The sequence below is a fragment of the Chelonoidis abingdonii genome, chromosome 20 (assembly GCF_003597395.2).
Source record: "Chelonoidis abingdonii isolate Lonesome George chromosome 20, CheloAbing_2.0, whole genome shotgun sequence".
Lineage (NCBI taxonomy): Eukaryota > Metazoa > Chordata > Testudines > Testudinidae > Chelonoidis > Chelonoidis abingdonii.
In genome coordinates, this window is record NC_133788.1 from 15382586 (window position 1) to 15454674 (window position 72089).

Genomic DNA, 72089 nt, shown 5'->3' on the forward strand with positions numbered 1-72089 from the left:
CCACTAGCATTCCAGACGTCCTTTTGCAGTAGTAGGATAACACTCACATCAGACAAATGACTTTGTGTGTGTGTGTGTGTGTGTGTTGGGGGGCGGCAGGGCTCTTTGCAAGCCTTGTTAGAAATCAGTTTAACAATGCACTAAACCCCTCTTCCTTTGAAGTGTACAGAATGCAGTGGGTTGTCTTGATCAAAGCTTGATCTGAGGTTATTCTGGCATCAGCAGCTTTTCACTTCACACTGTCAGACTTGTATGTAGAAAAGGTCTGGACTAGTGGCTGACAGCAGGGGAAGCCGTGACCAGTTCAGGCTGGCAAATGACACGGTAAGGAGGATTTGAGTGCAAACTCTAGCATAGAGCATAGAGTATTTGAACTCTAAATACTAGAGATGGACCTGAGCCAGAATGTGCAGAGCCAGATCCGCCCTTCCCCAGAGCTTGTGGAAACCAGGCCCGGGGGTTCTGGTCCAGGTCCTGCTCTGCAATGGGTTTCTAGCCTCTTTCATCGGTGTTTTACAAACACTATCTAATTCAGACTCACGATAGGCCTAGGAGACTAAGGATATACAGGGATGATTTAATACACTGCTAAAATGCCACCACCTCAGATATGGAGCAAGTGCACCAAAGCACTACACAGTAGGGTGGGAAGAATACCATATCCAAGGGAAACTACAGGGCATCCTGTGAGGCCAAAGTTAGGTGGGGGTTAGCTCACCCGGGTTAGCTAGCCCCCACCCAACCGCTCTTCCTAATGTAAGAGACCCTTAATGAGTGCCGTCTCTCTGGCACACACCTAGAACTCAGCCATCAGAAGCAAAAACTGAGGCACCATCTTTCTCAGTATCACCTTGTCAAAGGTCAGAGCAGCCTGGTCTTTTGACCCCTCTCGCTGACTGAGTGCAACCCCTTCAGGGGACAGGCCCTGCACCTTCCCCTCTCTGGGGTGGAAACCCGCTGAGCAGGATTCTCCCACGCTGTAGACTGGCACCCCAGGGTGCAGCCCCATGGTTACCCACCACTGATTGCTTGGCAGGCCTGACTGTATTTGGCTGCCCTACAAATCCTCCCTCCCTCCAGGCACAGAGGCCAGCAGGTGAATGCAGTGACCCAAATCAGCCTTTTAATCTCCTCAATAGCACCACAGCAGAGCAAGAGTGAAGCAGTCTGAAGACAGCACCTAGACTACACCTAGAACTGCCTGATCTAAAGCCTAGGTAGGCCCAGTTCAGCCAAACACCCTCCGTGTCTGGGACTGGGGTTCAGTCTGGTTCCCCACAGTCCCTGTGTCTCTCCCTGCTGTGCTCTGGGGGCTCAGATGTTAGGCATTCCCAAAGGCCTTATTTCAGCTTCCTGCCTGGATTCCCCCTGCCCTGAACCAAGCCAGCATGGCCAGAGCTAAACTTCAAAGGAATTGGCACTTATATTGTCCTTTTAAGTCAAGTGAATGATGCTTTCTGAAGTTTATGGTCTACTCTTTCCTGTGCAAGGCAGCTTCTTCTGGAATTAACCCTTCATAATCACACAGCCGCCAACACAGTAACAATCCAACCAGCAGATGGAATAGAAAATAGTCCTAGAACATCCAGGCATTTCCCCCGTCCTTCACATTCCTAATTCCACATCAACTTCTGGAACAAATACGGTTCCCTATTATCTCTTAAATTCAACAAGTTGCCCAAGCCGTAACCTCGCTGATAAACATGAGTATCGTTACAGTGGCTTAAATAAGGTCACTGATTACTTATCTAAAGTACACGCTAGCTTTATCAATTCCAATATATCAGTGTTTGAGTCAGAGGAGTATGACTGCCTTGGTGGGTCTATTGGAGTTCGGATTGTGTGCCATGCAGTACTGCTCCTACAGGGTAAATTCACCCCATGCAGCCAGCTAACAGGAGGGCTATGCTCAACTGTAATCCCACTTGCCTTACTTCAGAATAGGTTTTCATAGGTATTTACTTTCTGAAATAGATCACTTCCCCCTTCCTTATAGCTTTTCCAGGCTAAGATTCCCTCCTCCACCACCAGACTCTTCTGTAATCTGTTTATTTGGGAAGGGAAGATCCTAATATGTAAATTAAAGGAAGGCATAGGATGGATGAAACTGTTCAGAAATGTGATTCAGACCATTGGAGGAAAAGTCTTTTTCCCCCAGGCTCCTAGAATATACAGAAATAAGCCACCAATATCACTGCTCGGCCATGTGACCTGGCCTGCCCCTGCCAAAAATAGTTCAAGAAAACATCCAGACATCATCTCTTGACTATAAATAATGCTTTTTCAGAAGGTCTTGACCTCAGAGTATCTCCAGAGCATCAGGATCTTGCCTCTAGCTGGATTTCTTATTCTCTCTAGATAGCACTTTGCCCATCATAGAAGCAGAAGGGACTACCTAGCTTCTGCATATATAAATAAACCCCACCCAATTGCCTGTAGGTTTTGAGTACACTCCACTTCATGGAATGTCACTGGGGCTGCAGCTGCTGATCTATTGTGTGAATACAAACAAAAGTCCCTTGGATCTGCTAGAGAGACATGTAGTGTCAGATCCTAGGCTGGCGTACGTCCACCTAGTAAATGTAAATCCAAATCCATGGCATTTATACGGTGAAAATCTTCCCCGTGGCTCCTTGTAATGGCTGAGTGAGAAAGAAAAATGCCAACTAAAACAGAGCCTTTGCTGTGTCTGCTGGGCAATGGATTTAATTTGGGAGCAGGCGACGAGGGGAGGGAAATAGAATCTCGGAGACATTCATCCCTATCTCCCTCTCTTCCCCACTTCAGGTACATTTGAAGCATTTGGTCTCAATCTCCTCTTATGAAGGCATTGGCAGGATGTGCTAGATCAGTAAATTTCGATGCAGCCCTGTATTGCCTGCCAAACACATTCCACTAACCCAGCCAAGGGCGTGTTTAAAATCTGAGCCTGGCCATGCCTGCCAGGAGGTTTGCTACAGTTTTGTTTTTATTTTTCTCCCTTACGTGGTTGGCTGGCACAATTTAATGACAGCCGGAGGAGGGGAATTGATACCAGGGTGGGAGAGCCATAAACACATATAGCCACAGCCAATCAGCATCTAGAGGCTACAAAACTGGGGAAACGCCTCTCCCCACTCTTCTGTGCAAAGCTACAGTGAGATCACTAGTAGGAGGATCAAAGGGTTGCAGCATTTCCTACCCTTTCACAGAGCTATCATCCTACCTCTCCCTCCTACTTCCCCTTCTGCATGGCCAGCTTGCAGCAGTAGCTCCTCCCATGGGCTGTTTGGCACTGCTCCTGAATACATAGTCACTGTCCAGGGGTCCTCCAGCCTGCTCAGTCGGCTCACCATCTTTGAATCACTGTGCTCTAGATCTGGACCTTACAGACCCACTGGTTAGTAAAGCCCTGACCATAAATAGACTAAGATTTTCAAAAGCGCCTCAGTCCCATTTTCAAAAGTGACTTAGGCCCAGATTTTTAAAGTTAGTTAGGCATTGCTGCACTCGTTGCAATGCCTAACTGAGGTAGGAGCCCAGGTCTCACTTTCAAAAGGGATTTAGGCACTTAGGAGACCGAGGCTCCTATGTCAGTTAGGCATTGCAACCCTGAGCACAGCAACTCATAAATACCTTTATCAATCTGGCCTTTAAGCACTAGGAGCATAAGTCTCAGTGAAAGTCAATGAATGAAGACTCCAAATGCTAAAGTTTTAAAAAGCACCTAAGTGATTTATGTTCCTAAGTTCTTGGGGCTCAGGCTCCTAAGATTTAAACTGCTTTACAAATTTTAGCCATAGTCTTCTAAGGAAGAATCATGATACTTCTCATGTAGCCAGACCCTTAATGGTAGCTTCCTGCAGAGGAGGAAGGATTGAGTTAATCAAAATAGCAGTTTCCAGTATTAACCCGCTGGAGATGGGCCCAAACCATAAAGTTCAGACCCAAACTGCCCCAGGATGTTGGGATCAAGGGGTTTGGTTCAGACCCATCTCCATAATATTTTGCCCTTTTTATACAATGTTCAATGCATTGTATTCGTCCTTAAACAGCTGTGGTAGAAATAGTGCTATTTCTACTTGTAGACACACTCCGAGACCTGGGCATGTCTGGCACAGTCCGGATTATTTTGTAAGCTCAACACAGAGCTTGCTTGTCTTTGTCAGCATTAGCACAATCGAATCTCAGAATGGAAAAAACCTGGATGATGTTGTGAGTGTGTCAGCTACAAATCTTGCCTTGGGGTTGCATAATAACAGGGTAAGGCTTGTAAAACCCAGGAACTGCATCGTTAGGAATGTTGGCCAGCACGAGGCGGCCTGTGTGCCAACTCTAAAATTATCCCTGGTGTTCTGAAGGAACGGTTAAAAAAACCCTAAACAAACAATCACCCTCAGAAAAGCCAGAGGAAGCTACGTGAGATTCCACTGGTGTGTTTCACATCAGGAACACTGGGACATCATGTACAGAGAAGAGGAAAAAAAACAGGACCCGTGAAAGGTGGAGGAGTGACATATGTTTCTTCTTCAGGCTTGGTCTACCACACCCTGACTGACACTGCTATGCCAACCTAACCCCCAGCATAGCTGCAGCTATGTTGACGGAACAATGTTTCTATCAAGGTTAGTTACATCATTGTGGAGGTGGTGTTCCTACACCAATGAAAAAGCCCCTTCCATCAGTGCAGGCTGCTTCTGCACTACAAAGCCCTGACATAGCAATGCTGGTATAATCTCCATAGTGTAGACACCAGTTCAGCCTCCAATGAATTGCACTCTTTAGTTAGCACTGCCAGAGAGGATCTTTAAATAGAACCCTGCATATGAGACCCCCAAGCTCAGGTCTAATGCAGGGACTGGTGTCATGAGCACGCAGAGATGGGCACTGCACTTTTCAGACAGGCTTGTGCAGTAGTGTGCTTTGCTTTGCACGTGTCTAACTTAAGCGGCCAAAGGCCTGACTCACACATGCACATTGCATATATAAGAGGAACCTGCAATCATATCACACAAGCCAAATTGTAGGAACTTGGCTTTGAATGTCATATCTGAAAAGCATGGTCATTTAAATGCCCACCCTGCTCCCTGCAGCCAAGAAAGTAACTGGAGTTCACTAGAACTGCCCCTCAGTAGAAGACCAGTATCTATATATGGGATACTTCATTTATGGAAAAATGATCAAAATGTTGGAAATGTTCTTTATTTGTATTGCATTTGCACCTATGAGCCCTGGCCACAGACAAACATGGAACAAAATCATGGTCCCTGCCCCATATCGCTTAAGCAACAAGGTATGCAAACACCAAGTAGCCTTGTTATGAATTTGTTGAAAAGGAAGGATTAAAAAAATCGCAGCAGGTTAGTAACATTTCTCACACTGAATTTAATTTTTGGAGATGTAGCATAAGGGTAATAAGGCCATTGGATGACCAAATCTAGTTGTCCTTATCCAATGCTGCCAACCATCCTTGTATTCCCCCATCTTTTCATGGCATCCAAATCTCTATTTATATTTTAGGTGTTATGTTCACTGAATGCACATGGAGAAGTTAGATAAAAACATAAAATACTCTTGGTAGATGGTTGCAATGTATCACTACTTTTATGCTTAAAATCCAGAAAGATAACACACAGTAACCAGAGAGAGACAAAACAGACTGCTCTCCAAGGCACAACTCATTTCACCTTGTTCCAGACTGGCTCTTCCAGACTGAATCTATCTGATGGTACATTTCCCCACAGAGCCCTCCTGGCCTACCAACAGGACCAGGAACCTCTTTCTCCCCCTCCCTTAAAGTGACAGTTTGCAATTCCAACAGTCCTCAGTATACCACCTGCTTAGGAGAGTTTGGATCCAGAACTAGACTGAACTTTCACACGGTTTGGGGAATTTTGGTATCCAGAACTCTGGGCTCAAGGCCCCTCTCTAGTAGAACATATCTATGTGTCAGGATGATCCCAGTAGGCAAGTTGGAACTGCCAGAATAGAACAGATCAATGGTCCATTTAGCCCGGTATTGTGCCTCTGGCAATGGCTTAAGAGCCATGGATGTGTCAAAGGAAGGCTTTGAAGCATGGGAAGCCCTTGTAATGTTTTTTTCCCCACAAGTGAAATTACAGCTGTCATTATTCTTATTAACATTTAATCCTTTAAAAAAAACACTTATTACTCAATAATAGCCTGTGGCAGTGAGCGCCGAAGGTTAATGATACCCTTTTTGCAAAGGTACTTCCTTATATCCATTTGAAAAAGTGTTGGCTTATCATTTTACTGAGCATCCTAGAATGAGCTGGGAAGAATAGGAGCACCTGACTGACTTTTCTTGAAGCTTTAGTTTAGATCAGGGATGCCCGGCCTACTGCCCACGGGCCATACATAATATACTAACGGCTGATTCATTAGCATTTTGACATCATGTTTACATCATTTTAGTTTACACAAGCATGTAAAGAGACCATACTGTACCTAGAAACAACCTATCGAAATACATGCAAAATGAGCTGAACTTAAAATATGTCAGTACAGGTGACTTTAAATCTTATTAAAATACACAGAATCTGTTTGACCCACACAAGGTGGTGCTTAGGTTTGTGTGGCCCTCCTGTGTAATAAGGTTGGGCACCACAGGTTTAGATGGAAGCCTAGGAACCTATTGGCCTAACAGAGCTACGAAAAAAAATCATATCTGCTGTAATCACTTCTGAATCCTTCTCACACCATCAAATGTCACTTAAGAGCATGAACAAGGCTCCACCATCCCTGTCTCTCATCCTGAGTGATTTCCAGAATGGCTACCTTGTTGTGTCTCTCTAGCTTCATATTTTTAGGAGGCTATGTTCTTGGCCTATCACTTCAGCCCAGCCTGAAAAATGTAGCAGAGTGCACTCACCACAGGGATACCCCCTCACGGCCGGGCATGGCATACAGCTCAGTCATCACCTAGCAGCCCATTGCAACTGCTGCTCCAGCCCTGGAGTCTCATGATTCAGCCCTCTGGCCGGGTCACTTTAAATCTCTCTCCTTCCAGGACATCAGCATCCTACAAGGACTGCGTCCCACACAATGGTCATCGATATGGAATCTTCCTCCCTTCCATGGCTTCTCTCCCATCCCACTCTTCTGTCAGAGTTGTGGCCCCAGGGCTTCTCCCTGGAGTCATTAGTTTTAACCAAATATATAAGGAACACAAAAGACACCAAAAGCAAAACTTCTGCCCCTTCCACAGGCATGAACTTTAAATCCAGCCTCCCCAGCTTGCTGTGCTTCTGCAGAATGTTAACTCCCAGGGGCTACCTCCCTGGAGACTTGCTCTACTGTGGTTCCTCCATGTCTGTCTACCCCCAAGGCCATCTGTCTGTGGGCTGGTTTTCTCTCAGGCCATTTCAAGAGTCTCCTTCACCCTTGCTATCCTCTCCTCTCAGGGCTAGCATGTAAACTTCCTTCTAAAGCTTCAGTACGAAGCAGAGAGGGACTACAGAATTCTTCCCCTCTGGATGGCCTCTCTTTATGGAAACTCCCCAGCTCTTCCTCCAGCTGGGACTCATCTTTAATTGGGTCTGGCCCACCCTGTAGGAGCAACTAAGTGTGATCATTGGCTTCTCAGGCCCATGTTAACCCTTTCCCGATTCATATGGGGTGGACACCCCACTGGACTGCTTTTAGCTTGATCCCCGGCCAGAGTAGATGGCCCTACCAAAAACTCCTACTGGTGTAACTCACAGGGTCATTGACACACACAAGCCTTCCTGCTGCATTGAGGTGCAGCACCAGGGCAGGCATGTCATTGCTTACATGTGTGCAAAGTGCTACTGGGTCAGAATGATGTGTTTGACACCCAGTGGAGAGTCAATCTCATGGATTGCACCACTTTGAATCAAGAGAGACTAGACCAGCGGGTGCTCAGCACCTGGCAGGATCTTGTCCTGTTTGTAGAACATAGATAAGGTGACCCCAGTTCTGTAGAAGAAGATTTCACCCTCCCACCACTTCACCCTGCTACTGCATTTGTATTCTTATGACTTGGAATTCATAGCAATACTGTGTGCCGGATCCTCAGCTAGTGTCAATCAGCATAGTTCCAGAAATGATGATGATTTACACCCACCAAGGATCTGACCCATGGACTCCACCCCACCATAGCCCTCTCCATCCAGATATGTTCTTTAGGTAGGTTCTGCAACCGTTTACATATTACTGTCACATGGAGGGGTCTTCTCGCTTGGGAACCCCTTGCTCAAATAACCCACCTTTGGACCGACGACCTTACCCTGGATTCTGATGAGGACAGCAAATTTCACCATAATCTGAGTGCACATGTGGATTTTAGGGCTTAGAAAAATCAGCTGTTTAACAGTCTCAAACTGAGGGCTTGTCTACAGCAGTGGCTCTCAACCTTTCCAGACACATGTACCCCGTTCAGGAGTCTGATTTCTCTTGCATACCCCCAAGTTTCCCCTCACTTAAAAACTACTTGTTTACAAAATTAGACTTAAAAATCCAAAAGGGCACAGCATGCTATTACTGAACAATGGCAGACGTTCTCATTTTTACCATATAATTATAAAATAAATCGATTGGAATATAAATATTGTACTTATATTTCAGTGTATAGTGTACAGAGCAGTATAAACAAGTCATCATATGAAATTTTAGTTTGGACTAACTTGGCTAGTGCTTTTTATGTAGCCTGTTGTAAAACTAGGCAAATATCTAGATTTGTTGATGGACCCCCTGTGCGTATCCCTAGAGGTACGCATACCCCTGGTTGAGAACCACTGCTATACAGCGGCATACCTACGGGACTGCAGCTGTGCCACTGTAGCGCCATAGTGTAGACATTTGCTACAGCGCTGGAAGGGGTAGTTAATCCACCCCTCAAGAGGCAGTAGCTAGGTGGGTGGAATAATTCTTCCATCAAGCAGCTCATGTCTGTGCTGGGGCTGGGATCCAATGAACTACATATCTCAGGATGTGAATTTCTCACCCCTGAGTGACATAGCTCGGTTGACCTATGTTTTAGATGTAGACCGGCCCTTAACGATACTGGTGCCTATTTCAATTAAATACCGTTACTTTCTGTGCTTTCATGACCTAACCTGAGTTTACCTCAGTAGTTTATGACCTGGAACCACACTGGTTGTCTCCTTACCTTTTTTGCACGGCAGTTCTTTCCCAACACTGGGCATTATTTCTAAATCACCCCTCTCTTTGCTTTGAGGTTTCTTGTGCAAGCTTAATAAGAGTCAGTTAAGTAACTGGTTGCTTCAGAGAGTTATGTAGTGTTGTGCAGTTCTAAATTAAAAGCTTTAAGGAGCAGTATATAAGGGAGGTATAAGAACTGCCCCCAGAAGCTTTATGTAACAAGGTAATGTGATCACTAGACTGTAATCAACATTTGTTTTCTCTGCTAATTAGAGCTGTGGAACTCAGCAGAAGACATTGGGTAAAATCCTGGACCCAGTTTCACCACTGACTTCAGTGGGGCCCTTGTTTTTGGTCAAGAGGGGCAGTGTTTCAATTTGGGCCCCTGAGTTATCATAACACTGAATACTTATATGGCAGCTTTCATCCATAAAGCTTGAATTGCTTGCCGGAGCTGGATAAACATGTATGGTAAAACTTGTTTTAGACACACAGAAACCGAGGCACAAAGGTTAAGTGACTTGTCCAAGGTCACATAGCAAGTCAGTGGCAGAGTACCACTGGGTCAGATCCTGGTCAGTGCTGCAGCAGCTTTGCATTCATTTGCAAGCACAAAGTGGCCATGAAGCTGATGGAGCCAGGAGCAGGAGTACAGCACCTAGCACAATGGGATCCTGGTCCAAGACGGGCTCATATCCTCTATGGTAATATGAATAATAGTACTTCCTTGTGGGAGAGAATCCCCAGGTGGAAAAGGCTGGCCAAATCACTGCACTATAGGCAGAGGAAGCCCTTCACCCATCACTATCAGGCACCTTGAGGTGAAGAGGGCAGGAGGAGAAGGCAGAGGTGAAATACGGTCATGCTTTCTCACAAGGCACAGAAGATAAAATGGGTCAAATTCCTTCCTGTAATAAGTCCATTGGCCCAATATCCTTTAGCCAGCTTCTCTCTCTTCACATATTGCAGAATTCACAGGCTCTTTTCTTAGCATTCCCCACTCAGCTTCTTCCCTTCCTCCGTATATTAGCATCATTCTCCTGTTGCCTCCCAACCCTCTTACCTCAAAGAGTTCTGCCTGTCATTGTCTATTTGCTGGTGGTTATCATTTATTCATCTCTCTCTCTCTCTCGCTCTGATGTCACTTTGTCATTGCTGCTCCCGTCAGGAAACATTGCCAGCCATTGCCTCACCTCTTTGTCCTGATAATTCTCTCCACTCTCCCTTACTACGCAATGCTTGCACCAGCTGGGTAATGCCTGTCAATATACAGTAGAACCTCAGAGTGACCAACACCTGGGGAATAGAGGTTGTTCGTAACTCTGAACAAAACATTATGGCTGTTTTTACAAAAGTTTACAACTGAACATAGACTTAATACAGCTTTGAAACTTTACCGTGCAGAAGAAAAATGCTGCTTTCCCTTTATTTTTTTAGGAGTTTATGTTTAACACAGTATTGTGCTGTATTTGCTCTCTTTTTTTTTTGGTCTCTGTTGCTGCCTGATTGCGTACGTCCGGTTCCAAACGAGGTGTGTGGTTGACTGGTCAGTTCGTAACTCTGGTGTTTGTAACTCTGAGGTTCTACTACTGTATTGCAGGTTTGCCTCCACTTCCTGGTTCCTTTCCTCCTAGTTCCTGCCAATTGTAATGTCTTTCTTTAGTCTAATACTTAGAGCAATCTTCATCCAAGGATCCCAGAGTGCTTTACGTAACAATAATTAGGACCTCAAAGTGCTTTACTAACATTAATTAAGCATTACAACAACAATACCATCAGGACTATAGATTCATTTGCTTGCCACTCATAATATTGTTTTGGTAGAACAGGAAAGAGGATGACGGTGCCTCGGGGCAGCCACAACAAAGGATTAAAGTGGTGAAAACTCTTACTCCAGAAACGAGCTTGTCTGTCTCACCAACAAAAGTTGGTCCGATAAAAGGTATTACCTCACCCACCTGGCCCGTGTCTCTCTAATATCCTGGGACTGACACAGCTGCACCACCACTCTCTTACTCCTGACATCTTGTTAGGAACCGGCCTCAAGAGGCACAACAGAATAATGGAAAGAGCTGGTTGGGAAATGCTAAATATTTCCCCCACAAAAATTCAACAGAAACTTTTTTCATTGAAAAACTGATTTTTTTGTTACAATTACTATTATTCATTTTTGCATTGCAAAAAAACCCACCAGAGAACCTGGAAAGAACTGAAAATTTTCATTTAGGAAACAGATATTTTTGGTTACATATTTTTCAAACGAAAAATGTTGACCAGGGCTCAACAATTTTATTTGACTCTAATGATTTATGGGCAGTGCTACGTAGTCTCATATGCCAACAAATGACACTCTTTATATTAACTATTTACATATACACATATAGCACTTTTATATAAAACTCAAGGGCATGAATTAAGTGGCAAAAGCACTCGAAGTAAAGCAACCTCTTCCATTTTTAGCTCTTTAACCCACATTAAATTTGTTAAATATAGATCATTCAGTAAAGAAGCTGGCATCCATTCAAAACCCAATGGCAATTGCTCTGCATGAGACATTGTCCCTCCCTTCCCCTGCAGCAGGACAAAGTCATGAACTCCAGACACGTATGTGTTTGGCAACAGCTTGCCTACAATCCCACCAGCTGGAATCCAGGAAATAGACAAGGCCCAGGGGGATCCTTGTGAACTGTGCAGCAAGCAGAAGCGTATAGTCAAGACTCCTTAGTCTACAACTGACACATGATAGAGTCTGGAACTAGAGAGGTTTCTTTTTTTCTTTCGTGGGTTTATTCCAGGAATTAGATGACTCTTGAGCCAATAACAGCTAACTGGCTCCAAGCAGGGAAGCCAGCTAAGATCAAATGTTTGTAATTTGAGAGGAGATGTTAATATTGTTCTTGGGAAGTTTCAACAGTAATACATTGAGGCAGCAAAAGAGAAACAGCCATGTTGTTTGCAAACTTGGAAACTCTCTATTATTAACTATTAGTATCACAGCAGTGCTTAGCCACCCCAGCTGAAATTGGGGCCCCTTTGTGCAGGGAGACCCCCAAACACCTATTGTACAAACACGTACTCAGAGGAAACTCCTGCCCCGAAGATCTTACAATATAAACAAAATTATTATCCCCATTTTACAGACTAGAGAGTGAGATTAGGAACTCAATTTTCAGACATAGGAAGAACCCACATTGAAGTGAATGAGAGCTGAGGTTGCTCAGAACCTTTGGAAATCAGGCCCTAATGATTTGGTCAAAGCCACATATGAAGGTTTTGGAAGGGCCGGGATTAAATGTTGATTGCTGATTGCGAGTCCATCACCTTAACCACATGATCATCCGTCCTCTCTAGCCCAGCTAAAGTACAAATAATGGGGGAAATGGTAAATTCTTGAAAAACTGGGGCCTGATTCTGAGAGGTGGGGAAACTCAGCTCCTTTCCAGATCAGACCCTGGGATGATTTTTTCAGACTCTTCCTACCTAACTGCTTTGGGACAGATGGTGCTATAAACGTCCCAGAATCAGTACAGCTGTGACTGGAGTGTAGTTAATGCTGAAGTGAAACAGCAACCCGCAGCACACTGCCTAACAGTGGAGGAAAGGAAGAAGATTATGTCCAGTGAAATTGTAGGATGAATTTAAGTAGGCAGAATGGAATTACCCAGGTTGGAATTGAGCCAGTGTATTAGGGTTATATTAGCACCTTTACTCTTGTGGAAAGTGCCAGAGGACCACGAGTTGTTACAAAAGGAAAGTACCTTGTTTTAACGTATATCATCTAAATGTTATTTCCTCCCATTAGGCAGGATCCCAAATTGTAGGTGAATTTAAGATTGAATGTAATAGTTTCAAATTCTTCACACACACACACCCCCATTTTCTTTAGACGGATCTGTTGACCTCATACTCCCAGGTTATGCGGTGCATGTTTTCCATATTTTTTTTATTTTCCTTCCCCTTCACTGTCACAACCTGGTTTATCTTTGCCTATTTTCTTTTGTTGCAATAAATGGTTTGTGAGAGATATTGGCCATGTGATGGTCCACAGAGGACAGGAGTCACCAGATCCACTTTGTGGCGAGCCAGTTGGGTAGGATGACAAGATGTTGTGATTTTATAGGGACAGTCCTGATATTCAGGGTTTTGTTTTATGTGGGCACCTATTACCCCCATCCCGATTTTTCACACTTGCTATCCTATGGCCCCAGTTCTTGGGGTCAGTGGCCAAAGCTAGGCGCACGTAGGAAAACAAAGGTGCTCTTTGTATCCAGGAAGTGCGTCTCTTTGGAAGCTGTGATTCAGATGGGCGAGAGCCTGAAAATCCCAGCGAAAAATACATCAGTCCACAACCAACTTCCAGACTCGCCAATAATGCTGCAGTAACATAGGTTGTTTTCACAAACACTCCCCGCAGCCCATGTTGTTAATGGCCTTGGCCTTTTCTCCAGCTGTATGTTGTTTCCAGGCCTTTCTCTTGGATGCAGAACAATAATTCTCTTCAAGTGGCTACCAAACATCCTCGTCTGTCTTTTTAACCCTTTTTAACTTTTACAGTTCTGTCTGCAGCAACGTTTTTATTTTCTCTATGGCAGTGTCTATACTACGAGCAGGAGTGTGATTCCCCTGCTCACGTACACACGCTGCTCATTTACACATCGCTCTCATCAAGTTAGTGCGAGTTTGAACAGTAGGGCAGCTGTGGTAGCCCTGAGCAGCATCAGCAGAGGCCCGGCTGAGCCGCACCAAGCACGTACCCTTCAACTTCAGGGTGGGGTTGTACTTGGCACAGCTGAGTCACTGCTACTTATACTCACACTCGCTTGCTGAGAGCCAGCATGTTAGAGGCAATTCTTGGAACAGGGTAGCTTTCTGGGAACCGGACATTGGTGTTTGAGTTGAGATTTCTGGAAGAGGGACTTGCCTCTGTGTTGTTCGTGACCATCTCAGTATCACAACTGGTGCATAGTCCTACTGCTCAGGAAAGGGACAACACTCCTGTTGGAAGAAGGGGCCACAGTATAGATAGGTAAGATACCAAATGGTGAGGATATTCACAAACAACTTTCTTGCACTGAGGCCTGCTAGACCATGTAAAGTAGTAAATTTCTTCTTCATTTTCATACAGTGTTTGTACTTAATCCAAGACAGCAGAAATAGGTACTGGGTGCAAACAAAAACTTGCTGAGTCAGGTGGGCTTTTACTCTCCCATTATCCAGCAGCCAACAGATTCATAAAGGGCAATCTTCATGAGATGTTTTCAGCTCATAGTTAGTTAACAGAAAGGCGCTCACGGTACAGTAATGCCTCAAGCATGCCTCAACTAAGACTGGGGTCTTTTTGTGCTAGATTCTGTATACGCACACATAGCAAAAGACAGCTCCTTCCTCAAAGAGCTTACTATCTAAATAGACAAGCATTGAGGTGAAGTGATTTGCACACAGCAGTTCAGTGACATAGCCAGGAAGAGAATGCAGGTCTCCAGCCACCTAGTCAGTGCCTGCTCACTGAACCACACTTACTTCCCCTACGCTGTGATAAAGTTTGATGCGAGAAAGACAGGGATTGGATGGAAATTTATCCGGAGGGGAAGGGGCAGACTGCTGTTTGCCCTATTGCACCCAAAAGAGAGTCTTCTAAAATCAGTGGCAGCTAATCTGGCCTGTGCTCTAGGATCGCCAGGCCCGTGTGTGGACTCTAGATCCCACATTCTCTGTGCCAAGCTGGTCAGAGGAAGACAGCAGGAGAACCACTTCAGACTGTTCATGTTTATATACAAATGAAAAGGCTTGAAATTCTTACCGCTGCTGCAGTTCTGTTCAGCTCCCTCAATTCCCCAGAGTCTGTATATTCCTAAAATGGAAGATTTGGCCCTAAAGGAGGCATTTGTACTTAGTCAAAAGAGATTGGTCTGGCTGCTCTGGAGCAAACACCAGCAGGTTTCACAACAAGCAGAAAACGTTTCCCTTTGTTCAGAGGGAAAAGGAAGACCACAAAACGGAAGCTCTCTCCTTACTCTGGGGAAGGATTGGGTACATCAGCCCTGCAAGTTTTAAAGGAAACGTATATAAAAGCCAAGTATCAGGATCCAGAGTCGTTTCATTGCAGGCATATTTTATCTGGGTGGGGAGCGGGCTCATCCTTTCGAATTTGTTGTTTGCCTTTAAGACAAGGGGGTTGTGTGTGCCTTTTAAATACACAATATGGACTGTGACAAACTAACCATACTCAGCTAGTCGAGCCTCTTCAGCCCTTGCTACTCTCAGACTAGCGTAAACTGGTTTGAGCTGCTTTTCAGTCACACAGCATCACTCCAAGAGAACAAAAAATTCATGATCATGAATTTTAGGGTTTGCCAGACTTGGCTCAAATTACAGACATTAAGGCAGCTTCCAAGCCTGTAAATGTTACTTCATGAAATACTTCACCTCAAGGCAGCATTCAGATCTCCCTTAAACACTGTCGCAGATTAGAACCAACTCCATGTGAATACGTGTAAAACTGGTGAAAGATCAGAATCAGGCAAAGGGCTACCATTCTGATCTGGTAGCACTTTGCACTGATATAAACAACTGCATAAAGATGCAGGAGAACTGAGAATCAGGCACAAGACTGAAGCAAGCTAGAGACAAAGCCCAAATCCTGCAAATGTACAGTGGTTACTTCACATACGTGAAATTCCATCTTTATTTCCTCTAGCTATAAAAGCATGAAACCATCACACATCTTTGGACAACATAATACGCAAGACACAGCATTCTGAATGGAAGAGCGTGACATTGTTAAATCAAAGATGTCATTAGTGCACACACCCAATTAACTGGTGATGGTGCCAGAATAATTGTGCTATATTTGCTGTAAAATAATGTAAAATAAAAAGGTCCCTAGTTCCTAAACGAGACAAGAAACCATCACTTTGATCTTTTATACTTTCAGTTACATGTGAAGTAATCTCAATTTGACTATATTTGGGCACACTTTGTGAACAGAACAAATTTGCTTTCCCCCACACACATAATCTCAGTCTAATTAAACTAATTGCTTAACGAAACTGAATGGTGTGGCTAGTTAATGATCTCTTGCTGGAAGATAAACGCCAAAGCACTTGAGCATAAGTCAAGGCTAAGCAAGCCATTTTCAAAGCAGGAAATTCATGTTGTTACCAAGTTAATTGTCTTTCCTATTGCATTTATGCTTCCTGTATCAAGCTATTTTTAAAAATACACAACAGGGCTGCTGCATCTATAAGTTCTCTAAAGGGATTTAAATTAATATGCCTAAGGGTTGCATCCCTGAAGAAAATATTATTTTAACCTTGGTAGTCTCTACATATCCACATTCTGCTTTGTCACTACAGTTATTTAGGTGAATACAGTGCTCGTAAACACCACGATTACAACTCTGGAGATCTGAGCCCTCTAATCATTCACAGAACTAGTACAGCACGAGCAGTTGCAGAGTAATGCCTAGGTCACACTACAAAGGTTTTGCTGTATTAACTGTATCAGTATAGTTAAAACCCTCCTGCTGTAGATCCTATCAGTATAAAAGTACTTATTGTGCAGTGTAGCTTATACTGGTTCCTCAACTTTTATACTAGCTTGGGACTTTTACTGGTACAGCTATGCTAACACATATAGCTATGCTGGTAAAATCTTCTAGTGTAGACCTACCCTAAACTTGCCACTATAGCAACAACCATGAGGTCAGGGAGCAAATCTAGGAGCAGGAGTTCAGTCTCCTTGGGAGCCACTGGTTTGCTATCCTCCCTGGTGAGAAGAGCAAGCAGGGAATCTGTGCCAAATGTGATGTATCTACTTCGCTATTTGAAACTGGACAGAGATGAACTCCTCAAATTCACTAGACCAGAGGAGCAGCTATCAGCTGATAACACTGGTAGGTTACAAAAGACCTAAGTCACAGGGGACCTGGGAGAAAGCCTCTGTACCTCAACTGTCTTCAACAACCCTGTCATTTGAATTTTAGGTCCCCTACTTTGTATTGTTTGCTTTAAATTAATTAAAATTGCACTAAACCAAAAAAAAAAGTGCAGGTGGGATAGAGCAACAGATGCTCACTGCTGCTGTTCAGAAAGCTGCTGCTGTTTCATTAGCTGGGAGCAGACTTATTCAGTACAATTAAGTCCAGGTGACAGGTATTTTTACTCTAGTATGATTGGTTGACCAATTTTGTTTGGCACCATCATGTTAATGGAATTGTGTGCTGCTCTATCGCACTAGCATAACTGTCTCCATCTAAACTAGTTACCTCATTTAAGATAACTTTAAAAATGTAAGAATGACCTGGCTGGCTGGCAAAATTGACCTAGTAGCACTTATAGGATAACCAAAAAGAAAAACTCAACAGCCACCCCCCTGCTTTTTTTTTAAACTATATTAAGACTTTCACTTTTTTTTTTTAATTGTGGTACCTAAAAAGACAGAGACACTTTTGAATTCAGAACCTGTACTGGGATTACTTGTGGCACCTTAGAGACTGACAAATTTATTTGAGCATAAGCTTTTGTTAGTCTCTGAGGTGCCACAAGTACTCCTCGTTCTTTTTGCTGATACAGACGACCACCCTGAAACCTTTATTGGGATTGGAAGATTATTACAAGTACATAAAAAAAAAGGGCACCTTTAACTTCTAAATGAAGGCCTACTTTTCAAGTTGGATTTCTTCAAATCCTCTAGAACAGTTTTGAGTGGCATGCAAGAGCATGAGGCTTGAACTAGGACACAAGCCCAACAGGTCATCAGAGTGACAGCACAGTTCTCAGTAGCTGGTTGGGTGAGTGCTGGATTACAGTGATCAGGCACAGAGGTTACTTTTTAAAAAAAAAAAAGGCTTGTTAAACCAATTCCTTTGAAAATCCAGTGAGCTAGTAAAATTTACCTTTTCCTATACATTTGGACAATTTTTTCTGTTTCCTACTAGTTGCCTTTCACACCCATCCATGTAGTTAGATAGCTTATAATAGGTCAGTTCCCTAAATCACATTAAAGAGAGAGACTAGAATTGTAAATAACCCTTATATTCAGTACAGATGTGTCTTGTAATCAAACTTTTCTTCCTTAAATTGCTGTCATTAGCTAGAAGTTAACACCCCAGTACAGTTATTGTGCAAGAATTATGCAAGTCTGCTACACTGTCCATAAGTAACTTTAATCCTTACAGGCCAGTTTTCATTTCTGCTTGGTTCTCAACTTCCCTCGTTTAATATGGAACATTTTGCATCCTGTTCACCGTAAGTTTTTCAGTTTGCAATTGCTTACTTTTATTTCCATATTGAGAGGGTTTTCTTAGCACCTTTTCAAGGCAAACTATTTCTGCTATACTCATATTTGCAGCAGGGTAAACCCATCCCTTCTGAATTCTCCCTTTTGTACAGAGTTCCAGTCAACACTCTGTTTGCTACAGTTAAAGCTCTTCCCCCATCTCATCATTGCTCAAAATCTAGTCTAATACAACCTTCAATGGAGTCCATTTATTATGGACATCAGATTTTATAATTCTGGAATTTTCTAGCCCACAAACAAACATTTTATACATGTACACATAACGTGTGGGTTAAGAAGAAAAGCACTGCACATTTAAGTAACTGGACCGACTATTTCTCTGCGTCTGTATAAGGCCATGACTACACGAGAGCGGTACCAAAGTGCTCCTAGGACTTAAGGTGGATGCAGTGTATACCAGCAACACTGCAATGTTACTAGTATAGTTTATTCCAGGCCCCAAGCCACCCATGCCAGTAAAAGCACCAGTATAATTGCATCTACACTAGGACCTTTTGTCAACACAGCCATCAATCAAGGATCACACCTCTTTACACCCCTGCCTGGCACATTTATGCCAAAGCATGGTGTACACATGGCCTAAGAGAATCTTCCACATCTTTGGAAGGCCTTTTGAGAAGTTTACTTTCAGATATACTGACATGCGGTTTAACACTATCAACTGTGACAAAGTTCCTCCTCTACCTTGGTGGGTCCTGCGCTTATTGGCAGATTTGCTCACCTCACTGATCTTCCCCACAGGCTCGGTCAACTTCTCCTGTGTCTGATCAGGAGTGGGGAGCTTTGGGGGAAACCCAGGTCCGCTCTCTACTCCCTGTGTATTGCAGCTGTCTATAGTGCCTCCTGTAACAGCTGCATGACAGCTACAACTCCCTGGGCTACTTCTCCACCACCGCCTCCAAACACCTTTATCCTCACCACAGGACCTTCCTCCTGGTGTCTGATAACGCTTGTCCTCCTCAATCCACCAGCAGCACAGCCTTTCACTCTCAGCTCCTTGCATGCGCCTCTTGCTCCCAGCTTCTCACACACACTTCCTCTCCTCTGGCTCCCTGCTCCCTGACTGGAGTGAGCTCCTTTTTTAAAGGCAAGTGCCCTGATTAGCCTGCCTTGATTGGCTGCAGTTGTTCTAATCAGCCTGTCTACCTTAATTGGTTCTAGCAGGTTCCTGATTACTATAGTGCAGCCCCTGCTCTGGTCACTCAGGTAGCAGAAAACTACTCATCCAGTGACCAGTATATTTGCCCTCTACCAGACTCCTGTACCCCACTGGTTTGGGTCTGTCACACAACCCTCCTCCATTATATGCACTGTATTATGTCCTTGAGGGTTTAGAGTATTATCACAATATAGTTTAACACTTTCCACTCAAACTACTTAATTATTTTCATAACCAACACCACCTTGCATACAAAAAAAGTCAGACATCATGGTTTCAGAAAAGTCAGGTTTTTGTACAAGTCTTTAATAAAAAACAAAAAATATATATAGTCAGGCATTTTATGCAATGCATATATTCTTTATATCTGCAGGTACAGATAAATAACAGGAGGCAGAAGCAAACATTTTGCTTATTGTTGGCAGTTAACCAATATCACCCTCTCAAGAGATATTATAGGGTTGCAGAATAATACAAGTCGTCTGTAAACTTCACATATTACAGAAAACATACCAGGCAACAAAACAGTAGTTAGATTTCAGAAATTCAAGGATATTTTTCTTAATCACAACCCAGGGTTTAAATTTAATGTTTGTTGTTGCAAAAATTAAGGCCAGCTTTGGATGAAAAAGTGTTTGTTAATTGAAGTGATGTTCCGGACTTACAGTCTATCCAATCCATCCATCACTCAACTTACTTCTCTTGACCACACATCAGCACTAATGAAAACTAAGCTGTACCTCTCCACAAAAAAAAAAAAAAAAAGAAAAGAAAACTATTTTGTATCCGTGGATCAGCATCCTGAACCCCAACTAATGTACGTACAAAGCAGTTAAGCTTCTTTAAATCAGTATTTGTCTAACTCAGTGTCCCAGAATAATAGCTATCCTTCCGCTTTACAGCACTGATGGCTCTACAGAAACAATATACACTGAATCAGAAAAGCAATTTATAAGGTCCACTGATAACACACAGCTGCTCATATCTACATATGTACATGTTTTCACAGTCAGATTTTAGAAAATTGTCATGAGAACTTGAGAAATACTTCTACTGAAATTTTTTTATAAATACTAAAAACTCCACTGTCAAAATGCAGGACAGATTTTTTAGATGTATCAAATTTAAATAGATCTTGAAAACTTGTAGAGTTTGAAGCTTGAAGGCTGTATAACGCTTGAAGATTCTTTAAAAATGTACCAGTAATTTTACCAGTTTCAGCAGACTGGTCACATGCAAAGGATTTTGGGTTTTTTGGATTAAGTCAGGTAGGAAAGAAACTCCACCACTTTTGAAGGGACAGGCAGGTTCTTGACTTGGCTAGTAGGCATCACTCTTCTAATTGCCATGCGACATAGGTGCTGAAGACTGGACACATGTTTTGGAGTTGCCCAGAAGTACACACTTCCATCGTGCGTTCTGCACACAAACACATAAAAGTCAAGTATTCCACAGAACTACTTTCAGAATTGCACACCCTTATAATTGGATACTGGGGGAAGGCCAGATAAATCCCCTCCTCTAAACTACTTGTTCCCTATCTCTAGATGTTAAATAGCAAAGTTGAGATTGCATGCTCTGCTCCTGGGCTAAAAAGCATCCAGCGGGTCTCACACAGCTCTCTCTCTCTCTCTCAAGCTATGGTGGCAGCAGACACTAAGGGTATGGCTACACTTGAAACTTCAAAGCGCTGCCGCAAGAGCACTTTGAAGTGCGAGTGTGGTCGCAGCGCCAGCACTGGGAGAGAGTTCTCCCAGCGCTGCATGTACTCCACATCCTCATGGGGTTTAGCTTGCAGCGCGGGGAGCGCACTTTGCAGCGCTGTATCTTGCAGCGCTCAGGGGTGTGTTTTTTCCACACCCCTGAGCAAGAAAGTTGCAGCGCTGTAAACCGCCAGTGTAGCCAAGGCCTGAGCTGCTCAGACTATAAATAGCAGTGTACTATGCTAGGGAATTCAAGGGGCCTGTGTAGGACTGCCAAGTGCACCACCTGCACAATGAGAATTCTCCCCTGGATGGCTAGAGGGCTTTTGCAGCATTTGCACCGTGCTGTTGTAGTGTGTATGGGTCAGACCCACCTTTGTTGCTTGCTTGATCATTTCCTAAATACTAAAGAGAAATAGAATGAGACTATGCTGGTTAAACTCTCAGTGGTGTTGAACTCAAGGCTTGAGTGACTAAGCTTTGATCCCTCCTTCAAACAATCAAAAGCAACAAAATATCATTTAGAAACGAGAAAACTAGAACTGTTAGTTAACATTTCCAAAGTCCTTTGAGAATGAATATTACTGCGTAAGTTAAGAATTATTAGCTGTATACTTACCCAGCAGCTAGAACACTGCCATCAGTAGAAAAGGCACAGCAAAGCCCATTGTTCAAAGGTGCAACCTGTACAGGATAGTCTTCTTCAATACTCCAGAACCTCACCATTCTGGAAGGAAAAAGTTTGCTGATAAAGGTAGAGTAACCAATTTCTTTAATGCAGTACAATAATTTATGAAGTGTTAACCTAACTGAGAAACAAATATATATTTATAATGTACTGTCTTCACTTGCAGGCATGTAGTCCGGTGGTTTTCAACCTTTCATTTGCAGACCTCTAAAAAATTAGAGATGGAGGTGTGGACTCCTTTGGAAATCTTAAACAGTCTGCAGACCCCCAGGGGTCCATGGACCACCGGTTGAAAACCACTAATATAGTCAGATATAACTTTATATTTGTGCATCAGACAGATATCAATTCTAAATATAATGTAAGTGGTTTGAAGAGTTTGCAACAGACACTACAGACTTCGTAACAGCATGCAAAAAAAAAAAAAGTAGGTTGCTGCAGCCAAATAATTTTAACTGATGATCTGAAAGTGTAGACTGAGTCTCAAAACATTAGCAGATGTTATTTCTGCTAGGAGTTCTCAGTATTCATTTTAGCAAGCCACCAAAGCAAGGTAACAAAGTATTTCCTTGCCTTAGATAGGATGCCTTCCCTATGTTCAAAACCCTTCTGCTTTAAAAACTTACTGTTAGTCTTCATTAACAAACCCATATACAAGTACAGAAGAAAAATAGAATGACCCAAGTAACCCTACTGATGATTTTTTCAAGAAAAATTTAATTCAAACAGACACAGAAGCACACTATTTCAATGATTTATTGAAATCAAGCTAAACAGAAGTCCCTTTATTTCTCCACCCTTTTACAGCTATCTTCGTATATTTAGAATGCTATTTAAGTTATATACCCTGTACACCATCTCTTGTTTATTTTATATGGCTATGAGAGAGAGTTTTACAACAGACCATCATTCATACAGCAAGGCATTGGTACAAGCAGTCTATCAGTCAGAAGTCAGTTCTAAGTTTAAAAAAATAAGGTGTGTGTAGTATAAGGAATTTTTAATTACTGAGAAGCAGCAAGAGTCTGACAACTCTTCCCTCATACTTACTTATCATCAGCAAGGCTTGCAATATGCAGTCCATCGTGACTAAAAGATACAGATCTAACCCATCTGTCATTCGCTCCCCCAGCAAATATTGGCGTCGGAGCGGGAAACAGATGCCTGTAGACAGACAGAAAGACAGGCTTAGTTAACAGCATAACCACTGAAAACTATGTAGGAGTTTCTGCTAGCCATGATCAGTGATAGACCTCAGGACAATTTTTATTTATTTATTTATTTTTTACACACATTTGTCTCTGAAGTATGAATTAAGAGATACTGCTGCAAAGCTCTACAAAGAGCACCACAGTATTTCTTTATATACTGAAGACACATCCACTAGTAGGTTTTAAAGCACCAAAGTCTTGAATTATGCATTTTCACTGATAGAAAAAGTATTCTCCCAGAACTGAGTTTTGAGATAATTGTTCATCTCAAAAATAATATTTCATGTTATAAAACAGGGGAATTTAATAACTACAAGATAGAGCAGTTTTCTCCCAGGGAATAAAATCTTACTGTTTGGTGCCAATATGGTACTACTCTCACCTTCTACTGTCCAAAGCTGATTTTTTTCTCATTTATTAGTCAAGTTAACCAAGTAAGAATCATGGGACTGGGAGGGACTTCAAGAGGTCATCTAGTCCAGTCCCCTGCATTCTCTTTCCAATTACTGTGCAATTAACAGGCATGCCTTAGGTTTTTATAAGATCTTGAACCATTTTAGCAATTGTTAGTAAATACTGACTGGTTATGATCTGCGTACGTTAAATTCTTTGTATATTGAAGACTCTCAGAATCTGTGCTGTATTAGCCCAAGCGTGTCTGGATTCTAAAGCCTCAGTGTCTGTTCTTAAGCTGAACTGAGCATGTGCCCAATGCTCAGCAACTTAATCAAGTATTGGGCTCTAATTATTCCCTGCTCCTCTCAGTCTGTAAGAGTCCAGGTGTTCAGGAAGGGACCCTTCTCAGTTAATGAAGAATGTCTACAGAAGTACATTATAATAAACACAGGGTAATTGATAAGGGGTGCTTATGAGCCAATTACATCCTGTGAGTGATAAAGGTATTTATTATTGCAGATGTTTGCTGTTATGAATGAAATAATGACCCACTGAAAGATATTTTTAACTCATTAGGAACTGCTGGTTGCCACAGCTGTCAGTACTAATGACTGGATTTGAAATCTGTGTCTCACATCCTATAACTAACTTCCCCAAAACTCCTTCCTTCTAGATCTGAACTGAAATATACTGTCACCACTTCTACAGTTACAGAGAGCTGGAATGTATGTCCTTCCAGAATAGTGCTGTATTAAAGTATTGCCTGATTGGCTTACTTATATAAATAAAACTTTAACTGAGTTAGTTATTTGACATCATATTAAATCTAACCATGCAACAATTCCATAAACTTTGTCACTCCTTACATTTTCATTAGGTACAAACTATGGTCAGATCCTTTTGTAAATTCCAAGAGGGAACTAAAAATTAACATTTAAATACTCTGCTTACCCAAATTCCATTAGAATAACTCCAATATGGGGATCCCAGACATAAACTCGAGTATCGTAAGATGCAGTAGCCAGTAAAGCTCCATCAGGGGAAAACTCACAAGCTACAACATCGTTGTGATGTCCTTCTAGTTTACGAATCATGGAGTACTTATCCATATCCCAAAGAAAAACCTGAAATTAGAAAAGCTAATGTTATAGCTTTTGCTCAGATACCCAATGCAGCATTTACATTTCTTAACTGTCTGCTACTTTTACTTAGGATTATATTAAATCAAGCATTATAAATTACTACAATTAAGAATATGCTCGTGTCATACTCAGATTAAAATCAGTTTTTAAAAAAATTAAAGCAGACATGCAAATTCTAACTTAAGTTTGTTAAATGTTATTTACAAAATAAACCAAAATATAAGAAAGGCAATGGAATTTAACCACGTAGTTTTACTGAAATCCATGTATTACGAAATTTTATTAAAATACACAGAAATAAATAGGATTAAGCACTAGTCCCCTCTTTTCAGTAACTACCAAATTTTTTAAAAAATATACAGACAGAAAAAGTAAGGTTAACATATTGTTACTCCAGTGGCATCCCCTTTGAGTTTAAGATCACTTGTTTACAATACGCTTGGATCACCGTCAGCCTAGGAAGAGAAACAGATACTGCAAGCAAAGAGAATTCACAGCCAAAAGAAATGTCTTTGGCAACATAACAAGGAAGTCTAACCACATTATTAAAAAAAATTTATGCATCTTAAGTTTAATTATATCAACAACAAAAACATTTGAGTATGTGATTTACCCAGCTTACTGTAAATCTTACTACAGAAATTGGTAAAGTACAAGTATAATACTAATTTTGAGGGATTTTACATGCAGCTCTACATTATATAAAACTGCACTGAAGATTGTGCAGAATATCTTGATATGAAGGATCTACTATGTTTTAACGTAATGTTACAGAAAATAGGCTAAATTTATGGGTACAAAACTATATATTAAATCTGTCCCTGCAAGTGCTCTTTAGGTCTTTTTCCCCCAGTACAATTTTACTTGCAGATTAAATACTAACAATATCTCAGACACATAAAATGCAAACAACTTAAGTTTAACCAAAGAAAATAGTATTAGTGCCTCACACACTTTACTAAAATGAAACCTTTTTTTAAGTCAGTTAGTTATAAGTATCATGTTGACCAGTTTCACTAATAAGACCCCAACATTCCATAAAACTGGAAAATAAAATTTAAGTTTTAGGAGTCAATGGGTTTCACTGCTGTGAAAATTAAAAAATAAAAAGAAAGAAAGAAAAAAGCAGAAAGTGGACATCAACCAGCACCTGCGTACGTACAGTACACCTTGCAGTCGAATGCAAGGTTACTTCGTCCTATGGTAAAGTTCGCCCCCAGCCTGGTAGCCAGAGATGCCACTCTTTCTGCCCAGCTAACACCATTGTGCGCCTGTGTGAGTGGTGCCAGCTTAACCTCAATCACACCAATATTGCTGCCACCACCTGTGACAGGGAAAGCAAGAAGCTTATGGAAAACACACAGCCTAAAAATATCAATGAATACATCCACATCTGTTCTATTTTAAAGGACTAAACTGTTCTCTATCAAATCTGAACTGCTAATTTACCAAACTTTTTTAAAAAATATAAAATGCATTCTAACAATTATCCTAGCTACCAGTCTTCAATGTTCACATTAATTATGGTTTTGCTAATCAACTAACTTTAGTATACTATTCATAAACTATATGCTAGTCTTTTCCCTTGCTGCTATTTTATACTAATTAATAGTTTTTCAGTGCCAAGAAGAGCAGTTTATTATAAAACGTGCTTTACCTGCACTGCTTTCAGTTCTTTAGCAGGACATTAGAATACAGATGGAAACAGAACCAATATGCTGTTCTTCATTCTAGATGTTTTAGACATATGAGTGCTATTTGTATTTGAGAATACGTAGAAACATTTTTGTTCAGCAGAAGAGACCATGACCAGCTCAGACTTTGAAAAGTCCTTTTAATTGAGCAGGAAATAGAAAGGATAAAATCAACAGCAAGATAATTTGATTAAAACATTAGCCTAAATAGTCCATTCTTAACACTACAAGTTTTACTTTCCTTGATTTTTATTTTATGAACAGATGCAGATGTGCAAGCTACTTCAAAGGATGCTTCAAGTTTCTTCAACTAAAAGCAGTGCAAGTTCTCAGTTCATAAATCAGTATATGAAGGCATCTTAGGTAGTTTACTTCAATTTCTTTCATGCAACTTCTTGCATCATCATAAAAACATTAGAAGTTCATGACACCGAGCACAAGCTTTGTTACTTAGATTTAAAGTGATTATATGCGCAATTCAATAATAAACTTATGAACAAGAAACTCTGACACATACTGCTTTACTGGCTCCGACCGAACACAGAATGGAAGAGTCTGGAGAAAAAGCACAGCCATACACCCAATTCTGGTGCCCTCTTAATACCTTCATCATATTTCCTGCAAAGGAAAAAAAAAGGCAAAACTAGGAGTATTAGTTCCAGATTAGTAACCCCCAGGAGTAGTCCAAATCCAGTTGTATTTAACATTTTATGCAAGAGATTTTTTTTAAAAAGACACTGTACTGTTGTTCTAAACTACTGTTTTAAAGAGACTCTGGCTGTATAAAAGTTACCTGCCATATTGAAATGGCCTCCGAACTCTGTACCTTGACCAGCAGGGTCAGCACACATACCATTGTAAATGGCCACTGAACCTCAAATACATGCTCCTTGCTGAGGTGTAGATACAGTCTGCACTATATGGGATGATGATTAAATGACTACTATAAGGGGGCTGAGGTCAATAAAGGTTTAAAAATCCAAAATATACATTGATACTACTGCTGACAGCTGCAGAAAGATTGCTCTATGCTCTCCCAACAGGTGAATTTAAAAAAAAACAAACAAACAAAACTATACCATCATCTTTCAGGTCCCACACTCTTAGCGTTTTGTCTCTTGATGCAGACACTAATATCAGGCTGCCATCTGGGGCAAAGGTTAAATCTCTGACCAATTCAGTATGGTCCATCAGATTAAGGAGGAGTTTTCCTGTTGTACAAGAACGATACCAATTAAGAGAAAGTGCATAGCAATTCTTTTCCTCAAATTAAAACGCCCACAAATAAAGCTTAAAGATAAAATTTCTCCTCCTTGCCTACTTTTGGAAACTGGCTAGAGCAGAGATGTATCTAAAAGATGTAAAGAAATTTATCTTGTATACATACTTCATAGTGATAAGACGCAGTTAATCTTTCAACTCTGACTAGGTCTGGAAAACTTCTAAAATCTATACAGTAACAAGATTAGATGTCTGAGAACTAACCTAAGTGAATTACCTTTTAACTTTAGATGAATGCATGGTTTTGTTCTTAACTTCAAAGAGCAAGTTTTTCAATAGCAACTTCCCTAATATTCATTAAGTAATTTCACTACTAAGTGACCAGGAGTCAATTGCAGCCCAATATAATGGTAATTACAAATTAAATTGCAGGCTCCCATACCCCCCTGTAGCTTCAAAGGTTACAACTGTCAGCCTATTTTAACAGAATCAGTATTGCTCATTAAAAAAGTGGGGCAAGCGATAATTATTTCTAAAAAACCTTCCCTATAACTAAAGTACTAAAGGAAACTCTTCCCTACCTGGAATGCTGAGTTTTCCTTAAAAAAGGCTAAAAAATTCAAGTGTCTCAAGTCAAGCACATACTTACACCTTTTTATGGACTGAGGCCTAAACTAGTATTTCTTCCCCCATGCCACCCAGTTCTCCGCCACATCCAAATGACACTTCTAAAGTGCATTTCAGGTGAGATTTCACACAGTAATGGTTTGGTCTGTAATCTGCCATCTTAGCCCGGAGACACTGAAGTACAACCTGAACCATTTCTCTTTTCAACAGCATTTTTTTAGTACAATTGTAGTTCCAAAGGTCCCTTCTATTTTTAGACGTAACTTAGTTCATTTTAACTTCACTTTTCAAATTAGCATTCATAAACCAATATATTTAGAATCTAGCTATTTCTAGTTTATGATATAACTACAATGCTGCATTAAGTGACAATGGCAAGACATACATTTAAACAAGCTCCCGTACCTGTGTATACATCCCATATTTTGATGCGCCCGTTGTTCAAGCCAGTTGCAAGGAGAAGCTGATCTTGGCCAAATTTGAATCGATGCCATTCTATATTCACACAGCGACTCTGTTTTTCAGGCACTGACGACCCAAACGCAAGACTCCAGACTATATCCCCACAATCAATTATATGCTCACAAGGCTTATTTTTTTGACCACTATCACTGTTCTGTCTTGAGAGTCTTGCATTGACTGAATTTGCAACATTCTTTGTGCCGTGCAACAAGCTGTAAAACAAGTCAGCATTTTAGAAAGAATGCACTTTACTCTACAAACACAATGAACTGAGTATTTTATTTCAATAAATCTATGGGCAGTCATAATACACATATTGCTACCATATCTAAAATTAATACCTTAAGATTTTAAAATGACTGCCCCTTGTTCCTCAGTTGTGAAAAGGGTTTGCCATTATCTGAAAACCTTGCCCATTATAGCAATAAATTTTAGTTTCCTAATTCTACTTCTGTACAGAGCAGTTAGCTTCTTTAACCCTTCATGAAAGATAACAAAGATAACATTTTAAATGCTATACTTGAACTGAAATTTTTAGTGAGAATCTGAATGTATATTACAGTTAAGTATTTGAGTTGTTTTTTATATAAAAGATTGGGGGAGGGAGGGATTCTCTCTGTTCTGCTACAACTCATCAATATGCCCTTCAAAACACTACATTTAATTAGAAAAATCCTAGTAAGAGATATTGAAGCCTGCACACCGTACTTAATAAACCGAGTACAGTGCAGAGAAAATTTATTTGCTATACAGGGAAATGCAGCTGACAATCACAAAAATGTAATTTACCAACTTCCAGATGGACTTAAAAGTGACCTGCAAATTAAAAATGTGCAGTGTTCTTTTTATAATGTGCTGAAAATATGCTGAGAATATTCTGCCTTTTATTTTTTTTTTAAGCTTAGAGATGCCAAGAATATAAGGACGTGTTTCCTGATTTTGTTGGAGAACCAAAGACTGGAGTGGGAGTTCTCAGTCCTCAACTGAAGAGGTAGGCTATCTGAATCTCTTAAAAGAGCTTCTCTCTCAGTGTTTCAGGAAGTTGATCTGGTGTTAAACAAAAAGGACAAGTTTAAAATCACTTCCTCTCTCATTGCATAAGTCTGTCTTTCACTTGTGGTATCACTAGTTCTCTCATTGTCCATAGTCTCCCCCTACTTATATAAAAATCAAGACAGTTTACCGAATAACCCACTCTCTCATTTATACATCTTAAAGAAGCAAAAACAGCACATCATCATCTTTATTTATTTGCAGGTCACCTCATATTTCTTTTACAAAATGAATAGGAGGAAGAGAATTTGATAGTAAACAGCACAATTTTTAATCTTACAAGTTATTAAAGCATTGAGTCCAGGGAACAAGCTTTACTATGCGATGTCCTTGTGACCACGCAAAGTAAGATCCATCAGGTGCAAAGGCAACGGTCCAGTTTTCACGTCCACACTTCTTATCAAAAGGAGATGTTGGGGCTAAGAGTTCTCCTATAGGACGTGATCTTGCTAAAAAACAAACAAAAAGGAAATCCCATTTAAAATGTGAATAAGAGATTCAGCATATTTTAAACTTATTACCAACAATGTAGAGATTTCTGCTGATATTTTTACTTTAAATCAGACAAACTAATTTTTGGCTAGAAAAATGACTGCTTCACAATAAATTCATTTAAAGTCTTCCTTAGTAGCGACTGCAAATATTTCAGGTCATTAAACAGCAGAAATGTACTTAAATAACCAACAAGAAAACCACATCTCAAGGTAATATGAACCCAGCTGAAATCTCATTTATGAGTCTATTGAAACTATTAAATTACTCTAGCCTCCAGCATTACAGATAGCACCAAAATTTGTCTCTCTGCAATTCAAGCAAGTATTTCAGTAGAGCTGAACAGAAAATTTACTTGGTGAAATTTTTGAAGTGTGTGCGATGTCAGTTACATTATGTCTCATCACCCCACATAAACAAAACACCACTACTGATGTACTGTCAGGCAAATGGGGAGAGATTTTTATACCAAAAATTCCACTCAATCCCACTTATTTCTAGTGAGTATAGCAGAATAAACTAGCATCAGGCAATCAGAGTAATAAATATTTGTATTCTTGTTTATTGGACCCGAACACAGAATATCTTCTCCCTCCGATCTAAGAGGAGGGGCAGTTTTATTGTCCTCAGTACACCAGCCAACAGATTTAAGAGGACAAAATAGCGCTTTTCAGTAAGTCCATTTTTACACATGAAAATTTAAAAGGAAGGGGGTACAAAAATATCACACATGGTTGTTATGAAATTTTAAAAATGTTTATTAAACATGCAAGTGTTTGTTATGGATTTACAATGTTCCTACTTCAAAATCAACAGCCTTGAGCTTGAGCCTCCCTAATATGAATGGAAGGAAATGTGCAGCAGCCCTGCCCTTCATGATGAGTAAGTGTCCCAGGCTGGTTTCTCACGTGCTGTCTGTATTCATACAGGAGGGTGGAGTTTCTGTGAGTACATGAGAAACCCAACACATGCAATGGCAGCTATTAACCATTTCCAAAAAAGAAATGAATGTTGGTAACCATGAAAATATGTATTTATACGTTGTTTTGTGGCTTAAACAGGGACTGTTTTAAAAAGTCACCAGTAGAAAATGTCCAAAATAGCTAAACAAAGTATCATACATAATTTTTTTTTTTAATTAGAAATCCCTTGCTATCTCTTATCTGCAGGTTTTGTTGGGGGTTTTTTGTATTACCAAAAATAAAATGTCACATAAAATGTACGATATTATATATACTCCACAATTTATTTATTTTTACAAGTGACTAAACACAATAGCTTTAACAAAAGAACCATTTTGTCAGATAGTCCATTTTTCACTTAATAAGTTGACTGAAATCCGTATGTCTATGATTTCACACAACTAGCAGCCACCTCTTATTTCAAAACCGAAAAGGCAAGGACAAAGACTTTGCCAATCACGACTGCTGCATCAGGTTAAATGGAGGAGTTGACAAGCATGGTCTGAAAAACTCTTCTGTAGCTACGTGTCCTTCCTCCTGCCGCAGAGTACATACTGTATTGCTCTCCCCTCCACCCTAAGGCATCTCAGGATGCTCCATAGTGTGGTTAAAACCTTTCCTCCCCCATGGGCACTAGCTGGGCCATCCCAAACCAGTGACCACAGTATAGATTGTAACGAGGCTGATAGCTTTTATTTTTTGCAATCACAGAGCTGGACGCCTATAGTAACCGCACCCCTTATCAACAGCCAACAATGCCTGGGTTCCTCCTTGGTATCCACACCCACACCCCCATCTCACCATCCAGGCCCCTCTCCCCACCCAACATCTCATCCCACTGGGATCCAGGGAGCCCCCAAACCCACCCACCCCCTCGCCGCAAGTCTCAATGTATCCCCCCAGTCTCTCCAGAGGTTCTCCCCTCGCTAACTGGCTTCCCTCCAGTGGGTGTGTCCCCCACACCCAAACTCCCATAACCCCCCTCCCCATCCCATCTCCCCCACCTCTCCAGGAACCCCCACATCCACCTCTGCCCACATTCTATTCAACCCAACCCCCCAGCCCACCTCCACCGCCTCTCCAGGACCCCCTCATACCCATTTCCTCGCCTACACCTACACTCCCCCAATCCTCCCTTTCACCTCTCCAGCCCCTGCTTTCCACCCCTCCAGCCTCCCATACCCACACCCCTCCAGCCCCCCTTTCCACTCCTCCAGCCTCCCATACCCACACTCCCCCAACCCTTTCCACCCCTCCAGCCTCCCATACCCACCCCCCTCCAGCCTCCCATACCCACACCCCTCCAGCCCCCCTTTCCACCCCTCCAGCCTTCCTTGCCTACTTTTGGAAACTGGCTAGAGCAGAGATGTATCTAAAAGATGTAAAGAAATTTATCTTGTATACATACTTCATAGTGATAAGACGCAGTTAATCTTTCAACTCTGACTAGGTCTGGAAAACTTCTAAAATCTATACAGTAACAAGATTAGATGTCTGAGAACTAACCTAAGTGAATTACCTTTTAACTTTAGATGAATGCATGGTTTTGTTCTTAACTTCAAAGAGCAAGTTTTTCAATAGCAACTTCCCTAATATTCATTAAGTAATTTCACTACTAAGTGACCAGGAGTCAATTGCAGCCCAATANCCCCCCACCCTCACAGTACCCAACCCCACCCATTCCCCCAGGCTCCCCTGCTCAGTCCCCACGACCCCACAGACACTCCCCTCCCTGCCGCGGCTCTCACCGATGAGCTTCTCGTTGACACTCGGGGGAAAGCTGGCCATCTACGGAGCCGCCCTTCGGACCGGCTCTGACACAGATCAGGGCACTTCGGGACTGACCGACCGGACCAAGCACTACCGCTGCGCTAGGCAGGACCGACACTGAGGCAAAATGGCCGCCGCGTCCGGGAATGTCGTGTAGGGGCGGGGCCAGGACAGCAGGCCACGCCCCGTTCAGGGGGCGGAGCTATGAGCGCGCTCGCGCGCACACACGCACAACCCGTTTCGCCACCGTGAGGCAGGTCTGGCGCGGGGAATACGGGGTGGCCACAGCCTTGGGAGAAACCATTTAACCATTCCACGGGGGGAGGCGTATATAAGAGTACGGGGCAGAACCACGGCTTGGGCAGAAGCAGGGGGTAGGAGTTTAGGGCAGGGTGAGGAACAAGGTTTGTGCTAGAACTCGGGTTTGGACTAGAACCAGGGGCAGGACCAGGGCTTGGACCAGAACCAGGGCCAGAACCAAGGGGGTAGGACCAGTGTTTGGACGAGAACCAAGGAGCAGACCAGGGCCAGAACTAGGCACAGAACCAAAGTTTGGACAAGCTGGCATGAAAATAAGTCCTGACTAGGGCAGGACCCCTGACTAGACTGTAAACCCTCCAGGACAGGGACTATGTTTTCATACAGTTATGTACAGCACCTGGTACCAGGGAGCACCGATCCTTACTGGGGCTGTAGAGTGCTGTTTGTAATGCAAATAGAAAATAATAGTTCCAGATAGGACTGGTGTTAGGAAGATTTCAATGAGGAACAATAAAATCTGAGAAATGCAGTCTTGCAAGCCATCTTGTCTAAATGGCCCCAAACTTTTCTCTGAAATTGGGCTTGTGTTTTGCACCTGTAAATTTTTTTCCATGCAAGCAGCCTTCTTTGCTTGCAAGTCAGGAAGTTAGACAAGCAGACTCGGGAGGAAGAGATTTCAAGGGCTAAATTTTCACAACAGCCTCTGAAGTTGGATATTATTTTCCTCATTTAAATGGACATTGGAAAGAGATCCCACTTAGGGACAAAATCCCAAGGCTTAACAGGCAGAGGCCCACTCTCAAGGTGCATTCCGCCAATGAACTCTTTTTCCCCTGATGGTGAAATAGTATCTTATGTTTCATTGGTTGAGTGAGATATACTTTTTATCCTACTGGAGAATGAAAAGGGTAGAGTTTCTATGGAACCAGACAAAACTAGAATCATCTCTTGCTTTTCAATTAAACTCAGCCAAACTAGTCTTTAATTTATAAATGCAGTTGTTTCCTTTCTTCATTCTCTTTTTTTCCTTGCTGTTCTTTCTTATACATTCCCTTTCTATACCTCTTTCTGTCTGGCTGACTTTGTCAGTTTTGCTGTCCCCCCTTTCTCTGGTTTGCTTGAGGGATTTGGGAGCAATACCTGGAATAATATGTCCCTTTTTAATAGCTCTCAAGAGCAGTACTGATGGATCACAAAATGCATTCCATCTTGCACTATTTACTGTCCTTGCCATTAAGTGACGCTAATCTAATGCTCTTTCCACTAATGTAATTTATATTCCTAAACTATTTTGTTAAATCTCAGCTCATATTTTAGTCCTAAACTTTTGTGACTGCACTACAATCAGCTGATTCCAGACACCCTCCCGATGTAGTGTTACAGCATATTAATCCTTTTTTCCATTACTTCCAGGTCATCACCCTAAGGTTCAGTTTCCCCGCTCTCTTTCTGCCTAGCTGTGTCTACTCTATACATAGAACCACGTTTTGACCCAGTTCTACAAAAATCAACACTATCGGGGAACCTGATTATGACAGGTACTTTCCATGACATGGTTCACTCTTGCAGAGCAGATGGGACCTAACTATTTTGCAGTCTAGCAAGGACCCAGCCTTGCTTGTAGTATGACTCCTGGACACAGGTGAAATACAGTTCGTTCCCATTTACCCTCTCACTCAACCAAAATCATGTTGAGGGGGAGAAGTGTGTGACAATCCTTTGACCAGGTCTAGCATGTTTTATTTTGTAGTCTAGGTGGAATCTTGTCTGACATGAATATAACTAACGATTTCAGTGCAATCCACCCAGCAGCATTTTTCTTACCACAAGCATGTTGGCTCATCCACATTCACCATGCTGCATGATGATGCTTGTATGAGGGCAATCTTAAAAAATATGGGTAGCTATCCCTTGCTGCTTCAGCTCAGATTCCTAAAGGCAGAGAAATGTGGGTGTTTTTCATTAAAGATGTCCTCCTGCAAAAAGACCCAGGGAACTGGTGCATTGGCTAAACCAGTTACACAAATTTGGTTAAGTAATCCTGTGTCTACACAGTAGACGAACCCAGTTAGAAACTACCTGCAGCCTGTCACGCACATTACAGCTGTTATCTAATCAGGGTAAAAATTTCTGTACTATGAGTTCATCTTGTTGTGTGTGAACATGAATCATGTATGAAGTCAGCCATGTTACAAAGTGCCTCCAAACTAAGCTTATCTGTTGAGTCAGTGGTCTAAACCCCCTTGTGTTATGGGATCGATTTATGACACAGTTACCTTCCCATATGATTCAGTCTTACAGGTTAGGTGAGATTGAACTATATTGCAGCCTTGCTACTGCCCACTGCTGTAGCATGCTTCAGAAACACCTTTAAAGCAGTTAAATCCTATTTGTGCTGCAAGACTGAATCATACTTTAACTGTGTCAAGAGACTCATGCTTTGTAACCGATCCCCCAAAACAGCAGGAGTCACAGCGCACATATAAACCACTTGCTCATGCATCCTGACTTGTAGCCTGGAAACCCTAACTATGACATAATGTCAGCCAATATGCTTTCTATCGCTACTTCAGTGAAGACATAGTGAGCTTGTGTTCATAAACTGGATATTCAGATAGGATAAGATGAGACATGCTCTTTAGATGCTTAAATATAATAAGGGCAGCAGTAACATTCCTACCTGATGAGTAGGATGGGTGTTGTCTCCATAACTTTTTTAACTTTTTCAGACAGGTTATGAAATCTTTGATGTTTGTGAAATTGCAGGGCAATATCTAAAACAAAAAGTGACTTTAATTTTTTGTGACTGTGTTGTGGAATCCATGGCTATAGGATTTTAACAGGGGCTTTTGATTTCATATTTCCCAACCATTGATATTATGTAAGGATCCAGCCTTTCCTTGCCCTGCTTTATAGGCTAATACACAGTCTGGGGAAATGGTAAAATTTTGAGCCAGAATTTATAGTTAAGCTGCATAGGGAGAAATGGACCACAAGGCTAAATCTCACTCTTCCTGACATGAGAATGACCATACTGGGTCAGAGCAAAGGTCCATCTAGCCCAGTATCCTGTCTTCCGACAGTGGCCAACACCAGGATCCCCAGAGGGAATGAACACAATGGGTAATCACCAAGTGATCCATCCCCTGTCGCCCATTCCCAGCTTTTGGCAAACAGAGGCTAGGACACCATCTGGGCTAATGGCCATTGATGGACATATCCTCTATGAATTTACTTAGCTCTTTTTTTAACCCTGTTATAGGTTCCTCTGGCAAGGAGCACCACAGGTTGACTGTGCGTTGTGTGAAAAAATACTTCCTCTGGTTTGTTTTAAACTTGCTGTCTATTTCATTTGGTGGCCTCTAGTTCTTGTGTTACGAGAAGGAGTAAATAACACTTCCGTATCTACTTTCTCCGCACCAGTCATGATTTTATAGACCTCTATCATATCCCTTCTTAGTCGTCTCTTTTCCAAGCTGAAAAGTCCCAGACTTATTAATCTTGCCTCATGTGGCAGCCGTTCCATGCCCCGAATCATTTTTGTTGCCCTTCCTTAATCATCCATCCATTCCCCTCTCTGTCCCTTCCTCCTCCTTTTCCCCCTTTCTCTCTCCATCTGTATCTCCAAATTCTCTCTCTCTTCTAAAGGCTGCATGGCCCCTTTCCTTGGCCTCTGCTCACTTTAGCAGCCATTTGGTCCCTCATCTCATGCTACTCATCAGGGCTGTCATTTTAGTTTCTTCCCCAGGTTCTCCTCCTTCCTAAATCTCTGCTCTCAGTCCCGATTTTGCCATGATTTATCCCAACACTGCCCGTGTCACGTTACACTTCCATGTAGATGCTGCTTCCCCAGTGGGCAGAGATTCCTGATGTCCTCAGATAGCACTTTTAGAAGTGCCAGCATAAGTAAACCTCACCATTAATCTCTGAGCCTTCTTGGCCCTGCTGAACATGGAAAGAAACTACATTCACCAGACAAAGAACCTTTCAGAGTTTCTATTACATTGAGCCAATTCTGCCAAAACTTGCTCCAACACATTCTCTCCTACTTAAAGATGCAACAAACAGATGCTACCCCCACAGCTCAAAGGGCACCGTTAAATTCTGCTGGAAAGAAGTTTGTGCAGCAAGGTTTGCAAAGAGCTCAGATTAAATAATACTTTTCTATAGCGTCTTGTATTTGAGGATCTCAGAGCACTTTAAATATTATTATCCCTATTTCACAGATGAGGAAAGTAAGGCAGAGCTTCAGGGCTTGTCTATCTGGGGAAACTGCTTGACACAGCTATAACAGAATAATCATTCCACTATAGCTAAACCAGAATAGATCCCTGTGTGGACACTCTATTCCAGAATGAAATTACCTTTAATTTGAAATAGTAGCCACCTAGGGGAGTTGGCATGTCTAAATTATACTGGAATAGCCATTGCAGAATAGTTATTTTGTGATAGCTATGCTGGTAAATTTCCACCATGTATCCAAGACCTAAATGACTGTATTAAGGCCTGAGCTACACTAAAAAGTTAGGTCATCCCAGCTATGTTGCTCAAGGATGTGAAAGATCCACACCCTTGTGCAGCAAAGTTAAGATGACCTGACCCCCCGTCGAGACAGTTTTAGGTCAACAGAAGCTTCCACTGTCCTAGCTACTCCCTGTTGGGGAGGTGGATTAACTATGTTATGCTGCTTGAAGTGTAGACAAACCCTAATATTAGTGCACTGGCAAAGGCAGGAAAAGAAGAAGGGGCTTCGACTCCCTGTCCTGTGGTCCAACCACTAGACATGGTACTTTATGAGCAGCACAAAGTCTGGGTCATTTAAGTCTCTTTGTGCTGTTTGGAGATGGAAAAGCCCTGAACATCTATCCTCATTTCACCACTTAATTTCTCCCAAATGTCTGGGGTATTTGTACCGCTGGTGAATAACATGAAGTGTCCCTGGAGTTACTTATAAGCTATGAATGTTTGAACTGGGCCATCACGTAGCTGAGATTACTCACTTTGGAAGACTGCTGAGGATTTGCATGCCTCTACACAGCCAGAATAAGGCTGCTGTGTTTGCTTACCTTTTGGGGCTGTTAAATGAAGGCCGAGAGAGCAGACAAGTAACACAGTTTTGGCAGTGTTACCAAGCCTGTGGGTTTCCTGCTATTCTTGTGTAGGATTTTTAAAAGAAGTGATATTCTTCTTGAGTTCTTTTGTTATATCCATATGTATCCCCCCAACAGCTGACATTTCCGCCCATAGGATTCTCCTTCTCCTTGGAGTCACAGATTTTTAAGGTCAGCAGAGATTAATAGATAAACTAGTTTGACCTCCTTTATAACTTAGGCCACAGAATTTCATCCAGTTACTCCAGAGATGGCTGTCACTATTCCTTTGCGGATTAGGCAGGGTCAGGGATGCAATAGGCAGGGTGGAAGCGGCTTGCATGCCCTATACAGTCACATGTTGCATGAGCCTGGAAGGCTGTGCAAATGGCTCTGGGTGATTTATGCTTTTTCCATTATCTTTCCTTTCAGACGCAGCTGCCAGCTCTGCGTAGTGTTGTTCAGCTCGGATGTTAATGAGCTCAGTGCCATATTCCCCCATCAGCCTCTGTGAAGATGTTATGGGTTGCAGTGAACTTTCACAAATAAAGAGGGAGTTTACTTTTGAGGCAGGCGGGCAGCCAAGATTACTTTCTAAAGTCCAGCCTACATGGCTCTTTCTGATGCCATTAAAGCACCAGCTTCTATTTATTCAATTTTCTTATTTACTGATCCACTGAATCTGGGCACGTGTCTCATTTCTGTTTCTGCCTTTGGACTTTTAGAGTAGTTGGGTTGATTTAGAGTTCTCGTAACTGTCCTTGCTGACGTTTCTGTGGCTCACTCAATGAATTATTAGACCTAATTTGGCAAGCAAAGGCTAGGGGGCCTTAAAGGCCTTGATGGGACCTTGCTGCTTCTGTAGAGATTGATTCAGCTTCAAAAGGAGGAGAAAAAGGTGGACAGACTGCTAGGTGGAGGGTAAAACAGTGCTCATCAGATCAGAAGATATGGCCCATGGGCTGGGTTGCATCCTCACTGGTGCAGGGAGTTGCAAATAGTCCTTCTCTCCGTCATCAAAGCCTCTTGTATCATGATGGTGGCAGTGGGGATTTATCCCTAGAGGAAGGCAGATGGTGTTTCTTTTGCTGCCCTGCCCAGGGGAGGCAGATGTGAGTCCCACCATAAGGGCCCTAAGAGGCACACTGATGGAGGCATGCATCAAGGATGAGCGGTAGCAGCCACTCCCTGGTCAGTATCACCTACTGTCTAGCTGTCTGCAGGCCCCTCAGCCAGGTGGTGGTTGTTGGCCACCCAGCATTACCATAGCCTTCTGTTGGCAGACTTCCATCTCTGAGAACCAGGCATCCTCGTGCATGAATCTTGGTTTAAACTGGCATTAACCAGCAGTGCATCTAGCTCATGGCACTACTGCTTATGACACAATTCCACCTTCCCCACACAAGCCAGACCAACCGTTTTAAAACTCTGCTCATGAACAACTTCTGTTAATCCTGGTTGTTTGGCTGCCTCAATGGGCCCTAGAGGAAAAGGACACAGCATGCTGCAGAATTTGGTTCAGTAATAATTGTCATATGTATAGCCCTGTGCTATAGGGAGGCAGGGTGCTGTGTCCCTGCCCCCAAAGAGCTTACAATCTATAGACCAAACACAAGACGTGATAACCAAGAGGGAATGCAGAGCACAGGTCCTCATGCCGATCAGATCCAGGTGGCTGATCTGTGTAGCTGTGCATGTGTCTTGGTGGTGTGGCTTTATTAAAAAATAATATGTAGTCTGGTGACGATGGCTGGCAGATCCAACCTGGCTATCTCCCTTGTTTCTGTGGCTGCTGAAGTGAAGGCCACATGTAGGAGAAGGACAGGGGGAAGAGGTATCCTGGATCAACTCTCGCTGGTCCACTGGGGGCAGGGAATGGGAGGAAAGGAATAGCAGGTCCAGAGGAAAAGTGGTAATACTCAATGTTTACCCACAACTGCAGCATAACCGGATGGTTTCTACTAAAATGGCCAGCAATGGAATAGATCAGGGGTGGCCAACCTGTGGCTCCGGAGTCACATGCGGCTCTTCAGAAGTTATTATGCGGCTTCTTGTATAGGCACCGACTCCAGGGCTGGAGTTACAGGTGCCAACTTTTCAGTGTGCCGGGGGATGCTCACTGCTTAATCCCTGGCTCTGTCACAGGTCCTGCCCCCACTCCATACCTTCCCACGCCCTCCCCTGAGCCTGCAGTGCCCTTGCTCCTCACCCTCCTGCCCAGAGCCTCCTGCACGCCATGAAACAGGTGATTGGAAGGTGCAGGCAGGAAGTGGGAGGCGCTGATCAGTGGGGCTGCCGGTGGGTGGGAGGCGCTGGGAGCCGGAGGGGAGTTGATGGGGTTCTGCTGAGGTATTACTGTGGCTCTTTGGCAATGTACATTGATAAATTCTGGCTCCTTCTCAGGCTCAGGTTGGCCACCCCTGGAATGGACAGCATGAAAATCACAATGGTTCATCATTAGGTTTCAGAGTAAATATCACCATTTCCACAGATATGGGTCAATTCACAGTTCTCTTAGTGCCTGGTCTTCAGCGTGGTCTCAAGACAACCTCCCTTTTTACCCCCTGCAGTTTTGTGAAAGTGTTTGATTGCATTTGAATGGCTGGACTGCACGTATGCAGCAGCCAGTTAAACATCTGATGACATGCACCGCTGGAGCAAAGCTACACCCACGGTTATTTTTGTCCATAAGCCACAGAGGAGAAGAAAATGGAGCCAGATTTAATGAAAGTTTAGATTCCAGAGAAAACTGACGGCAAAAGCAGGGAAAAGCTGAGATAATGTACTAGCCGGTGCCAGCTCCATCCAGTTCTTCCTTCCCCCTCACCCTCCCATTCAGGCCTAGGAAGGTTGGAAGGCGGAAAAGAAAGTTACCAAATAGGAACAATTCATGCTTCGAAAGCCCTATGTCCCAAATCTACAATCTCTAGTCATTATTAACACCAGAAATTGTGAAAGATCAACAGCCTTTCCCTTGGACACTGACTTAAAACATTTCAAGTTTCCTCTTGTGGCCATGGACCTCCATTTGGGGATCTTTGTTCAGCCATCATCCCAGTCCAAATAATGTACAGCAGCCTAGTGAATCCAAGGGGCGGGGCAGCACACTTCACTTTAATGCCTTGCCACGCTACTGGTAAGTAAGAACTCAAGGGCCATAGACTGGATCATTTAAAAATCATTACATGAATGGGACACATGTAATTTGGCTGCAGATTCTAACAGCCGCCCCCCCCCCCACCCCCCAGTTCAAATGGCCAGACACAGCTCTAGGTTGCAGAGATGACACAAACATTGCGGAGTAAACGGCGATCTAGAGTCAGGACATGCAGCTGCTATTGAAGTCCATGGGCGTTGCACCCATTTGCAGCAGGTCTGAATTCAGCGCCGCACTTTTAATGATGTAAGGGCTGACTGTGCTAGTATTTAGACTGTTACAGTGCACCCATCATTGTGGTCTATGAGCTCTAGAAGGGCCCAGTCCCCACACCTAGGAGAGTAAAGATTGCCACAGTAGCCAGTTCTGCACCTGGTTGAAGGGGGAGAAGGTTCCTTGTGCTCTACACACACAAGGCCCAGCCACGCTTCAGCCCTTCATTAAGAGGAAGAATATAATGCAGGGGGCAGGATTATGTATAGGGGTTGAGCAAGCATAATGAAGAGGGAGGTCTGAGACTTCCCAAAAGGAATAAGGCTGAGATTTTGAAAGGCATTAAGGAAGATAGATCCCAGTACCCACTGAACAGCGATGACAGTCAGATGCCTAACGACTCAGCGACAGTCAGATGCCTAATTCTCTTCAGCATGTAGTTAGAGAGTTCCTGCCCTGGAGAGTCTGCCGTCTAAATAGACCAGAGAGACAAAGGATGGGAGAGGAAACAGAGAGGTGAAGTGACTTGCCCAAGATCACACAGTCAGTCAGTGGCAGAGCCAGAAATAGACTCTGTCTCCTGACTCCCAGACAGAAGCCCAGTTCACTAGATCATGCTGCCTCCCCAGCAATTCTTACTAGTAATTTCCTTTCCCTCCTACTGTACCTATAGATTATCCACCTCTAGCTGAAAACTTGAGCAGTTTTCCTTGGCTGTTCGAAACTTTGTTTGAGTCTGAGTCCTAAGGGGTTAATCTGAAAAGGACGGATGAAATAGCATCCATGTGCTGTGGAAAAATTACATAGCTGGAATACTGGGAGAGAAACTGAGCTTGTGTTTTTCTTGCATTCTTTTGGTTTCTCAGAAGTTTTATCATTTTGGGGCCATTTCTTTGTGGTGTAATAAGAGGAACTTGCAGATTATGGTAAATTAATTGTTTTAATTATGAGTTTTTAGTGACTGCACTGGAGTAAGGGCGGGTGCTGGTTTGGGCTTAATTTTTTAGGCATACCACTTTCCTTCATTGCAAGCTAACCGTTGGCATTGCACCTTGTGGGAGCCCACTTCCAGACACAGCAGCAGTGCTATATTTATCATTCTAGATGGCAGACCGTCATGCTGGGAAATTTGGACTTGAACGGTTCAGTCAGATGATAGTGAAAAGATTCAACTAGCAATAATCACACCTAAGATTATATTCACACAGCAGAAAGGCCATGTCAGCGCCCTGGAAAATTAGGTTGACCTAGGAACCCAAAAGCTCTTGTGGGATAGTGGAGAGATTCCTCCTGACTGCTGAGTGGAGAAAGATCAGAACAGCCTGCACTAGGAGGCCAGACTGTCCCCTTTGCGAGATGCCAGTTCTGCTAACTGCAGGACTTTAGTGCTGTACGTGCTTTTCTACGCTAAATCAGTTTCTTTGCAGTATGCTTTGGTTCTGGGTTTGTCACTGTTGCATTAATAAGAATGAGCTGTTGCTGAGGGTCCCATGCGAGTGTTCTGGATAGAACTCAGCGAAATTTTTTGAACAGTTTATTCCCCAAAATATGCAGTTTTGGTTGACCTGACACTGTTTGCAAATTTGACAAGAATTTTCGGAATAGCTGCATCCAGAAAATGTTTGAGGTGGGGTTTTTTTGGTTTGTTTTTTTGGGGGGAGGGGTTAGATTCACTAAACAGGGAGGGGACGAGCCGCTGCTGCTGCCGACCTCATAACTTTTAGCCCAATGATTAGGGCACCCACTGAGGATGTAGGAAAACCAGGTTCAGTTCCCTCCTCTGCCTGAAGCAGAGGTGTGTTTTCAATTTCGGTTCTCCATGTCTCACGAGTGGGCCCCTAACTGCTGGGCTGGGGCAGCTCTTTCCTGCTGAAGCTGTTCCACTTTGCGTAAGGGATATAACTATTAATTGGAGCAGGCATTGCATTCCAGGTGAGTGCCCTGGGCTATCAGCTAGTCCGGTGGGCCTTCCTCAGTCTCTCCTGTTGAAGGTATTCCAAGGCCTTCCATTAGGGTGACCAGATGTCCCAATTTTATAGGGACAGTCCTGATTTTTGGGTCTTTTTCTTATATAGGCTTCTGTTACTCCCTACCCCCATCCCGATTTTTCACACTTGCTGTCTGGTCACCCTACCTTCCATGGCCAGAGAGTGACTCTACAGCCTGGTGTTTAGGGTCTCTTATTAACATGTGAAACTTGGACAATGAATGACTATTTGCTTTATTTTGAAATCTTGGCATGGCTGCCACAGGCAATGGGCCTGGGAAAGCCCACACGGGTGATCATGTCCCTTGATGTGTGTTCATTAAGAAAATACTGTTATGAATGAGCTGAGGGGTCAAGAGACCTGGGTTCTCTTTCTGGACTATCAGACTTCCTGATTGGCCTTGTCAAGTGACATCTTCCTGCAACCTCTGTTTCTCTGCCTGTAAAATAGGGGATAATAAAACCTACCTTTCAGGGTTGTTATGAGGCTGAATTCATTAATGTTTGTAAAGCACTTTGAGATCCTGCTAGAGAAGGGCAAAGTATTCCCACTTCTGCTGTGTGACCATGGACAAGTCTCGTCCTCTTCCTGTAACTCTGTTTACACTGTAAACTCTTTGGCAGAGGAACTGTCTTTCCCTGTGTTTTTATTGTGCCTGGTAAAATGGGACCCTCTCTCAGTTGGGGCCTCTAGGTGCTATTGCAATACAAATATTAAATAATAATAATGGCTGGCCAGATCTAAGGAATGGCAGAATCATACTATTATTTATGATTAGCGGTACCTTCAGCAGCCCAAAATATGAATGCATGTGTTATGGGAGACCACACAGCCCAGGAACAATTCCTGCAGCACACGAAATAGGCTGAGCCTTCACTGAGTCTCCACCCTGAACTATGGCAAAATAATCCCAAATGTTACAAGCATCTGTCTTAATTCTGTTACCCTGCATGTTGTAAGAGGTTCACAATTTCTCTGCATGACACTCCAATGCTGTGCATTGCTCTTCGGTATGTAATCGTCCTGCACACACACTTAGATTAAAGGGCCTGGGCCTGGGAGGGGCTAAAAGCCCAGATCCTGTTGATTTAAATGGGAATTCAAGGCCTGCAAGCTCCTAGCAGGATGTCCTTTAAGACCCCGTAGGATCAGGCACTCTGTCTGTGATGTTTCCATATGATTGAAAGTGACATTCTTTTTCACTCTGGAACAAGATGTTACCTAGCTGCTGTATATTCCGTCGAATAGAGAGAAGTTTTTGTTGGATTAAATCCTTTTGCTATACTCTATAATTATACTCCATTACAATGATGCACTAAATCTCTCAGTGCAATCATCATGAAAACTTCTGATTCTAATTGATTTTATTAATGTCGGAGAGGAAGTATGGTCTTGTGGTTAAAGCATGGGCCCTGGAGTCAGGAGATCTGGCTTTTTGTTTTAGCTCTGCCACAGGCTTCCTGAGTGAATTTTGATGAATCACGTAATCCCATCTCTGAAACAGCATTAACAAAATCCAACCTTAAATTATTAATACTTGCAAAGTGCTTTGAGACAGTCAGCAGCTAAGTGCTAGTGAGGGACAAAATATTATAATTAAACACTGGATTATACCATGGGCCAATTTCTCCTTTATCCTACACCTTGTGAGAGTCATTTACACCAGTGCAAAGTGGGTGTGAAATGCTCCCTGGACAGAATGGTGTAAACGATTACCCAAGGCATTGAGCGAGTTAAAATCCAGCCCTGTGACTTTATTGCAGCATGTGATATGAATGTAGGGGTGAGAAACAGGCTCCTTTGTCCATTATTTTGTGTAATTTGATTAAATATAGAAATGATCCAGGGCCCAAAGGCTCTCAGATTTGATGGAGTTTGCATCTGATATTCCAGCCTCAGCCCACCTCTTCCTGAATGCAAGTAGAAGAAAGGTGGTTTTGGTAAAGGCCCCCTGCTACTCTTCCGTCTCCTCCCGTTGCAGAGCAGCAAAGGCAGGCTGCTGCGAAGCATTTGGAGAGATGACGCCTCTTGGCCCCAGTCCCTCTGCCAGCAAACTCCTGCAGATTGGAGACAAACGTATCTTCGCTTGCATTTCGCTGTTCAGTTTAATACTACGGGCCCCTCTCTATTAGTTTGTTTTGCAAACCAGCTCCCTTTCCCTCACAAAGATGCCAGACATCTCATTTGTCTGTCATCTTCAGGGAGCCAAGGTCTGACTAATCAGCCAGATCAAACAGCACTCAGGCTCCGGTGCCTTCCAATAGAGACAGAGCCGCCTTGTGAGAGCGTTTAGTTAAAGTTGATAGGGAGGAGGCTGACCAAACCAGCTGATGTATTGGTCTGCAAAAGCCCGTCTGGCAGATCTAAAACAGCCTTTCTGGGACTGTTTATTCCACTGTCCCACACTGTTGTTTCTCTGCTCCTGATAAGTACAGTACAGTTCGACCTTCTGGCCAAGCCTCGTTAGGATGGGAATCCAGGGCTTACGGCCAGATGGTGCAAGGCACTGAGGACCATGTTCATAGCTCCTTTATGCCCCCCGTACAGTCTGCAATGCTGTCCTTGCATCCTCTGAGCACAGGGCCTTCTCTGTCTTTACTCCCCTAGCAGTGCATAATGTCTCAACGGGGAAGCAGAGGTGGGGCCATGGCTATATCCCGCTTTACACATTTGGCCAGCACAGCTCACTGGTCACTCAGGTGGTGGCAAGCTGCACCCTACAAAGATATATAGTACCAGGTATGCGGGCTTTGCAAAGTGCCAGCCACCTAGGAGCTCTAGGTGGCTGGCACTTTGCTCCCCCAGGGTGATGCAACAATGCATTGATCCCAGGACAGGACTCTGCCCTGAGGAGATTTTGAAAGGCTATCACACAACTAGCCAAAGTGAGGGCCATTGCATTGGTTGACACTCTGTGCAACAGATCTGCTAGATGGGAGAAAAGTATTCTGAATCTTTGAATTACCAGGTATCAAGAGACATGTAATATTTCTAGTCAACAGAGGGGCAGACAGCATCCCAGAGTCTAGAAAAGCCCCTACTAGTCAATGTTGTTATTACGTTAACCAGAACAAGCCATCCTGTGTAGAAGAACTGTTTCATTCTGGAAATTGTAACAATAGAGTTAATTATTCACTGCCTCCATAACTCATAATTGCTTTAAACAGTCCACATTCACAAAGGACAAACAGTTTCCATGAAACACTGAAGTTATTTTATGTATGTCATTGTAGAGGCCATCTTTAGCTGATGTCATTTAATCCCTACCAATTGCATATTAATCATTAAAAATCCACAAGTCCTCGAATAGCATAAAGCTGTGATGCAGACCCTTCTTTCTGAGCATGTGCATCTTTTGCATCATATAGCTGAGGTCTTAACATAGTCAAAGCACTAATTGAATCCAGTGAGCCAACTGCTAAAGCTTTCACTTTTTGAGTAAATATCCAAAAGGATTTTGCTTCAGTAAGGGATGACTATAAATAATACCTAGCTCTTACATATAGTGCTATGGCTTTTCTTCAATTGATATCACAGTGCTTTGTACCATGAGCCCTTTTTTACAGATGGGGAAACTGAGTCACAGAGTGGCACAGCAACTTGTCCAAGGTCACCCAGCAGGCTGAATGGTAGAACTAGAACACGTGACTAGAACATGTGTCTCCTGATGGCCAATCAAATGCTCAGTCCACTAGGGCACACCACACTACCAAAAGGGTTGGTTCTTTCGCTGGCATGAATCAACGTATCTCCATGTTGGTGCCAAAGATGCATGTGTTCAGAAATAAAGATCTGCATCATCCCCCTATGCCGTGCGTGGGTTTATGGATTTTTAACGATGAAAATGTAATCAGAGTTACATTCATTGGAGCTATGCTGATTTTCTTCAGCCATGGATTAGAGCTAAACTCATTTTAACAGGTACAGTGTATTCTCCTCCTAATAGTCACTGCCTCATAGCTGGAATGGCAGAATTCATGTGTAGGAGAGGATGACAGTGGAACCCATATAGCTATCACCTTACAGAAGACCAAGTGTGGGAGACAAACAGATTGGTAACAGAAATGAGGGAAATAAAATAAAGGAGACGGCAGGAACTGGACCTGAAAAGTCTGTTCTGTCATGTCAAAATATCTGTACTCTGTAAAGGGGAACAACAGACAGAAGGTGCTTTAAAATGTCAATTTATTAAAGAAATACGAGTTGAGAAGGCACAAGGCTGAAGAGTGGCGATGTCTGACGGCCTGGACCGCATTCCTCCTGCTGCAGTGTGGGGAAAGAAGAAGGTCACTCAAAGATAAATGGTATTTGCCTAAAGATCAGAGGTGGGCCTGAGCTGCATTGTTTGGCTCTGGAGTGGAGGTTGAAAGCGTGAGGGCATTCAGAGCTGGAAGATTCCGGTTGAGCCTGGGAGGGAGAACAGGAAGCAGGCAAGAGAGAAACAGACAGGGAAGGGAAATTTGAGAGACGTGGAGATGAAGAAAGGGAAAAAGGGGGCGACGGAAGAGAAAAGAGCTAGAGCCTGTTTCTCTCTGGCACTAAGGCCCCTTTATAACACAGTGCTGTGGGTGTAAGTAAGTGTAATTAAAGTGCACTAAGTCCCTTTTATGTGGCCAGAGCAGTGCGAAGGGGTCTTACTGGGTCAATGACAAGGAGGCCTAGAGAATCTAACCAGAAATAGCGTAAACAGACGGAGGGAAAACAGACATAGAGCAGCAAAAACATACTAAAGCAAGGAAAACGAGGCAAGCCCATAAACCATTCTCCCCATATGCAGCTCCCTTTGACTTCAGTCCTATCCTCACATGCACATCCTAGGATGTGAGGGCTGAATTTTCCCAGGGATGAAGAATAAGGAAGGAGGTGGTGAACCTAGCTAGCTAAAGACACAAGGGAAGAAAAATAAATGACTGCTGCTATTATTTCTTCATTTATACTGCACTCACATAGGTGCTGCTCACCTCAGAAGATAAAAAACTGGCCTGGCCTCACGTGGCATACAATCTGGAATCCAGACATGACCCACCCAAGGAAGAAACAAGCAGGATGGGGGAGGGATTAAGGAGGAGAGGGACAAGGTAGAGAAAGATGATCAAGTGGCAACTCCTCTACTTCATGTATACATCTTGGTGAGGATTTGTTGGGGTGGTGATGGGGGAATCACATCTTAATTTAACTACTTTGCAGGAGGCTGCCAGCTCTCTCATGCCAGGGCCCGTCCTCGCCAGAGTCATGAGGTTGTTTGTATAATGGACTTGGACTGCCAGCCACCCTGGCAGAAGGTTGGGGGCAGGGGGTGAGGGCTCAAGCTAGGGGTGCAAGCTCTGGGGCGGGGCTGGGGGATGAGGGGTTTGGGATGCAGGCTGCCCTGGGGCTACAGCAGGGAGAGAGGACTCCCCACAGATCTCTCTCCCCGCAGCAGCACGGAAAGGGAAGCAGTAAAACAAAGCACATGGAAAACAGAATGGAAAAACCAAAGTAAATGAAAGATGTAGGAGAAATAAATGGAAGAAAGAAAAGTAAGAGACTGAGAAAATTGAACCAACAGAGATGGGTAACAGCGAGAAGGGGCAAAGGCCATTGAGAGCCAGATGTACCAACAGCATTTGGGAAAAGCCAAGGTTTACATATTTTATTTAACAGGACAGGGTTCAATACATTTCCTTCTTACTTTAAGTTTTCATCTCTTTCTTACTGTCACCAGATGCAGGTGGGCCCCTCTATCTTCTGCCGCTTCTGCACCCACAAACCAGCCAGGGACCTCTGTTTTGGTGCAATCACCTAGGCTCTTTATTTGCAGTACAAGTTCCCACCCCCTTGTAGCTACAGACAACATCGGGGACTGCTGGTTTCTACAGCCAGCAGGGGAGAGTAGCCTCTAACTCCCTGACCTCTCCCCTTGGTTTCCTTCCTGCCAGCCTTTATGTAGTCCCTGGCAGCTGTTCCCCATTTGTCACTGAGGTCTGGGCTCACTCAGCCAGCTCTAATTCCCCTTTCCTGATTGGAGCTGGCATGAGGGAGGTCTGGCTCAGAGTTTCCTAGCCAGCACCCTGTCACACTTACCAAATGTTTGTGTTCCTCCAGCCAACCAAGAACTAGATAAGAGTTCACGCCCTAAAAACAAGAGTCAATATCTGCTTGGCTAATCCAGTTTCTATATCAGAGGGGTAGCCATGTCAGTCTGGATCTGTAAAAGCGGCAAAGAGTCCTGTGGCTCCTTACAGACTAACAGACGTTTTGGAGCATGAGCTTTTGTGGGCGAATACCCACTTTGTCGGATGCATATAGTGGAAATTTCCAGGGGCAGGTATATATATGCAAGCAAGAAGCAGGCTAGAGATAATGAGGTTAGTTCAATCAGGGAGGATGAGGCCCTATTCTAGCAGCTGAGGTGTGAAACCAAGGGAGGAGAAACTGGTTTTGTAGCTGGCAAGCCATTCACAGTCTTTGTTTAATCCTGAGCTGATGGTGTCAAATTGTTGCAAAGATGAACTGGAGGCCCTCAGCAATTTTCTCTTTTGAAGTCTGGTCCTGAAAGTTTTTTTGCTGTAGGATGAACCCACCTTAAGATCTGCTATTGGTGTGGGCTAGGAGTTGAAGTGCCTCCTATCAGTTTTTTGTATATTGCCATTCCTAATATCTGATTTGTGTCCATTAGCCTTTTCCGTAGAGACCTGTACAGTTGGCCCGATGTAACAACAGCAGAGGGGCATTGCCTGGCATCATGATGGGGTAAATATTACATTGGTGGATGTGCAAGGTGAATGAACCGGGATTGGTGTGGGCCTGATCTGTTTAGGGTCCCAGTGAATGGTGTCCCGTTGGGTGTACGATACTGTGGGCAAAGGTTGGATCGAGGTTGTTGCATGGATTACGGTTCCCCTGAGCTAGAGGTTTTCTATCGGTGCGGGTGGTGCAGTTACCGGTGAGAAATAGCCTTTCCAGATCTAGTTGCCCAGGTTTTGTCTTGTGGACAAGGACTGGCCTGCCACCCAAGGCCTGTGAAAGTGTGGGATCATTGTCCAGGATGGGTTGTAGATCCCTGATGATGCATTGGAGGGGTTTTAGCTGGGGGCTGTATGTGATGGCCAGTGGAGTCCTGTTGGTTTCTTTCTTGGGTTTCTATAGATACACACTGCTGTGTTCTTAATAAAGACAGGTAACATCTGGTCCTTCCCACACTGTTGTCTCCTTGGTGCTGAAAACCCCATTTGGAGCTGAGTTTACTTTATCTGAATTTCTATGATGGGGCCTCTGAGAAGTGTGTAGGTTTCTCTCTCTCGTTTGACAGCAGATTGGATCTGCATGAGCCTCAGGGCTGGTCTCTACACAGTTTTTATATGGCTATAACTACATCAGTTAGAAAACAGATATAATAGCACAACTAGTATAAAGGTGACTTATGCCAGTACAGCTTTGTAAAAGTAGGGTCATAAGCTGTACTGAGATGGCGTCTTTATATCACTATAACTGGGTTCATACTAGGGGGTTGGACCGCTAGAAATATATCAGTTCCTGCACAGACACTGGTATAGCAAAAACCAAAACTGATACTGTTGTAATTCACTTAATATTTTTTTTTCCTGAAATACTGTGTCCAGTTTTATGATCCACCAGCTGGGACAACTTCCGTGAACCTAATTGCTTTTGGAGAAAGGCCTGCTCTGTACATTATATCATTGCAGACAATTTGTGAGGCATCTTTCATCCCTTACTTCCTGAAAGCCTGGCCCAAAGATCTAGGTTTGTAATTTGAGTACTAAAGAGTGGTTGGATATAATTATGTCGTCCACTATTCCAGCTGTCTCTCTAACATGAAAAGGAACAAGGACAGTCTTGTGATTAGTACTGATGATATACAAATAAGTATCTTAATAGGTGTCTGGTACATGCAGTACAATGGGCAAACAACATGTACGCAATTTTGTCATTACAGGTTTGACTAGTATTTTTTTCATTTTATATATATTTCATCAGAGGAGATCAAAGAGGTTGCAGTCATTAATTAGATCCTGCTAACGTTGGTAAATTTTACAAATGAGATACAGCAAGAGTAGGATTTTTTGGGGTACGTGTAGCACGAGTAGGATTTGTTTTGGGTGCATAATGTAGCACTAATGTAAATTGTACCAATTGCTACCAAGGTTGCAAGAGTAGGATTTTCTGGGGTGCACATAGCAAGAGTAGGATATTTTTTGGGTGCGTAATGTAGCACTAGTGTAAATTGGTACCAGTTGCTACCAAGGTAGCAAGAGTAGAAATTTTTCGGTGCATAATTTAGCCTCCTGCCAGTGATGACTTTTTTTACTCTAAAGAGGGAGCGTATGAATTGCAAACTTAAAAGTACAGCTGGATGTATTGGCTGCACAACAGATCTCTTGATGGTTGTGCATCTTTGCTCCACCTTCCATTTTGCGAACGGCCTGCACTGACACTGGAAAACGGTGCTTGTTAAAATAATACAAAGAAAAAGCTCTTACTGCCACGTTGAATGGGAAGATTTTGCCAGCAGCCTTGGCGACTGAATAGGAAACATTAAAATGTTAGTTGCAGCAAATGGAATTTCTGGACTGTGTACTGGACCAAATTCAGCCCTGGCCTAAGAGGATGCAATGCCTAATGCATTCAGGTTACTAATTAATTTTTAGACAACTGTATGAAGCAAGTATGATTTTCCCCAATATTGTACAGATGGGGAAAATGAGGCAGAGGGAAGTGAAGTGGCTTCCTCGAGGCCTCCTACTGAGGGAGTGACAGCTACAGTTACAGTAAGTGTTCCTGACTCCATCATCCATTCAAGAGACAAAACAAGAAAAAGCTGTCATAGTAAAGATTGACAGATATACAAAAAGATGCACAAACTTAAGTTGATTCTAAGAATCTGTTATAATGATGTCACTAAAGCATGACATCTCTACACTGAAGCCTGTTAGTGTGCAAAACATAATACACTGGCAAGTCTTACTAGTACCAGTTATTTACACGATGTCCAGTAGCCAGACATCTTAAATCTATGACATAATGGGCAACATAAACAGTTCCGCTGGAAACGATCATTAACTGTACACCTTGAATGGAGCTGCTAAAGAGGAAGTACAGTAATGTTCTCAGAAGGAAATTTCAGGCCACATCCAAATTCCCCACACGGTTAGAACCAGGTCTCACTAATGGATGATAGGATCAGGCAATATTTTTAGAGAGAGAAGTTCATAAAACTGTGGTGCCCTTACTGACTAGCTGGGTGTCCTGGTAAATTTGCTTTGAAGGTCATATAGCTTTTCAGAGAAAAAAGAGCTCCCCTTTTCCACATGACATGATTTTTTTTTGCTAGAAAAAAATATATGGAGTTGATGAATCTTGAGAATTTATGGATCTTGCAATAACTTCCTATTACGGAGGAATAATGATTGACATAAAAATGGTACAGGCTATGTAACTGTGTAAATTCTGAGTGGATGGAAGATGGTATTATCATGCACTGTTCAGGAAATATTTGCATTCAAATTCAAACTGAATCCAGTAGCCATTTTGATGAATATTCAGGGGAAGACTCCAAATTTAGGCCAATTAATATTCTGCTGTGAATGGGAAACACATAGGCTCCAATCCACCAAAACACTTAACCATGTTCTTAAAGTTAACAATGTGCTTTATAGACACAGACTTTAAGGTCAAAAGGAACCATCATGATCATCAAGTCCGACCTGCATACTGCAGGCTACAGAACCTCACCCACCCACTCCTGTAATAGACCCATAACCTCTGGCTGAGTTCCTGAAATCCTCAAATCATGGTTTAAAGACTTCAAGTTACAGAGAATCCACCACTGACAATAGTTGAAACCTGCAAGTGACCCGTGGCCAATACTGCAGAGTAAGGTGAAAACCCCCCAGGCAGGGCCGGCTTTAGGCCTATTCCACCAATTCCTCCGAATCGAGACCTGCACCTAAGAGGGCCCTACGCCCAGTGAAAATCCCTTCCCTGGCTAGAGGTGCCTTTTTAATTTTTACTCACCTGGCGGTGCTCTGGGTCTTCGGCGGCACGTCGACAGCAGGTCCTTCAGTGCCGCTGAAGACCTGGAGCGAGTGAAGGACCCGCCGCTGAAGTGCCGCCGAAGACTCTGAGCACTGCCCGGTGAGTACAAGCCCCACGTGGTTTTTTTTTAAGTCATCCTTGCCGGGGCCCCGCCAAATCTGTTCGAATTGGGCCCCGCACTTCCTAAAGCCAGCCCTGCCCCCAGGGTTTGCTGAATCCAGGATATGTTCCTGCTTGTCATACAGGCATATTACACTGTGATAACAACAACACTTTGTACTCCGACCGAAGGATCCCAAAGTGATTTACATTAACAAATTAAGCATCCCAAGAGCTCTATTGGGTGAACATTACAACTTTGACACCATGGTTTCAGGGGGTCCTCAAGAAAAAGTAACAATTCAACATCAAAGCGATGATATTGTGTTGCAATTCCTTCTTTAAAAGTAATATTCGTTAGTCACTTTTTTTTTTTCTGATACAGGCCATTACTTGGCTATGACCAGCACTTTGACTCAGAGCCATTAATGAAACTGCGGACTCCTGACTCTCATTCTCAAAGCCCATCAAGAACACTTCTAATGACAAGGGAACAGAAGTGTTTATAATTCTTAACTCTATGTATGGCACATGCCATTCCAGCAGAGGATACGTTGGTGGAACAATGACTCAGCTACAGAACTTGTGGACAAAACTCAATTACATCCAGTGTTTCCTCTAATTTTTCCCCACCCATGTGCGGAATGAATTTTGTTATGTGCACGTAATAAAATTCATGTGGTGGGTGGGGCCGAGGGGTTCAGCATGTGGGAGGGGGCTCAAGGCTGCGGCAGGGGTGTGAGGGCTCCGGCTAGGGGTGAGCGCTCTGGGATGGGGCCAGGGATGAGGAGCTTGGGATGCAGGCTGCCCTGGGGCTATGGCAGGGAGAGAAGACTCCCCCCAGATCTCTCTCCCTGCAGCAGCACCTGGGCTGGGGGGAAAGGCATATCTTCCTCCCGCTGCAGCAGCTCCAGGCCCGAGGCTGCAGGATAGGGGCCCCTTCCCTGGCTCCAGCAGGTCTGGGCTGGGGCTGGGCTCATGCCAGCGGAGTGGTGCCCCGGCTGCGTCCGAGGCCAGGTCAGGCCACACCTGGGAGTGGGCTGCGCTTCCGTGGCTGCAGCCATGGCAGGTTGGGGGGGGATCAGGCGAGGTTGGGGCTGGTGGAGGGCCGCCTCTGCCCTGTCCTGTCCCGGGTGGGGGGAAGGGTTCCCTGAGCGCCTGCTCAGTGCTAATTAGGCTGCTGCATGGCCATGCACCTTACAGGAACCTTAGATTACATCCCAGTAAAAAGCCCTAGGATGGACTAGTAAATTTCATCCACCACAAGTTAACTTCAGTGTTAAGTGTAGACATGGGTGAACAATTTAAAAAAATTCCAAAACTTTATATTCATGCCCCTTTGGCTGTCCATTCCCTGTGATTTTCATGAAAAGCACACTTCATTATGTACACCATGATTTAAAAGATTATCTGAAGTGGTGAGTGCTGGCTCTGCGCACGGGGTGAACTTCACACTGACTGAAATGTTTATTTCCACAGAACAGATTCATTGTAAGTGAACTGAAACAATTTGAGAATGCCCTTCTACACTGGGAGGCGGGGGGAATAGACCTAAGATATGCAGCTTCAGCTATGAGAATAGCATAGCTGAAATCGACGTATCTTAGGTCGACTTACATCAAGTCCTCATGGCACAGGGTGGACTGCTGCTCCTCCCCCGTTGACTCCGCTTCCGCCTCTTGCCAGAGTACAGGAGTTGACAAGGGAACAGCAATAAATCGATACAGGATAAATCGATCCCCAGATCGATCAATCACTACCCACCAATCTGGCAGGTAGTGTAGAAGTACCCTTACTCCATTATCAGAGTTTCACACTATTGAAGTTGAAGCAAATCCCCCAGATGGAAACATTGGATCATCTGGATCCAAATATTTCAAAATCTGTCTATTTTATATCGCCATCCATCACCGTACTATTTGAGCACTTTCTACATAAACCCAGTAGCAATAGCAGAGTCCATAGTGGACTTCATGCATTCTCTGGCACTTCTTTCTTCTCAGGGGCAAAATCTGTCTGAGGCATGTTGGTTGTTGGTTTTTATTTTGTTGTTAGATTTTATTACTTTCCTCTTTGGGGACTTGTAGGGGGAGGAGTTGGCAGGGGTTTGTTACCTGTGCCCTACATTGGATAAAACATGAGAGAACTCCATGTTTCTAAAACTAACCTGAGTCTTTATTAAGAGAACTGTTTTCCAAGAGGCTGCAACTGCAACTAGTATAATACATATGCACACAGACTGGATTCCTGGTGCCTCCTCCAAACTCCTCCTTCTTGCAACCTGTATTCTTCCCTCCAAGTTTCATGCAGGTTGCTACAGGATTTAGGCGTAGAAGAGGGTGTCACTGTTTATAACAGAGTTAATCAAAACTCTTGATCTTACACTTCAGAACTTTGTGGTGTTCAAAATCCACCTAAAATATTGTGTTGTGAGCCCAGCTCTGCACCACATTGGAGTTTGCTATAAGATGGCTCCCACTGTTTGCTTGATTCAGGTGAAGACCTGTCACCTAAAGAGTTAAGCCAGTATTTTAGATGTTTGCTATATTATTTTGAAAATATTTAATCATTTTTATGTATTACAGAAGCAGCAAAAAATAGCGACTAAGATTAGGTGACCCAAAGTACAGGGCACTGTGCATATATAGAATATATTCCTGTTCATTCTTTGATACCAGAGTGAAACTAAAAGCATCGTTTGTGAGCCATTTACCTTAGTTATATAACATGGAAAGCATTTAATTATTTATACTTACTGTTGCAATGCATATTACGCCATTGCTGGATGGCTTGTGAAATTCTTGCTCTGTTGACATCAGTGGGAATTTTACCATTGTTTTAAGTAGGGCCAGGATTTCCTCTGTTCTCTAAGCATTTTTATAGCCCCTATCACCATAATATCTGAACCTCACACAGACATTGACACATTTATCCTCACAACACCGCTGTGAGTTAGGGAAGTATCATTATCGTCAGTTTTTAATTGGGGATCTGAGATACAGAGAGGTTAAATGGCTTCCCCAAGGTCACACAGGAATCGTGTGGCATGGCTAGGAACTGACTCAAGAGCTTGTGAGTCACAGGCTAGTGTTTTAATCACAACACCATCCTCCCTCTCCTAGTTGCACCAGCCTTCTGTTTATAAATATTACTGCAGAGTTTAAATTAAAAAACAACAACCCTATACCAGTCTCACAGACTTACATAGACACAAACCACATTCAGGACACTAGCTCCTTGTAGCAGGAGAAGGTTAACCAGGTTCACTACCTGCTGAAGAGAAAGCAGGTGGACCAGCAAGGCTGTATTTGTTTTGCAGGGCAACATGAAGTTGCAGGTGTTATGTCATAACATCATGCAGCTTCACCATGTGTTGATGCAACATCTCTACGTTGTAAAGGTGCGTCACACAAGGCCTAACTCAAATTCAGGGCTCTAGGGATATAGAGCAGACCTGTAAAAAGTGGGGCTGTCTGTGTCTGGTGAATTTCAGGCTAGAGGATTCCCTTCTGGCCTTCAATACCACCTTAGTACCATCCATCAGTACAAGAAACCATATAAGCAGTGAATGTAGAAAGCAGGCAAAATGGGAGATATGAAAACACAACCTGACCTGTGCTTTACTCATGTCAGTAAGTCTTCTGAGTTTTTTGGTCTGGTCTACACTGGTGATGTTAAAAGTTTTGCCAACATAACTTGGTCAGTAGGGGGATTGGACATAGCTATGCAGTAACATATGCCTAACATAGATGCAGTTATACCAATATAAAAATACTTATGCCAGTATAGCTTATTTCACTTCCCAGAACCAGAAAACCAGTATAATGCATCTATACTAAGAAAGTTTTGCCACTTTAATTAAAATACTGGGATAAATTCTTCCTTGAGTTACAGGGTTAAACTGATGCAACCCCATTCATTGAACGTGGTATCATGGGAGAAGGAATTTGGCTTATTGTTTTTCTCCTCTCCCCTCCCCCCCCGCATGTGTTCTTTCCCCCAGTTCTCCAAAGCAGGAATTTCCTGTCCCACTACATAGCTTGGAAAGACTGTGGAGGTTTTCCTTACCCTATGCATACCTGGAACGTTTTTCTTCCTGTTTCCTAATCTCTCCTCCCCTGTAGTGATTTCACACAGGGGATCGGCCTTTCCTTTAACTGCTGCTGTAAGTCATGTGATGTTAATGAGGCTGTGGATTTGCAATGTCACACATAGATTGCCCTCATTTAAAAAGTACACTTCCAAAATAGATTAATAAGTGACCTGCTCCTTAAAGACTCATTTGCAGATTGAGGGTAGCAATCGCAATTGAAATGGTGACATTTTTGTTTCTCCACTGATTTCTATAGTCCCTACCTGCAGCCAGGCAGTTAGAAAGATGTTTGGATAGATAAGATTAGAGATCATTACTGCCAATAGTTTGCTAGGAAAAAGCACCTGCAAATCAAGTATTAGCAATGGTAACTGGGTTGTGACATGAGGTCTTTCACAGTGTCAAGCGTGTTGTTTTAAGGGCTAGATATAATAATTCAATGCACATTGTTCTCCAAAATGGGAAACAGTCACCACCATCTTCAATAGATCCCTCCTCTCCATCATTTTAATTTCAGTTTCTCTAAGCAAAAAAGAGGAAGAGGTTGGGAAGTGAGCACTGTGCCTGAGACTTTGCTGTCAAGACTTTTCTTGCACAAACAGCTCAAGAAGGCTGAAGGTCCTTACTGTGGAGCAGCAAATATTATTATAATTTATTATTTGTACTGTGGCCATGCCTACCAGCTCCAATCAGGCATTGAGGTGCCACTGAGATAGGCATTGTGCAAACAGATAGCAAAAAAGGCAACCCCTCCCCCCAAAGAGATCATAACCTAAGGTGTAAACCCTGTTTTATAAATCTAATATGTATAATTTTTTCATCTTATCCTTCTGATGTCCCCACAGTCAAGTTAATTTCAATGGAAGTAAAGGGTCCCTCCCTATTTTTCATTTTGTAGTTTTCAAATGTTGGCAGGTGATATTGCTATCTACTGCCCTGAAGGCAATATATGGTAAACCCCACCTCAATTTGCAGCCCCATTTAATGGTAGCTCTGAAACACCGTGTCTGAGCATTTTGTGCTGTCAGCATTATTTAGAAGCCCAGCAATGAAGGCTTTGCCGCATGCACAGGGCAGTGGGATAGGCACTCAATCCAAACAAGCCGATGTTCATTTAAAATAAGCGTGTGTTTTTTCCCTTGTCAAGTACTAACAGGGGACATAGGCAGCATCAGAAATTAATTAGAACAGCATAAAGTAGTGGGGTAGGGTGACCAGATGTCCTGATTTTATAGAGACAGTCCCAATTTTGGGGTCTTTTTCTTATATAGGCTCCTATTACCCTTCATCCCCTGTCCTGATTTTTCATACTTGCTGTCTGGTCACCCTATAGTGGGGTGATTCGACAGAAGGAGAGCAGGGTAGTAGTCAGTAAGGTTTTTTCAGCAAGAGAATCTTTATATTCATAAGTTGCAACAAGCTAACATCAGGAGAAATTCCCCCGCCGCCGAAGACCCCAGGACTCCTGAATCCTCTGGGTGGCCCTGCATCTAGCTTGGCCTGTTCTAGATTCCTGTCCATGGTCTTTGTTCGAACCAGTTAGGGCATAGATCCAACTCAGAATGATGAACGTACCAAACATTGGCATTAGTGAAACTCTCATTTTGGGAAGAGTAGGCAGATAAAGGGCACAAGACACAATGACGGGCATTTTGGCAGTCCCTTGTCACCATGAGAAAACAGCAGTGTGCATAGCTAAAGAGATCATGCAGATACAGCAGAGTGGAGATAGATGATGCAAGTTTTAATAGCTGTTGAATCCCTCTATGCTGGAACAGAACAAGCAAGAGTGGTGAGACTACATGGTCATGAAGTCCTATTATGACCAGCAGTAGGCCCAGAAGTTCTTCATGAGGAAGGCCACATTCCTGGAGCTGTGTGAGATGTTTGTCTTTCCCCTTCAGTACCAGGACAAGCAGATGAGAGGGGACATAATGAGATACGCTGTCAGGTCCAATTTGCCACAAAATTGAAGGATTTGTAGTGGATGTGAAATTAACTAGATATTTGCTATAAATAGCAGCAACAATGAGGTGTCTGTTTTATTGTCCAAGTTGAGAGGAAAGTATTAAAAATAATAATAATAGGAGATATACCAATCTCCTAGAACTGGAAGGGACCTTGAAAGATCATTGAGTCCAGCCCTCTGCCTTCACTAGAAGGACTAAGTACTGATTTTTGCCCCAGATCCCTAAGTGGCCCCCCTCAAGGATTGAACTCATAACCCTGGCTTTACCAGGCCAATGCTCAAACCACAGAGCTATCCCTCCCCCCATAAAGTAAAAACATTCTAAATTATGGGAAATAAATTAAAATGCCCCTTCTCTAGCAACCAGCCTGGAACATGGAGGTAGGAGCACAGGTTGCAGGAGGGAAGAATTTGGAGGGAGCACAAGGAAGTCAGTCTGTGTGCATATGTCTAGAATGTTAGCTGCAGTTGCAGCCTCTATGTAAAACTATGGAGTCCTTTCATGTTAGTACCTAGCATGCGGAAGGAGAAACACCTTCAACCTCATTCCACTTTCTAAAGTGAAGCTACTGCCTGCCTACTTCACAGGGGTGTAAAACACTTAAGAAATAAGTGCTAAACCATAAACATACCAAGAGACAGAGATAAGCATTAGTTTGTATTATTCATGGTGGGATCACTGTTCAAAAAAGGGGGCATGGATGCTTTTCATTAGTTACCCCTAGGCAGTCCTTATAATACACCTGCTACTTTAGAGGCCAGCTTCTTGAATGCTATGAACAGGGACGATAGCTGTTTATGTAGGGGTTCAGTGTAGTTACGAGTCAAGACACAGTAGCTTTGTCTAAGGAGTAACACTAATACTTAGTCCTGCCATGAGTATGGGGGACTGGACTAGATGACTTCTCGAGGTCCCTTCCAGTCCTACGATTCTATGATTCTGTAACAGGAGAGCCTCAGAATGAGGGTGCGGTGGATTTAGATATTGGTCTGCTGCTCTCTTGCTGCTTTTTTTCACTCCTTGTCTCATCCTGCTGAAATTTCAGACCTCCAGCTTTGTCTCTAAGGACTAACAGCCCTGCCCCTTCCTATGAGCTCACCCAGAGAAGAAGCTAGAACATATCAGTCAGTACTAAAGTCACGAGGTCCAGCTGGTCTTTCTCTCCCTTAAAATCTTTCCTCTAATTGGCCCCAGTTGTACTGTAAACAAGCAAGGAAACAGCATCTCAAGGAAAGGAAGGATGACTTTGAATGATCCTTGTGAGACCCTGGGCATGGCAGATTAGTCATCCAGAACAGTTCAAGTATTATTTTATGGTGTGTAAGTCACTTAGCCTCTACATTACTTCTGATGTTCATGATAAACATGATAAGCATAAACATGATAAGCATTTAGCACTGCAGCACAAACCCTGCATTGCAAGTGACTGTAATATCTGTGAAAGCCACTGCATGCTAAAAATGTAGATAGACAGAATGACCTCATTCCTATACAGTATTGACAGACACTTATGCTAGCAGTTGTAGTGGTCAAATGAATTATAATCAAGCTCTGATGAAGATTTTGTATTTTATACCAGTAAAACAAAATGACTCACTCAAAACTAATTAAAGTATTTCCATGTACAATAAGTGATGTACAAATCAACTGCACATTGAACGAGAATTCTACTCCAATAGCCTCCTTTTCTTATATCTGTGCTCATATTAAGTGTATTGATAATGCACTGCTCCTTTAAAATATCATTAACCCAATGGTAGTGCCTCTGTGAAAAGGGCTTGCTTTGTATCCAAATGAGCTTTCAACAGCAAAAGGAAATGCTTTTAAACTATAGCATTTATAATTTGACTGTGTGAAATCATTTGTTGTTATAACTTTAATTATCCTTCTAAATCCTTTCCTGATCAGACTTTATGGGATACAAAGTCATAGTGTGAATATTTAGCCCATGATTCTGTAACTTCCCTAAGGCATAATCCGTCATTATGTGGTTGCTGTGAATGCAGCTTGTTCATTTTGCTTGCTTTGTTCATATTTGATAGATCCTATTTCAGCCAGTGGCAAATTGAGAGGCAAACAATAAAGTAGCAAATCCCTAGTTTAATCTTCTGGAGAAAGTTCATTTTGAAATCTATCCAGCACATTTCAACTAGATAAATAATGTAAATGGCATGGAAAGAATGCAACACCACAATTCTTTTATCAAATAAAGGAAAATAAATGCTGAGCATTCTCCCTTCGTCTGGTTAATGCAAACCAGATTTTAGTGGCCTCTAATGCCCTCTACTGGACATATCTGTTAGAGCAATGTCCTCAGCAGAAATACATGGAGCAAAATGGGGTAAGAGCATCAGAAGTATATTAATATAGAAGGTGCTCTAGTATTGCCAGGCAGACTACATAGCTTTCAGCGAGAGTTAGTCAGCGTTTCCGTTAAGCTCCGTTTTTAAGGAGTTTGTAACCCAGAGGTATTAATTCACCTTTTAGCAGAACTTGGCAGAAATGTCTCTAAAACAAGAATATTTTATATCTTTCTCAATTTCTGTTTTTATTTTAACATCATTTCATTGAAGTTTTGTTTCACTTAGGGAAGAGCAGGGAAATATTTATGCCATTTGTCAGATCTGACAAATGTCCCACACTGTAGGGCCTCCGGGGAAAGGAATCCAGGCAAGACTCATGCATGCTGGAGAGATCACGTTTCTGTATCATTAGCAGATAAACAGGAACCACTGAGGAGTCAGTTGGCCAGTTTGAACCTTTGCATGGATTCGTGAAAACGACCTGGTAAGAAAGAGGCAATGCAGGGAATGGGAAGAGGAGATGCTGGAGAAAAGAACAGGCACCTTTGTGGGAGGAAGAGAGACAGCGGGAGAAAAAGAGAGACTGGGAGGCAGATAATTGAGTTGCAAATAAAAGGTACAGAAAAAGGAAACGAATAGATGTGGAGAAAACCCACATCCTCTGGAAACAAGCCTAGGAAAGTGCTGCCTCCAGAAGAGCTGATTCAGGAATTGGTAAAGAGCAGGAGGGAAAGTAGAGGCCCAGATTTCTGAGCCTAATGTAGGAAAAATAGAGAAAGAAACTAAAAGAAAAAGGCAAAAGGAAATCAGAAAGGAAGGAATTGTCTCATGCTTAACACCTTGTCTACATGGAGAATTTTATTGTCATAATTATATCAATAGTTATAGCAGTATAACACCTCAGGTGGACACTCTTATTCCAAAATAAAGCACAGGGCTGGAGAGTCACAGATCAGTGTGGGTTCTGCTATAGATTTTCTCTCCAAATCATTTTCTCCCTCTGTGCCTCAGTTTTCTCACCCGGTTGGTTCTCCATCTTCTTGCCCAGACCAAAAGTTCTGGAATATCTCAAGAATACTTATTCAGGTGGCTTTTCTGGTCTGACTGCAAGCAGCAAGGCCTGAATATTTCATGAGAGCCTGTTCCCATAGATAGTTTTACAGCTCAATCTGTCAGACTCAAGAGGTTCATGTAAAGCTCAGATAAACATCTAAACCAAAATCTGAACCTTTTGTGGTTTGTCAATTTTTAGGGCAAAAACAAATCCCTGCAAAGACACATTTCCAGTCGTCTGTCTAAAACAAATAGTAAAAGGTGTATAAAATTCTTCTGCTTCTAGCAACTCCCAATACTAGGACATGGGTTTTAGATGTAAGTAGTTGTTTCCTCTTTGGAGGCTGCATGGAGTTGTTTTTTGACAAAAAGGAGGAAAACCTAGAGAATGAAGATGAAACGACTGAGAGACATGAGCAGGGAAAGAGAAATACAGGAGTGAAAAGGGGAAAAAGAAACACACACACTCACTCTCTCTTTCTCTATTGGTCCAGATCTTCAACTTGCGCAGATGTTTTCCTTTTTAATACCCCATTGATAATAATACCTAGCTCTTATTCAGCACTTTTCATCAGTCAATCTTAAAGTGCTTTACAAAAGAGGTCAATATCATTATCCCCATTTTACTGGTGGGGAAACTGAGGCACCAAGAGGCAAAGTGACTTGCCCAAGGTCACCCAGCCAGTGGCAGAGCTGGAACAGAAACCAGATCTCTCAAGTTCAGTCTTCAATCCATGAGGCTACACTGCAACTACAGAGAACTATCATTTGGGACATTTAAAACCAAACAGAACTGAGCATACTGTATGGAGTAATACTGTAATTGCAGTGGAATGGACTAGATGGCCAAGGAGATTTTTGTATCTCTTTGATTCTGTGTTAAAAATTAAGGGAAGAAATCCTTCATTTTTGTATTATACTTGAAGGGTCTCTCTCAATGTAAATTTTAAACAATTTAAGCTCAGGGCAAAACCAAACTTTTAGAACACTTCTGAGCCAAATTCTGCCATCCTTACACATATTGAGTAGTGCCTTGCTCCACAAGGCTTCAGAGTGACTTCAGCCAGCCTGCCCAAGGAGTGAGGTCTTGCATTACTGAACTTGAGGAAGGGTATCAGTATCTAGCCCTATGAGGGTTTTTTGGTTTGGGGTTTTTTTTTTGTTTTTAACGTCAAACAATACTTGCTGAAATCTGGGCCCCACTGAATCAACGGGAGTTTTTTGTTTTCTTCTTTAGAGGCTGCATGATTTCCCATGAGTCCAAGCAGTTCCTGAGCATTACACAGTTGTAAGACAGCTGTGATCTGAGCCAGGCTCTGTCGCTGTGACCTCAGAGAAGTCACTTATGGCCTGATTTTCAGTGGTGCTAAACACCTGTGACTTCAGGAAAAATCAGTAGGAGTTGTGAGGGCTCTGCACCCCTGAAAATCAGATCTCCAGCCTCTTCAGTTTCCCATATTCAAAATGGGACTGTTGTGAAGATTAATTAATGCTTGTAAAATGCTTTAGATATGAACATTTCTCATTTGTTTATTATTATTTATTATTATTAGTCGTAGTAGTAATTTATTGTTATTATTTTATTCTTGGCATAGTGTGTAAAGTGAACCTTATATAGTACAAAACTCCATATAAACTTATATTCAGATACACAATTAGATAAGGTTCCCCCAGTGCCCAGTCATTGACTGCTCTTTGGGTATTGTATGATGCACCATCAAGCCACTTAAGAAGATCCATAAGAAAACAAATATACATACCATATGTGTGTAATTTAAAAAACCCAGACATTAGAGGCCATCTCTGGGGTTAATGGACCAAAATGAGAACTCAACACAATGGTCTATATTTGATTCCCCCCAATCTTTTTACAACACATTCTCGGAGACAAATGTAATGCACTCTAATGCAAAGGAATCAATAGGCTTCACACCACAGCTACCTTCTTACGCATAAACAAATAAATAATACACAAAGTAGTGCACTTACAAGACCAATATTAAACTTCATAATTTGTATAAATCAGAATGCTTACTGCATCTCTTGAAGGACTGCAAAACCAACTGCACAGTAATAGCTGTTTTATTCTTAAACCATGTAAATCATTAATTTTTTTACAAAACACACTTTATTGATTTTCCACTCTTTATAAAACATTTGCTTCTTGCAACATTAGAAACTGTAGCACACGGTTAGTGAATCAGTTCCCGAAATACAGTATAATCCTTCATTTTCGAAATCTGGATTACAAGAGTTTTTGGATATATACCTTGATGTCCAATCACTTTACATGTAAAACTACATTATTATTATTATGTACTACCACACTACCTAGAGGTTAGATTATAGCCTCACTGAGCATTACAGATAATAAGAGACAGTCCCTGCCCCAGACAATTTACAATCTAACTAAACAAGACAGATGAAGAGTGGAAGAAAGGAATTACGGTATATTAACTGAACTCCTATATCTTTATTCATAATCATCATATCTTTCAATGGTGCCTTATTTTAGACCCAAATGTACCTTTGCTAAACACAAACCTGGTTTCTCCATGTTATTATAATCTGTTATTTACATCACAGACACGGAATAATGAAATCTATACAATTATTTATTCTACAGAATGTATTTACTATTGTTTTTCCATTGCTTCCTCTTTTGAGTTTTTGTTCCACATTTGGGCATTGGCAAACTGAGACATGGCCCCTCTTAGCTGATTGAAGTGCTCATCCCCCGTTCTGTTTGATTAATCTAATGCACAGTGTGGGCCAGCTTCTACTCTCAGTAGAGTTTACATAGTGTAAACCCAGTGTTACTGCAGATTTACAGTGGTGAAACTCAGAGCTGAATCTGGTCAATGGATCTGAGACTTGATTTTATTTGTCTCTAAATATTTAATCTAATGATGCACATGAAAAAATGATGTTTCAGGTTCACGCAGAGTAGAGAATAATAACTTGTTTAATGCTACATAAATGAGGAAAAAGCTTTCATTTGCTTGGCAACACTACTTTCAAACCATGTTCTGTAGAACCTCACTAATTCGCATTAATGACAGAGATCTATTCCAGATTAACAAATGTTGCAAATTAGCAAATAAGTGAACAAATAGGATTAGAAAGAAGCTAAGGGCAAAGCATCCCAAAATGATCCATTTAATTATTTTGACAAGTGCAGTTTCATTTTTCTTATGATATTTCACAGTATATAAAATGTATCGTAGTGTAATAGTCTGATCAAATTCCCAGTGGCTTTAATGGAGCTGGATCAGGCTCTAAATACACACTTTTGAAAAAAAAAGAGAGCAGTAGTATGTGGCTTCTTGGTACCAGAGTGATTCTGTCTTCAGTGAGAAGTGGAGTTAGATTCCCCCCTCACTTTCCTCCAACATGAGAATTAGCAGGTTTAAGAACAGCCGTACCAGGTCAGACCAAAGGTCCATCTAGTCCAGTATCTGTCTACCGACAGTGCCCAATGCCACGTGCCCCAGAGGGAGTGAACCTAATAGACAATGATCAAGTCATCTCTCTCCTGCCATGCATCTCCATCCTCTGACAAACAGAGGCTAGGAACACCATTCCCTACCCTTACCCTTACCCTAACCTTTGTGGTTACAGAAATGAGAATTAGCAAGGTTCGGTGTATTTACATTTGAAACATTCTAAAAATCTGCTTTATGGCTGTCCATCTAAACACAGTAACCCTCTAATTATTCTGCAGCCTATCCAAGAAAATAAATGGTTTCTGGGCATTGATCATAGAAGTCTGGACATCTTTTAAAAAAAGAAATAGTCTTTTACACTCTCTAGTTCTTCACTGCACACTTGTCAATTTTAAACCTTATATTCAAGGAACAGTTGTGCATCAGTCTGTAGCTTTATTTCACCAGAATTTTAACTTGGCTCTTGTATGAAAGTACATTATTGTGGGCCTCTGTCTTTTTTAGAAGCAAAACAAATTAACATGCCCAAGAAGGAAATTGAAAGTGGATGTTTGTCCGGTTATCTGCACAGCCTACTTTCCTGAGTCAGAAAGAGTAAACAATTGGTCGGCTACTGTAATAACTGGGTTTGGAAAAGAATTTTTATACACCACATGACATGTTTTCAGTTTACAAGAGTTCTGCAGGGAAGGTTTTAGCAAATGTTGTTCAATTAAAATAATTTAGTTATTTTTTAAATAATAGTGAGTGGGCAAGAGAGACTAGTATACAGTAAATTCCTGTATCTATATCAGATTTTGTGCTTTGTTTTGTAACTAATTACAGTAAGGAAACAGGCTTTGTAGTTTCTAAGTGATCACTAAACATCCATTCTATGTTTTCTATAAGTAATGGGAATTTAGTAATATGTTCTCCCCGCTTTTTTTTCTCTTTCTGAGGTGCAGTTGGTCCATTAAAACAATCCCTATCTCAAGAAAGCTCACAAATTAATTCCATAATAAGAAACGTAATTGAATATTTGTATGCACAGAGATAATCTGCAAAAAGTCATGGCACTTAAGACTGATCTGTATTATTACGTGTTATATTGCACTAGATCAAATTGACTTTTGCTACACTGGTACGACTCCATTGACTTCCAACGTGACAGAAAAGAGATGCCGCAGTGAGATAGCATTCTGTGATCCAGGAACCTACTCGAAGTATGATGGGTGGGTGAGTGGGAATGTGTGTATGTATAAAATGCTTTCAGTGTCTCAGAATAACAAAGTGAGAACAATTTTGCTATTTAATACCTTTTTACAAATAAAATACTGACATGCTTATGGGACTAGCTGCATCTCTGCCTCCTTTCTTTGGTCTCTCTGAGTCTCCACTTTCAGTAGTTAGACTTCTTGCCTTTATCTGTGTTGTGGTGGAATCTCATGGGACCTAAGTGTATGCCAACCCCTCATCACCGTGCAGGTCTGATTAGGTTTTGGGAATTTGTGTTTTTTCCCTTCAGGAAATGGTAATCCGTGATACTGACCAATTGCTTTTTAACCACAGTGTTTTTGTTTAGCAATCAGAATAAAGCATTAGAGAAAAGAGCATTTTAAAACAATGAGGAGCTTACATGCATATTTAGTTTTATCTAATCTTATGCTTCACTATAAGCTAAATTAGATAGGCTTTCCTCTTAAGTGACGACAAGTCACAGAGCCAACTCCCACTCTCTTAGACAGCCAAGATCTCTGTATGTCTATGTTGTGGTCTTCAGTGCTTGAAGAAGGGCTATTTTCTTACTTTGGGGTAAGTAATGTGCATGAGCTATTCTAAGGTAAAAAGACAGGGAAGACCAAGCACTTCAGTGGTATCATGAGGTAAATTAGGTGAGGTCAGCACTACGTGGCTACCTGGGGTTGACCCCACCTAGTCTAACCCATGGCAATACGAAAGTGCCTGGTCTTTATTGTGTTTTACCTCAGGCGTTCACTCATGTTAGTTATCCTGGAGTAGAAAAACAAACAACAAACCCACCTTTTTTTAAGAAGTGAAGACAAGGCCTATGGGTCTCTCTCTTGTTCTCTCTGACCCACCTTGTTCAATCTGGTTGTGGTGCTGCTCATGAGAGAGAACTAGAGCCATAAGGTTACTTGCTCTGGCATTGTCTCTTAAAAACACTTAAGTGTAAGCTGTTGAGTGACTATTAGAAAGGGCCCCCTACTTCTGGCCCTTGGTTCTGCTACCCAGCCAGACCCCCTAGAGTGAAAAAAATCTCACCACAGTACAGAAACCTCATGAAAGTGACAGATCCAGATGCAGTATTAATAATTATTAAAGAGCACCTCTACACTACACAAAATAAATTTTCTTAAGCTCCTAACATGGATTCCAAATCTTCCCATGATGAGGATCTCAGATGTAAGTCTTTCCCTGTATCACAGTTATTTTTCTGGTAACTTCTTTATAGTACGAATACCCCTGTAAAAGCTCTGATGAACACTTTTCCAATAACTATTATTTTATCTTTCCCAGGCTTCAGCTCATGGTGCTGTATCCAATAAATTCTGAACCAACTTTTCTTCTGGATTAGTTTCAATCTGATACCCAGAGTGGATTTGCTTATTTTCTTACCAATTCTACTCCATGACTTCCTGTCTTTGTTTTCAGTCAGATCTCTGTCCCATATGTGTATGTGCCTACAGGAGCCTGGGTATTGAGTAACATGAGAAGAATTGTTTTGCCAGAGAAATGGTGAGGTACCTTTTCTTTTCCTCCCTCTGATCTAAGTTTCTGAAATTCAGGGGAAAAATTCAACCCTGATGCACAAAGGTGCAATTCAACAATGGAATTTCACCTGAATATACCCAGGATGAATCTGGTCCTATATCACCTCTAAATGAAGGACTTCATTTTGCTCTCAGTTCCAGGGCCATATTGTATTCAATGCGCTGGCAATATAGGGGAAAAGTGAAGTTGTGAGTTTTGAATGTCCTGTAAAGGTAGGGGAAACTGCTGGACATTTTATGGTTTAGAACCACAGTCTTAAGTGATATAGCTGTTAACCACTAGTTTGCCATAAAGCAAAATTTACAAATGAATTTAGCATCCTTTGGGGGATAAAACCCTGAGGCTTCCAAGTTTAAGTGTAGGGTGATTTATTATATACCAGTGATAGAACAAGTAGAGTTTTTGCGATAATATCTTGGATCATTTTCCTTCAAAAGTGCTGCTCTCCTCTACCACAGAGACTTAGCTGACGTAGCCAAATTTCAATAACCTCCTTACTAGTTGTGACACTGACAGACCAGCTCAGTATGATGTTGACAAACCAGCTCAAATCAAAGCCATAGGCCAATTCACTTTTTTGTGCATATCAAAGAAATGTGAAGTGGGCTAGCAGGCATAGCCCAGTTCCCTTGTTAGAACAGAACAAAGGGGGTGTTATCAATCACATTACATTTATGTGGCATATGCCCCAGTAATTACATTTACACTAGATTTACCTATTGGTTATTATTGCCTTACGTTATATATATCCCCGGAGTTAATTAACCCTAGATCAAAAGTATATGTTAGTAAGAATTTATTTGATGTGTAAACTGCGTGAAAACTAATGAAAGATTGTTTGGATTGCTGTAACTAAATGCATTGTGTATAGCTCTGTAACTGGATTGCCCATCAAATGGGACTGGAGCCTTGGAACTGTAAATGAAGAAACATGCTAACTTCTCAGCATTGGTCTTTGTGTTCAATAATGGGAAATCCACAGAACCAGTCTGTGTTTAGTGAACAGAGGAAAAGCCCATGTTGTGATGGAGATATTTGCTAGATTGCTTCCTGGAGTACACAGCTGTAAGAATGGATCCAGGGATCAATCCTGTGTCTCTGAATTGTTTTGGATTCCAACAGGGTGGAATACTGAACAACTGGACAGAGATCTCCAAAATTATTTTGGATAACCTTGAGAGACTTATGGAAATCCAGCAGATCACTACATCTCTGCTATGATTTTGGACTTACAAACTTTGACTGACCTGTTAAGGTATTCTACCTGCTTTAACCTCTCAATAACTCTCATTTCTTTTCTTAGCTAAAAAAAAATTATTTACTTTACTAGAGGAATTGTCTGTCACTGTTGCTTTTGGTGTGAGATCGAGAGTATCCATTGACCTGAGGTAAGTGACCAACCCTTATGGGTTGGGAGTAACCTAATGTAATGTGATATTTGGTATAAGGGACCATTATCACCCAAAGTCCAGTTTGTCTGGATGGCAAGATGCGCTGGAGAGCCCACGGAGGCTGTGACTCAACGGTAAAACTAATATAGTAATCCAGAAGTACACATTTGTTACTGGCTTGGTGAAATCTAATTACAGAATATACCACCAGTCTGGGGTGTCTGCCCTGTTTTCTGACAGTCTGACCTGAGATTGGCACTCCCACTTGTCAGCTACTTCAGTCAGTGTGACTTTAGTCAAACAAAATATCTGTGATGAATGTGGGTTCTTTACTTACCTGAATGAGTCACATAAAAAGCAGGAATATGACAATAGGGGTAATAGTACTCTAAATTCCATTGTCAGTAAAACGTGATGCTCTCAGATATGACAGTAAAGGGTCTATATAAATACCCAAGATAGATAAATAGGGCATACATCATTGTGTAAAATCCTGTTGCACGTTAGACTCAAGATGTCACTTAGATTCAGAGATGTGAACAATTTCACCATATATTATGGTCAGGAGATACTAAGTTCATAAAAACTTTGGTTAATAATGTTTTTTAGATATGAATGAAAAATTTAAAATTAAACCATTTAATAGATATCCTTCCACTTTGAAAAGTGATTCATGGTGTGTCTGTCCTCTTTTTATTCTTCCCTCTCTCTATTTTGTTCTTGGTCTGTGCAGAGTGAATAGCAGTAAATAATTTATACATGGGAAAGCTGCAGAGGTAAATTGACCAGGGTGCTAGTTTCCTTCTCCATAATCTCCATTTATAAAAGTTTCTACTTTTGCTGCAGAAGGAAAGTGTTCAAGATTAGTCAGGTTCCTTCTGGCCTTACAAAGGAGGTGTCTGTGAAGAGAAACTGACTACAGGGAATATGTGCTAACTACTTATATTAAACAATTGGTTCCACCTTGCATTTAGCTGTGATGCTCAGAGTAGCTTTTCCAGACCTGAAGAAGAGCTGTGTGTGGCTTATAAACTTGTCTCTCTCACCAACAGAAGTTGATCCAATAAAAGATATTATCTCACCCACTTTGCCTCTCTACCTGGAGATTGGTCAGTACCCATGTACTAAATTGCTTGTCATGCACCTTTAGAGTTGGATACATAAGGTTTGGCGGAATGAGTGCCTGGGATTACTCAATTTCATTTCTTCAGCCAG

General features: G+C 42.3%; 1 protein-coding gene across 1 annotated transcript; it reads right to left on the reverse strand.

Moving 5' to 3' along the window:
* Window positions 1-19869: 19869 nt before the first annotated feature.
* WSB1 (WD repeat and SOCS box containing 1) lies at window positions 19870-33156 on the reverse strand. The gene is made up of 9 exons (XM_032779411.2): window positions 32982-33156; window positions 30060-30228; window positions 28670-28938; window positions 27496-27627; window positions 26934-27034; window positions 24532-24704; window positions 23024-23137; window positions 21905-22012; window positions 19870-21001 (listed from the first exon to the last, which is right to left on the reverse strand). Exons 1-9 carry the CDS (start codon window positions 33019-33021, stop codon window positions 20842-20844), a joined length of 1266 nt encoding a protein of 421 aa, XP_032635302.1. The 5' UTR covers window positions 33022-33156; the 3' UTR covers window positions 19870-20841.
* Between the last annotated feature and the right edge of the window lie 38933 nt (window positions 33157-72089).

Excerpts from the sequence above, each read along its gene's own strand:
- WSB1 (XM_032779411.2), bottom strand. The coding sequence starts at position 33,021 with ATGGCCAGCTTTCCCCCGAGTGTCAACGAGAAGCTCATCG. Across the intron at positions 27,035-27,495 it reads GTGGGACCTGAAAGATGATG|GAAATATGATGAAGGTATTA; the intron begins GTATAGTTTTGT and ends TTTCCTTTGCAG. Across the intron at positions 21,002-21,904 it reads GGCAGTGTTCTAGCTGCTGG|AACGCACGATGGAAGTGTGT; the intron begins GTAAGTATACAG and ends GTTTGTGTGCAG.